The sequence below is a fragment of the Solanum lycopersicum genome, chromosome 4, assembly GCF_036512215.1.
Source record: "Solanum lycopersicum chromosome 4, SLM_r2.1".
In the NCBI taxonomy this organism is placed as follows: Eukaryota; Viridiplantae; Streptophyta; class Magnoliopsida; order Solanales; family Solanaceae; genus Solanum; species Solanum lycopersicum.
The window spans coordinates 29,494,814-29,566,902 of NC_090803.1; the positions used below are offsets into that span (position 1 = coordinate 29,494,814).

General features: G+C 32.3%; 1 protein-coding gene and 1 long non-coding RNA gene across 2 annotated transcripts; both read left to right on the forward strand.

Moving 5' to 3' along the window:
* The first annotated feature begins 32,121 nt into the window (after positions 1 to 32,121).
* LOC101254190 (GDSL lipase) lies at positions 32,122 to 35,473 on the forward strand. The gene is made up of 5 exons (XM_004237191.5): positions 32,122 to 32,491; positions 32,607 to 32,731; positions 34,139 to 34,384; positions 34,462 to 34,726; positions 35,110 to 35,473. Exons 1-5 carry the CDS (start codon positions 32,236 to 32,238, stop codon positions 35,331 to 35,333), a joined length of 1,116 nt encoding a protein of 371 aa, XP_004237239.1. The 5' UTR covers positions 32,122 to 32,235; the 3' UTR covers positions 35,334 to 35,473.
* Positions 35,474 to 49,459: 13,986 nt separating this feature from the next.
* On the forward strand, positions 49,460 to 54,466 carry LOC104646810 (uncharacterized). Its single transcript, XR_740983.4, has 2 exons — positions 49,460 to 49,630; positions 54,158 to 54,466. It is a non-coding gene; the product is annotated as an uncharacterized lncRNA (long non-coding RNA).
* The last annotated feature ends 17,623 nt before the right edge of the window (positions 54,467 to 72,089 follow it).

Consider the following 72,089-nt stretch of genomic DNA (forward strand, 5'->3'; position numbering starts at 1 on the left):
CCTAATAAGGGTCAAAAAATTTTGGTACGACTCTCCAAGGACCGCTCTAGTCATCCTTGAGGAAGACTCAACCTTCAGCAAGCAAGCTTCCTAAGGCAGCAGCCAATTAGGCATGGATGGAAGAAATATACGTCAAGGACTTGGGAAGGACCAGATTTTGGTCCACGCTATGGGCCACAAAGCGGACTCTACCGTCTCAAAATTTATTTTCAAAAATCATATGGGAACAGCTCTGTGTCGCGGACTTGTTTCCCGATGATAATTCAAAAAATCTAATTTAAATTTGACATGTCTAAAAAGGTCCAATTAATGCAGGGTTATTTTGCATACTTTGGGAGTAGTTTATAGACGGTTTTAAGTCATATTTAACCCATTTTCCAAGACAAAACTGCAATACCCAATAATAATCAAAATTCCAAAACCCTCTTCTTTTTTAGATTCTCACAAACCTCCATTGGAGGCCAAACTCAAGGTCAACATAGAAGGTGAATTATCAACTGTTTACTTCTCCAAATTGATTGGTATTTTATTCAACTAAGGTATGGTGTTTCATCCTTGAATCCTCTTTCTTCGAGGAGTCCATTTCAATGGTTTTCAAACATGGTCAAAAACATGAATTCTTCTATTTCAATTCTAGCCATGGGTTCTTGCATAAACTATTCTGGATTAATGATTTGTGATATAATTGATGTTAATTGAATGATTTTACATCAAATTCTCTATGAACCCATGCAAATCATGATTTCTTATTTTTGGCTCTAATGTGGGTGATCTGATTAAGGCTTAATTATATTGAATTCTTGTGTAGATTGTGTTAGGATATTGAATTATGTAAAGATCATGTTATAATTGTATATAGGCGGCCTCAATTTAATGATTTCATATAGTTTCTTGTTATATCATTTTATGGTTTGGTTATTGGCTTCAATTGGTGTAGATGGCTATTGGTAAGAGTTGTGTGAATTGAATTGGTTGGAATTGCTAAGGAATGGAGGTGTTGATGATGGAATGGTGTATGTTAACCTAATCTCTTCTATATTGTGTAGTATAGGCCTTGAATTTTGTTTATTGGTATGGTCCACTTATGGTTGTGGTGTTTATGTATAATAATTGTGAGGAACAGGGCCTTGTAAGCATTATTGTTATTATTATTATATGAATTATGATGTTATCATGTTGTAGCTTGTATATGATCAATGTGAAGGATTATGTGTATAGTACATGTGAGATTGAAGTATGTCTTTTCCTAGTTTGATATATGTGATTACGAAATAATCTAAATATGTCTATATATGATGATAATGTATGTGTCTTGTTTGGAAGACCTATGTACCTCTACTTCATAGATGAAAGTGTATGCATATGAACTCTTGAGTTAGTAGGCTAAAGCACCTTTTTCATGTATGTGTAGATGATTGAGTAAAAACCTTGAACATGTTAAGAAGGTCTAGTATGTGGAAACCTCAATATAGAAAGGAGGTTGATAAATCCTTGAAATTGAAAGTCGTAATGTTATCCTTCTTGTGTGAATGGTGGACTAAGGAATAGGTTGGCTGGAACGGCATGAAACAATCTCTAAAAAATTCGTTGAGCTATCATTATATACACCATTAAGTGTCAGCCCTTGGGGACCATGGTTGGGGAGTGACTCTACTTAAGTTGTGACTAGATTATAAAAAAAATTGTCATGTTCCTTAACCATGTGTCAACATTGGATGTGTCCTCGTTCTACCATTGGCAAGTTGAACACCCTCCATCGGAGTACGGTAGACTCTGGATTCCATGCCTAGCTAGTATAGTCTAGATCGGTTATTTCATATTCTCATAATGTGGAATACATTCTATTATTTGAGATGTTTTACAATGTTTAGTTATTTGAACGGAATGTTATCTAGACATGGAACGAGTAGGTTTTGAAGATACTAGTATGTAGGTTCCCTAGGTCTTTTCTAAGATCATTATGTGAAGTCCTCTAAATGTTTAATTGTATCTTAATTGACTTAATGAATGACTAGGACTTAAGTTAATGTAAATTAAGAGTATCCCTATGTAGGGTAGCTTTGAGGGTTTCTTAAGTAGTCTTGAAGAGGGTGTATGGGCAGTCTTTTAATATCTTACGTAGGTGAATCTTGAACTATCCTTAGGTTGTGAGTTAATGTAATTAAAATAGAATAACATTCTCTTAGGTAGACTTAAGGATTATTTAAGTAGGTTTGAAGAGGGTGTATGGGTGGTCTCTTCTTGTTTAACTTAAGTAAGTCTTGGGATAACCTTTGGTAGGAGTTATATGCTTATGTGTTTTGATGTGATGTTAATGTTATTATGTAGATTACTTGGATTATATGCTTATATGTGAAGTTCATGTTGAAAGTGGTTCTTATACTTATGTTATAAAGTTTTCTTCAAAATATCATAAAAGAGCATGTTTTATACAAATGTCTGTTTAGCATGGCTTTATTGCATATCACCTACTTAGTACATTCAGTGTACTAATCCCATAGGTTGTTTCATCTTTAAAGGTGTAGGTGGCATTTGAGAGGAGTCCTTTGAATTGAAGCTTGGAAACTAGCATTCTTTCAAACAAGTTTTGGTATATCCTCAATTATTTTGAAGACATAACTATGTTTATATTTTATATTCAAAAGATGTTGTAATAGACTTAGTATATCTATTTTGTTGATGTATGGGCTGTGACCCAAGATATTCATGTGTCTAAGATGGCTTAAAAGAGACTTAGTTCTTATGTTTTCTGTAAAAATACATTTTAATTATTGTTGTAAAAAGTTTTAATTCTGCATTACTTTTCATAAACATATATGATAAATGATGTCTAAGGTCTTGTATAAGACCTCTGAGAGGTCAAGTACGCCGTGTGGCAACTTAATGGATGCCATTTATCTAGGGCGTGCTCCCGGGTTGTTACAAACGTGATATCAGCGCATAAGATTTTGAAGTAGTCTTTAGGATTCAAAGACTAATAAAAGTCACATCTAGTAGATTCTTATTCATCAGTGTGCATCGCGACACACCTATGAGGGAGAGGCTATTGGACAATAGAGTTTTCCTTATTCTCTACTCTTTTGTCGTATCGTAAAGTTAAAATTTATGAGTGTACCTTATTAATCCTTCTCTCTTATGGTTATATGAGATGAATACAAGGAGGACACCTGCAAGGAGAGTTGATGAGGAATAAGTGGTTGAGGTAATTCGTCCCCAAGGTGGACAAGTTCCACAAGGTGTTCAAGTTCCTCAAGGTGAGAACGTCCCTATAGTGGGTAAAGGATATAAGTTTCTGGTGGTTCCCCTAGACATGACTAATGAGGAGATTAGAGAGTCTCTCCTTACCCTAGCCCGAGTCATGACAGCTCAAGTGCATAGAGACAGTGGGGCCTAGGATGAATGCTCTTGATAGTACCATTTACTCTAGATTAAGGTACTTTTTGAGGATGAATCCTCTTATATTCCGTGATTCTAATGTGGGAGAAGATCCCCAAAAGTTTTTAGATGGAGTGTACAAGGTGTTGGTGTCATGGGGTGACTTATAGAGGGAAGGCTGTAATACTTCAAAAGTCCAAAACCTAATCTAGAGACTCACGTGAGTGTCTAAAGGTTTAAACTGTGTTTTAAGGTCCAAAATAAGGTGTATAAGTTATTTAGAATTTTTTAGAGTCAAAACGTCAAGGAACGTCTATGACGTTCGGAGACTAGTGAAAAATGTGCTAGTGTGTCTTTGCCTATTTGACGGGGTTTTAGGAGTTGGAATTTAATGAAATTTGATGAGTAGGTGTTAACCACATATTAGAACATGTTTAGGGTAGAAACGTCTGGGTACAAATCCCCAAGGAACACCAAAAGAATCCTTGAGTAGGACCATTTCCAAATGACCAAAAAGCAGTCAAATGACAGCAGCAACTACACCTACCATCGATGGAGCTTAGGATGGACGATGGGCATCGATGCCTCCATCGACCAACACTTAGTAAATTTACAAAAAGGGCCAAATTCATACTCTCTGATCCAAAGGATGGATGTGCATGACGGAGGGGTACAGTGCCCATCGACTGACCTATGGACCACAGGTCATGGTCTCATAGGTCAAGCCTGTAATTTTTTGTTAAGTTTTAAATTTGTTCATTTAATTATGTTAGTTAGTTAGGGTGTTAATTCTGGATTAGGGAGTGGCTAATTAGATCAGTTAAGACACTATATAAACTACCCTAAGCCTGAACCCAATTTATCACTTCAACTTTTCCCATACCCAAATCAGTTTTCCTTCTCTCTACTTTATCTCTCCCAAGAAGACTCCACAAAATACAAAGGTAAAAGGGTTATAGGGATACAATAAGGTAACTTTTATCCATAAATCTACAAGAAAAATCAAGGTATGGGAACCTTTCACCTTTGGGATTCCTTTCCCCAAAGGGTTCTTCCAAAATTGATTTCAAAAAGATGGTTTTCGTATGGGTTTCCTCCTAATACGAATTTGATCTTCTAAATTGTATTTTTTATCGTTTACTTTGATTATTATGATTACATTATATTTATTATTGTTCAATTACATTTGTTCTTGATGAATTAACCTAGTATTTGAAAAAGATTATGAATTGACCCAAATTTGCTAACCCTAGGTGACGGAATCATGTTGAATTGATCAGTAGGGATGCAATTGAATCACTTATTGTTATTGAGTGATTTGGTTACAGCCATTTATAGATGAAATTATATTGGTTGAGGGTAATACCAAATGATGATGGCTTTTGAAGGAGAAATTGGTAAGACATTGTGATCTTGATCCTTTACTTCAATTGTGATGGCTTACTTGGTGATGAAGTGAAATTGAAGAATGTCTTATGATTTAATTAGATAGGTGTTGGTATGATGATGATATTGAAATGTATTGACTATGTCATTGTGAGATTATGCTTAAGATGCAATGATATAAGGTTGGTTATTAATTGCCTATGTGCCCTATTATGACATGATGATGATGATGATGACGATCTAATCTTACATATGAGGGTTGTATTGAAAGGATGTTCACATATAATTTCTATTGAGATAATGATCCTATGACCTAAACTAACCTATGATGAATCATAAAGGCTTAAAGAAATTTCAAAAAGGGACTCTAGCTTAGTACTGAGTGAACTAGTACTGAGGAGTATCCCTTCATAAATATTGTACTCATGACATTGGAGACTATAACTCAATGTGCATAAAGAGGGTCCCAAGCATATCTCCTAGATCTTGAACTATGTTTCCCCCATAGTAATTCTAGATAGTGGATCCACCTAGAATATTATGTTCATTTATTGGTACGGCAAGTAGTCCACCTTCTTTCGGTGTAGGGTTTCATGACACCGGATTCCACATTTAGCTCTTGTGGTCTATGTTGATTAAGGCAAGTGTTCCTTAAAGTAAAACAAAGTAACAAAGTGAACACTAACTAGGTTGAAATAATGGGTTTGATTTAGTAGAAGTAGGGGACGAGAATCTACCTAGACATTGCAAAAGTTGAATGTAATAGGATTCCTAGGAGGTTGTTCGTATGTATGATATTACATAATCTGTGATGTTGACTTTATATGATTGTACTCATACATGATGATGATTATATTGTTGAACATGATGTTTTTCTAAATTCATACATGTCGTGATGACTATCTATGATGATATCTATGATGTAGAAAAGTATTACTTATGATCTTCTATCTTATTTACTTGGTTGTGTGGGGTTGTTGGACTTCAAATAAGCATTGCACTTGTAGGCTTGGGATGGTATTGGTTGTAAGGGTTTTGTATGCTTATGTTAATTTGAACTATTGGAATTAATGATTGATATAGTTCTTATGTTGAAGTTGATATGGTTCTTATGTTGAGATATCTTGATTATGAACATGACTTGAGTTATTGTAATCTGTATATGTTGTATGCTCTCTTGTATGTGCATTGAAGGCTTTCAAATGACTTAGCATGTTTCTAAAGTAAATCTCCCTTTCTCATGCATTCTTTCAAATGTTTTATGTGCATGTTTCCATATTACAAGTGGTGTACTAACCCATTTTATTTGCATGTTTCCATATTACAAGTGGTGTACTAACCCATTTTCTATGTTTTCTACAATTATGTAGGTTCCAACCGTTGAGCTTTTAGAGGGACATTGAAGAATACTTGGACTTCTATTCTCCATGTTCGGTAGGTCCTCACCCTTGAAGGACAATGCCACTATCTAGATATTGTTGTTACTTTAGTTTTAATACATTGAGTTCTTTCCTTTCTCATTTGGATAAGGTGGTTAAATAAGCATATATGTGGCTATCATTGTAATGAAGTATGGGATATGCCCAAGTATTATATTCATTTTTGATGGTCTAATATGACACTTATCTTAGACTTTTTAAGAGATAATATTCCTATATTATGTATGTGAAACAAAAGCAGAAGCCTATGTAGTGCTTCATATTTTGAAGAGTCTATGTAAACTCCCTATTGTCACATCCGGAGAGCACCCCCAGATGTAACCGGCAACCTCGTCCTCACAAAAGTCTCAGACAATCCCTTAGCATTCGTCATAACATGTCATAGGCTAAAATTTGCAGAAAATTAAAAAATTTGCATATACTAAGTGAAGTATAATTAGACCTCTCACATAGAAGATTACTTAGGCTTCTCTTTTAGAAACATAATCAACATACATATGATAGTCTAAAAATTTTCTCACATAAAATCCATCTAAGAATACAATTCCTAGGCGCAGCCAATACAAGTCAATTCGCCATATAGGCCTTAATACAACAGAATCCAAATGATAAAATGAAATAAAGAGTATCTCTTACAACTACTAAAGTCTTCATAGTTAGAATAATGAAAAGATAGAATCCCAAAACATGAGGACCTACCAACACTTGGAGAAAGGGTTCCAAGCTTCTTAAATGTACCTTTTTAACTTTCAATTGTCGGACCCTACATTGTATTTATATAAAGTAAGGGGTTAGTACGCCACATGTACTAAGTATGGGTATATGCACATAAAATATTTAAGGTCATGCATCAAAAGGACCATTTCATTAGAAAGCATGCTAAGTCATTTGAAATCCTTTGATACACATACAATAGAGCATATACAAAATAAGGAGAACAACAACATCAAACAATATCATAACCAAAGATATATTCTCATAGAGTCATATTAACATTTCACATTCAATAGTTCATATCAACATAACATGCAACATACTTACCAAATGATTCCATCCAAATCCTACAAAGGAAATGATCATGTGAATCCCATAACCCTATATAATCAAGTAAATAATATTGGAGACTATAATACATACTTTGTACCATACAACTTGTAACATAAGTAGTCATCACCTCAAATAGTAATATAGGCCAACAGCATGCTCATCAACATAACCAATATAATATAAAAGTAACATCATATATCATAGGTATCATACATTTTATGTCATTATATCACATAACAACAATCTCCTAGGACATGTCTTAGAGTTAACTTGTGCAATGTCTAGGTAGAGTCTCATACCCCTACCTATACTTAGTAAACTCCTCAAGTTAGCCTTACTTGCCTTTCATTTTACTGGAAGGAACAATTACCTTAACCGATATTAGACCACGTGAGCTAAACATGGAATCCTATATCTCATGAGAGTCATTGTGAACCTACCTTCCAACTTGGGAAGGGACACCTCTCATATCTAATTCACTCGGTGCTAAGCTAAAGTCCCTTTTTCATTAACCTTTAAGTTATCATTTATCATTAAACTTATCATAAGCCATAGGAGATTAACTCCTTGTATAAACAAGATCATATGATCTTCAGGTTTAGACGAGAATTTTCTTTCATCACAAAACCTTCATTTGTAAGATTAACATATCATAATCATAGTGTGTAAGGCATAGAATATAAACATCATTAACTTGCATTAACATATCCTTAACATGATCCCACATTTAACATATTCATAGCCCAATATTTATGTATATAAACATCATACATACTTCCATTGCATAAAAACATCATTTATAGTCCAACATCCACATAATAGAACAATCATGACTTTAGAATACTTACCTATTGCTTCCAAGAATCTTCATCAAGGAATTACACTCAATTCACCACAATCATCCCATAATATAGTGAAATACACAATAACATAACCAATGCCAACCACTCTAGTCATATACAAGTCCAATTCTTAGTAAGGGATAAAGGAAAAGGCTCATTTATGAGTTTTTTTAAGCTGTAGTTCCAGCCCCAACATTTACATGGCATTAAGTGATAGGTACAACATAATCGAAACCATTATTTTGAGAAGGAACATGCTTTACACGAAAACCAAGTAAGTCTCATATAGTCATGTAAGAAGATTCACACTTCGATATCAAGTCTACACACACAAGGTATCCATATACCCTACCATGATCACATATAATTACATAGAAGAACACATACTTTAACTTCACATGTATACTTAATTAATCAATACATTTAAAATGATCACATAGCAAAGTTATACATGATATTATCATAGTTCATACAGTAATGCCGACAAGGCCACGTTGATACACAATTCATAAAGTAATACCGACAAGGCCACATTGATTCACAATTATAACACATAGGCACCGTCACCATAAGTGTACCATACCAATAATCATCATAATATAAAATTTATACAACATAATATAAAGAGAGTTAGGGCAGCATACCACCAATCAGATCTCAAACCTTCAATCCATAGTCAAATCAACCAACTCAATACTCAAAGGCCCTTACCAATGGCCATGATCACCAATTCAATCAAATAATCTCAATATGAAATTTACTAAGAGTATAGATACTCGTATAGTCAAATTCATACATCCTATAAACCAAAAAAATGATCTATACATAAATCAAGAGCTCATAACAATCTACACATGAATTCACTAGTATAGAGACATGACTACGTCAATCGTCGCATAGCCAGATTTAGAGGTTTGAGAAGTAAAGGGTTTATGCAGATTTTCATTTAAAAATATAAATTATACATCAATAATAGCATATCTTGAAGTTTGAAAATGTTTCATGCAAGAATACAAGACTTAGAGTACAAATTGGATTTTTTTCATTTTTTTAAAAATTGGCTCTAAGGTGATAGCAAGCCGTAGATGAAGAACTCTCATACCTGATAATAAGAATCCAAAGAGAATTGAATAAGATTCTCCATTGAAGATCCACCACCAAGCTTTATCTTCACCTTGATCTCTCATGGAGGTTTTTGGAGAAACTTTGGGAGGGAAAGGGTTTTGCTCTAGGTTCTAGGGTCTAAATTAGAGTTCATTGACTTAAATACTCTTAAAATACCCATACACACATAAAATAACCTTCCTCTTATTTTATAAGATTTGGGATGAAATTCCCAAAACACCCCAAGCTTGGCAGCAACTAGTAGGCAGATTGTAGTGCCTTTTGACGCACTACTATCGACGGGCCGTCAACTAGACCACGCCCCGTCATTTGGGGTCCGTTGATTATGTCTGCAACTCCCAAACCTAAAGGATTTAAGTATCCATAGATGCCTCCAGTCGGCGAGCCATCTCCTGGTTGACTGCCCGTCATTTGGGGGTCGTAGTTTGCCACTGCCAGGCAGTCTACTCCCAAGAGTTTAGGGTCCTCTTCTACGGCCCCTTGTGGGTCCTAGATCGAGTCATTCCCAAACTTTATACCCCTAAACATGCACGTATAAGTGTTAGGAAAATCTCCAATCAAATTCAACACAAACAAACACATAGACTATGCTAAGAGACATATCAACACACAAGGACGTCCAAAGGCTAACTTTTGAACGTCTTGGACGTTCTTGGACGTTTGACTTCTAAACCATACCAAACTCAACATGCTGCCTTTAAAAACTATTATTAACCATATAAAGACCTTATAAACTCATGAAACACACATAAACACATGCAAGCACATAAGGACTAATCGTCGAACGTCTTGGTCGTCTCTTGACGTTTGACTTCAAATTTAATCGAAATGACTTCAAAACTCATAAAACATTAATTAAGCTATAAGACTTCAGAAAAGTGATGAATCTCTAGATAAACCTATATAATTTTAGGGTTGTTACACTCTCCCCCTCTTAAGAACATTTGTCCTCGAACAACACTTAAACACTTAAAGAGATAACAACCAAAGCAAACAGCCCATTCTCAAACATACAACATCATAATCCAAACACATAGTCAAGGGGAACATCATTCAAAGTATCCCCATGCTTACAAACATCTTTCCTAAACACATTAATACTAATTCTCATGAAAGCACAATTTAAGCAACATTTGAGTTCTTCTTACAGTGAACATGCTTCACAATTTAACAAAATCAAATACTTAAGCAATTTATTATAAATGCCAAAAACCAGTCTTATATAACAATCTATACATGATAATTAGAATCTTATGAAGAAATTAGCAACCTACACTAGATGCACATGAACAATAAGGAAGATACCATGCATGGAAACTCATTTTCTCATTCAACAAGAACTCAACCAAAACATGCATATAATAAGGAGAATGTTTGGAAACTCATTTTTCACAAAAGACTCCAACATAAAGCAAGTTACTAGGAACTAGGCTTGAATAATCATATAAGGAAAAGCTAAGGATACCTCACTCCCTACAACCATTCTCTTAACCATACTCCCCCCACTTAGGAGAACCCAATCTATAGTCAACATAACTATCCTACAAGGAACTCCCTCAAGGAACCTTAAACCTCATTAACACCATCTCACCAACTCTTCAATACACTAGACCTCTTGAAACAACAACATCTTCCTCCCCCCCCCCCCCCCCTTTACTAGAAGAAACTCACCTTTTACTCTTTCTATCTTCACCTCCTTCCTTTCTAGGGTAAGATCTAAACAACTTCAAACCATCTCAAATACCACTCCTTCACCTTTCTAACACTATACTTCACAATTTCATACAACTACACTACCCTTCAAAAGGTAACTAAACCAACCTAAGGTCATCAACACCATTTTTCACACCAATCTAACAAGTTACCTCGCATCTTTTCTCTCCCTCAACCCAAATTTCACAAAGGTCACACCAAAGTAGTAACACATAAAAAAACAAGGGAAAGACTCTTTATACACAGCTCTTAGGCACGATTAGAAGAATGAAGAAGTGAAACTTTTCCTAGCACCCAATAGCCTCCTATTTATAATGTGGCGTGCTTCACATTATGAACAAGACTCTACTAGATGTCATTCATGAGATAATTACGACACTCCCAAACCTTATGCTATGATACCACCTTTGTCACAACCCACAAGTACACCTTACAAGGTAGGGCATCCCCCAAGTCGGGACACAACATATGAGAGTCTGAAAAGTCTCACTAATGCCACTCATATCAATCATCGTATAATAAACACTCTAAAATAAGTAAGAACTTAAAACATTCTTCACACACGAAGAACTCTTTCAATAACATATGCAAGAGGAAGACTTTCACTAAAATAATAAACCTTTATGATGTCTCATTGAACCATCTATACTTTGGAGTATACAACATTTGGAACTAAGCCCATACAAGACATAAACATAAAGACTAAGACATAAAGGAACATGTGGGTATTGTCCTAGGATGATGAGGACTCACCAATACTTCATATTCAACCTCTCGAAACCTATCCATCCTCCATGGCATATCAAGACTTCTCATTCCCTACACTTTAGTCAAGAAGGGAAAAGAAGGGTTTAGCACATTAGATGCACTAAGTAATGGAAGCCATGCAAAAACCATGAAAAATGGGCATTTAGTATAGAACATTCTTTGATGATATTTTGATATAAAACATTCATGATATAAAACATTCATAAAATAGTTTAAGAGACATCAAACAAGTCAATAATCACAATCTAGAACACATTCCAAATTATACTCAATTTATAGCAAACTTACTGTAACCTACAGTGACCTCAATATAACTTCACATATAATTTATAAATCACAAGATAACATCGAGACCACATCAAAATACATGTACATACAAACATGAATCCCCTACTAAGGTTATCCGAAGACTCATCTAAGTAAGCTATGAAGAGGCCTCCCATACAACCCCTTCACACACACCTATATGATCCCTAGGACTACCTAAAGTAAGTTATTCCAATACATCACATGTCACACCAATTCACATAAATATGATACCCTACTACCAAAGATTATTCTAAGGTTAACTTGAGTGAGTTATGAAGCGACCGCCCATACAATACCTTCATACACACCAAAGAGATCCTTTAGACTAACTAAGATAAGATCGTTCCCATGTTTCCAATTTGATTCCCTACCTAGAATTAGTGCAAGACTCACCTAAGTAAAACATGAAGAGAACGCCCATACCCCCTCTTCAAGCCTACCTAAGCAATCCACAAAGCTACTCTAGATAGAAACCTTTTAAATTAACAAGTCTTTACTTAATTCATTGAAGTCTTTAGGTCATTTAGAAGACATTCAACACTTAAGGATCATATAATGTTCTTGGTGAATACCTAGGGACTCACACGCTAACTTCTTCCAAGTCTATTCGTGTAATGTCTAGATAGCGTCCCATACCACTACCTAAACTTCATAGAACTTGTCCAACACTAGCATGTATCCCATATTATGAGAATAGGCAATAACTGACATAGACCATGGTAGCTAAGCATGTAATCCGGAGTTATAACCTACTCAGATGAAGGGTGTTCTACTTGCTATTGGTAGAACGAGGACACATCCCATGTAGGCACATGGTTAAGGAATATGAAGGGTTTATTTGTACTCTAGCCTCATGCCTAACTAGAGCTACTCCCCTTACAATACTCACTCGGTTCTAGCTTTTGTTCTCATAGAGTATTTCAATAAAGCAGCATATGAAGGGGTTTCATATCAAGTTCACAACCCAATCACATTACACCTTACCAAAGAGGGTCCACTAAGGTTACATACAATGGTTAAGAGGATAGATCAATGATTTTCCTAAAAATGATTTCATGTCATTCCATCCAACCAACCTTAATTCCATCATTCACACAAGAAGGATTTTACTACGGCTTTCAACTTCAAGTATATCATAACCTTCTTTCTAGAAGATTACACATAAAGGACATTCTTAACTATATTCAAGGTCACATGTCAATCACACATATAAGAGTAAGAAGCTTTAGCATACTAAGTCAAGAATTCGTATTGACATCTTACATGCATGAAGTAAGGACATAAATCTACCTAAACAATACACATACATAGTTTACCATCGCAAACATAGCATACCATTCAAGAAGCACATAGGTCAACTTAGCATACTTACTAGTCATCCTACACACTTCTATAGATACATCAACATATATCACCATAAATCTCATATAGTCATGCAAGAAGATTCACACTTCGACATCAATCTCATATAGTCATGCAAGAAGATTCACACTTCGACATCAAGTCTACACTCACAAGGCATCATTATGCCCTATCATAGTCACATATAATTACATAGAAGAACACATAGTTTAACTTCACATATATGCTCAAGTAATCAAGACTTTTACAATGATCACATAGCCAAGTTATACATGATAATATCATTGTTCATAAAGTAATGCTCACAAGGCCACATTAATTCACAATTATAACACATAAGCAACGCCACCATAAGTGTACCATACCAATTATCATCATAATATAAGAGTTATACAACATAATATAAAGAGATTTATGGCAACATACCACCAATCCAATCTCACAACTTTAATCCATAGACAAATCAACCAATTTAGTACTCAAAGACCCTTACGAATGGCCATGGTCACCAATTCAATCCAATAATCTCAATATACAATGAATCTAAGTGTATACAATACTCATATAATCAAATTTAGACAGACTATAAATCATATGATCATAATTTATAGATAAATCAACAGCACATACCAATCTACACATGAATTCACTAGTATAGTGACATGATCACCTCACCCATAGCACAGTCAAATATAGAGATTTGAGAAGGTCAAGGGTTCATGGATATTTTCACTGGAAAGCATAAATTATACATAAATAATATCATTCTTAATGTTTGAAAACGTTTCATGCAAGAACCCAAGACTCAGAGTAGAAATTGGACTTTTTCATCGTTTTGAAATCTTTGAAAATCATCTTTGAAATTGACTCTAAGGTAATAGAAAGCCTTAGATGAATAACTCTCATACCTTATTAGAAAAATCAAAAGATGATTGAATAAGAAACTGCATTGAAGATCCATCATCAAGCTCCATCTTCACCTTGAGCTCTCAGGGAGGTTTTTGGAGAAACTTTTGGAGGGAAAGGGTATTCATCTAGGGGCTAGGGTCTAAATGAGATCTTAATGACTTAAATACTCTTAAAATACCCATTACACGCCTAAAATAACCGTCCTCCTATTTTATAAGACTTGGGGGTGAATTTCCCAAAACACCCCAAGCTTAGCAGCAACTTGCAGGCTGATTGAAGTGCCCATCGATGCCCTACCATTTACGGGTCATCAACTAGACAAAGACCTGTCGTTTGGGGTCCGTTGATTGGGTCTGAAACTCCCAAACTGCAGGATTCAAGTCTCCATCGATGCCTCCCATCTAAAAGTCGTCTCCTGGTCGACTGGACGTTGTTTAGGGGCTGTGGTTTGCCACTGCCAGGTAGTCTACTCCCGAGAATTTGGGGTCCTCTTCTAGGGCCCCTTGTGGGTCCTATGTGGAGTCATTCCCAGATGTTGATCCCCTAAACATGCACTTCTAGGTATTAGGAACATCTTAAATCAAATTCATCACAAACGAACACATAAAATATGCTAAGATGTACATCAACACACAAGGACGTCCAAAGGCTAACTTTCGAACATCTTGGATGTTCTTGGATGTTTTACCTCCAAACCTTATCAAACTCAATATGTGGCATATAAACACTATTATTAACCATATAAGGACCTAATAAACACATGACACACAAATAAACATATGCAAGCACATGAGGGTTAACCGTCGAACGTCTTGGTCGTCCCTTGATGTTTGACTTCAAATTCAATCGAAATGACTTCAATACTCACAAACACATTAATTAAGATATTTGTAAGACTTTACATTAGTGATTAATATCTAGATAAACCTATTTCATTTTAGGTTTGTTACAGGAAACAACCCTAAATAGGTTAGTTGGGATCAAGGGTTTTATCTAGGGTTCATAAAATTTCCTATTATTACGGGTAATTAGAGACTATTTGTTCATTCCCGTGTTATTATGATTGTTTTTATACCAAAAATAAGTGGAACTAATCCAAAAAAGGAAGGACCAAGTTTCTTAGGGTTTCAAGGTTGTTTCGATGCATGTGATGGTTGTGATTCTATATTAGTGTGATGTATGCATGTTTTTGCTTCATATGATACTTGTATGTGTATGAATATTGAAGTATTGATCACACGCGTTGTAAATAAGATAGATGAATGATGCTGTCACGAAATCATGATGTTAATGTATGATCTTGATGATACTTGTGGTTGTTATTATGGTGTGTGAATGGAGATTTGATTGCCACGTTCCGACAAGCTAACTTGGATCGGTTTTCCATATTTCGACAAGTTAACTAGATCAGGTTTTCATGTTCCAACACAACTATGGGACTGGTTGATATATTTTGGCATAAATATGAGATCGGATTATCGCGTTTTGGAAAGCTAACTGTTTGGGATTGAATTTTGTGAGAGGAACAATGATGTGATGGTGAATAAGAAATATATCGTTGATTCTTCATGTTGATAATGTTGTAGGTGTTGATATATATGCATGTGATTATAATGTTGTTTGACTTGTTTATGTTACACTAGTGGGATAGCCGCGTGACCTACCAGTACACTATGATTGTGTACTAATACTGCACTTGCTCTTATTTTGTTGAGTACAGGGAATCTTCACGTGACTATTGACTGACCTTGCTTAGAAGTTCAGTGATCGTTGCTCAAATTCAAGGGTTAGCCAATTCTTTCGGGCTTCCATGGGTTTGTTTTTCTTCCATGTCCACCATTTCTGCATTGAGGCATTTGTTCTATATAGTTGTATAGTTCTTTTGTTTGGGGATGTATCCCTTCTTGTTTAGATTTATGGATCTTGTTAGATGTTTTGGTACATTGACTTTCAGATTCTAGGTATTTGAATTTCGCATTTGTTTAGTTAATTAACTTGCTTCCGCAACATAATTATCTTAGTTTTGATTTAGTTGCTTAATGGGTTGGTTCTCCCACCAGAGGGTTAGTGTGGATGCAATCAGGACGGTTTGGATCATGACCAAGGGACATTTCCTTTTAAGTTTATAAATAAGATAAAAATGTAACTATGAATTATAATTTCTTATAAGACTTTGTTTATTGATTTTTAAAGCTTTAAATAAAAATAGATTTTTTATTACAGTTGTCAATTAAAAATTCATTTAAGTATCTGTATTATAATTATCTTTTTCCAAAAAAAATAATTCGATTGCTTCAAGATATTTATATGAACCTCAATGATGGATACTAAGATGATTGGGATATTTCCTTTTAAGTGGAAAATACTTATGCATACTAGGTAAAAGATAAACTTGACCAACCCATCATATATATAAAAGTTTCCCTATTTTTCATTGTCTAGCTTCAAGGTAAAGCTATTTATTATCAACAAAAAATAATTGGCTAAGATTTCTTGAATTCTTAAAAAAGAAAAGGCTTCAATGCTCTCTACCGACTTACCAGATCCTAATTTAGTATGAAATTTTTCATCAATCACCAATTGGTTTTGATTCCACCATGGTTTGTCTCTTAAAATTTCCTAACTTGTCTTATTTGATTTAGCATAATTTTTTACACTCTTTTGATTGTTATAAATTTGCAACGTTTTCTTTTAGGTGTAGAGTTTCAATAAAATTTTGAAAAGAGAGTTCTTATTTAATTTAATGATGTTTATTATATATTTTATTTTCAGATATTATTTATTAATATACAAGAAGTTAATTATAAATCGAGATTTTGTTTTTTTAATTAGCAATATAATATTTTTTGTAATAATTCGTAAGACACGAATAGACATATACAAATTATTGTGTGTTACATAATACCACAAATGCTTATATCTTAACTGAAATCTTAGAAACTATAGTTTTGAAAACTTCTGAATTGAGTCATTCGTTGCACAAATTATTACAATTGTTCTAGTAGTAAAAATAGTTTAAAATAGAATTAAAGCTTCATCTGATTGAGTATACCAATTAGAATATCATGTTTTACTTTTATAACATTTTGTGTTACTTCAATCACAAAAATAAGTTTAAATTATCAATATTGTGGTGATTTTTATTCTTTAAAAAACGCTAAATGTTAAGACATTGTTTTAAAATTTAATTATTTGATAATTTAATTAGTTTTAGCTTGAAATGTCTTAGAAGACACCTCAAAAAATTGAACACAATTTTACAAAGCTAATGTTAAAAGATGATTGATTCAAATTGAAGTGAATTAGACTAATTAAGAAGTGAATCATAATTGTATATAATTTATAATTGTAATCATATCAATCGTGCTTTAAGAAATAATAGAACTTTGAGACTATGTGGTGCTCTAGCTACAATATATAGTATAATTTTCTTTGGTGAAGAGGATTCAAATTGTTAAATATCTGCTCTTCTGATTTTGCATGAATATGAAAAGAACGTGTTCTTTGGTTAATTTGGACTAGTGATATGTGTATATATGTCTACTCTTTTGACAATCGGACAATGCTATTGTATACTACCTTCATATAGCAGGTTACCAAAATCCTATGTGTTGTGAATATTTCAATTTACTAAAAGTAGTTAGCGAAAAAATCCTCCACTAGACAAGCAAAATGAGAATCAAAATACAAAAAGGATCAAACATCTTATTCTTCTTCAATATGTCAAAATTGTTGGTCATTATTTGTCAAGTTCTTACCATAAATAACTTTTTCTTTTAGGAAAAGATTTAAATTGGCTAGTTCTTTTCTTGTAGGAAAAGAACTATAACTTTATAAATAGTTTTGTTCCTTTTAATTTAATTAATATTTACAATTTAATCAGATGGGCTTTGAAAGTTTTGGTTAGAGGGAAATTTGTGGACACAAGTGATATGTTATCTCTTGTGTGAACCTCCCATTTATTTTGAATGATTGGTTGAGGTTATGTCTCTCTATATTTTGTACTCTCCTATTATATACTCATATCCTTTGTAGACGTAAGTTGATTGATGAAATCATGTTAAATCTTTGTGTCTTTTAGTATATTTCTTGTTTGTCTTCTTGCTCGTGGTCTTTTGAAGTTTGCTTTGCTGGTTTCCGCTAACACCAAATTATTTTGGTTCTAACAAATGATTCAGAGCCACAGTCAATGATGTATCCATGTTGAATAGTTCAATGATGGATCCAAGTTCAATGGTTGAATCAAGTTAGAGATGACTGTTCATCTTGACGGGTGTAGTTTTAGTCGCGACCTATTTGACAGTTATGAGATTTTCATTGGAGAAATTTATCAGAAAAATTCTCTATGTTGAGACTTAAATTTTACAAAACAGTTTATGAAGAGGAGATACAAACTTTTTAGATGACGTGAATAATGTGAACAAATTTATTTGGTCAGAAATCAGGACAAAATAGTTGTCCTCAATACTAAAAATAGTTTTCCAGCAATACTTATCTAATTTTGAAAGTTAATTTACATGTTGTGACTATTTACCCTAGCAATTAAATACCCCTATGTTCACTTTTACTCATAAATTATTCCTAAAATAGATTTTCATTTTTATATGTCACTTTTGACCTATCAAGAAAAACAATAAATTTTTTTCATGTTTTACCCTCAACATTAAATACTTAATTTTCAAATCATTATTTAAAACATCATTTAATAGGGGGTAGTTTGGCAAAATATCTAGAGATAAGTGTCAAAAATAACATATACTATTCCTTTTTTTGAGTTTTATACCTAAATTTTCACTTTTTAGTTTGAGAAATACACCTCAGTAGTGTGTATAATTCACTCTCTTTTCTATTTGAAAAAACCTTGATACATGACATTTCACATGGATAATATATTCCACCTTGACAAAACTTAAATAATAAACTATTAATATTAATAATAAATTAAAGATTCAATTTTTAACTATGGGCCCGTTTGGATGGGCTTATTAAAAGCAGCTTTAAAAAAAGTATTTTTGAAAGTGCTGAAACTTATTTTTAAAATAAGCAGTTATGCGTTTGGATAACTGAAGTTAAAAAAAAAGTTGTTGATGTGTTTGGCAAATAAGTGCTGATAAACAGCTTTTTAAATCAAAATGTCTGAAATACCCTTAAAAGCTGTAACATAATAAAAGTTAATTAATTTATATTTTACAGTCATAAATAATTATATATTGCTATCATTCACATATTTCTTTCTCATCACAAATTATTTATAAGAGGAATATAAACTTATTATAGATTTTAAAGATATATAATTTGAATAGATTAAAGAACGATTTAAGATTTTATTTTAGTTTCATCCATAGGTAATAATAATTGTCTATCATTCACATATTTCTTTATTATCACAAATTATTTATAAGAGGAATATAAATTTTTATTTAAGTTATATGTGCAACTTATTTTACATTTTATTAATATATAATTTGAATAGATCACTTGAAAGATTTAAGATTTATTTTATTTTCATTCATTAGTAATAGTAATTGTCTATCATCAACACGTGAAAAGGGAAAAATAAAAGAAAGAGATGTTAGGGTTATGTGGGTAATTTGGAGATAGTATAAAAATATGGGAAAAAGGTCTGATATACCCCTCAACTTTGTCATTTAGAGCTGATATACCCCTCGTTATAAAAGTGGCTCATATATGCCCTTACCATTATACAAACGACTCACATATACCCCTGCCGTTACAAAATGGCTCACATATACCCTTTATTTAACGGAAATTAAAAAATTAGTTTTAAAGTTATTTTTGTTACTTCTAATTTTTTTTTAAAAATTATTTAGGGGTATATATAATTCTTTTATCAAAGTTCAAGGTATATTTTAATTTTTTTCATACATAAATTATTTTTTGACTTCTTCTATTATAATTATTTGAGTTTCTTATTCTTATTTTGTTTTTTTCTTTCATTCCTTAGTTTAAAGAAAAAAAAATTAAACTATTTTTTGTGTGTATTGTAATTTAATTTCGTACTCGAAGAAAAAATTTGGTCATCTATAATAAGTTTTACAAGAATATTAGTGAAACATAAATAAATTTGATTATCAAAATAATAATTATAAATTAGTCATTAAAACAAAAAAAAGTCAAAAAAAATATGTTTGACAAGAATTAAATTTACTCATATGGGATTATATTTTTTAGAAAAAAATAATAAAAATTTAGATTAAGATTATTATTTTTTTATTTCCGTTAGAGGAAAAGGGTATATGTGAGTCATTTCTTTACAAGTAGGGGTATATATGAGCCACTTTTATAACGAGGGGTATATCAACTCTAAATGACAAAGTTGAGGGGTATATCAGACCCTTTTACCTAAAAATATTAAGGGCAAAAAGGTAAAAATGTGGTCAACTTAAAACAGCTTATAAGCTGGAAAAAAGAAAAGCACCCCTACCCCAGCTTTTAACTTTTGGCTTAAAATAAGTTTTTTTTAACATAAAATAAGCTGTTTTGAGTATTGCCAAACAGCTAAATAAGTCAAAAACCAGCTTTTAAGTCAGTTTGACTCAGTTTGATCAGCTTTTAAGATTAGAAGAGTGAGTGGAATTGATATCAACATTGCTGCTTCATGTCATTTAATTTATTTATAAGGTTAGTTTTGACTTTACAATTCTCTGGTTTATTACATACGTTTCCGTAAAATAGAGAATTGGAAGCCAGCACATCAACCTCTATATTGTCTGCGCAAACTCCTCCAATTCCATGGAAAACAAAAAGGCACTGCATCAACCTCTATCATTTGGGCCTACAACTGAACAACACCTATAATTTCGCTCATGCTTTCATGTTTGTTGTCTTCTCCAGAGTGGGATAAGCTTTAATTCTTTACTTTTAGATGAAATATCACATTATGTGAATTTTCTTCTCTTCGCCTCTTTCATAGTTTTTCCATACTGTAATTATTGTCGCTTCTTTATTGATCTGTGTCTAAATAACAATAGGGACGAATTCATGTCTTTTCTCATACATGGAGACGGTTTCAAATTATAAAATGAGTATATTTTTTATCTGCGAAGATGGTATCTTCTTGAATTTGATTTTCCATTGTTTTTGTATTTTCGAAGAATCAATTTCTAATCATACGGGTAGGATTCTCTGCTAAAATCTCCCTCCCTAGATTTTGGACGAAACTTTCTATTGGCGCAAGAACCAAAGAAGATGGTAAGTTTGGGTAAATTCTGCTCTTTATATTATCATGATCTCCTATTTCGTAAATTCAAGGCGAACAGAGAGTTCGCAGGAAAAAAAAGAAAGACTTTTCTATTAAAAAAAGTACTTAATGTTGACAGCTTGTAGGCATTGATTTGATTTAAATAAAAAGAAAGACTTTTCTATTAAAAAAAAAAAGTACTTAATGTTGACAGCTTGTAGGCATTGATTTGATTTAAATCTTTGTTGCTGCTACTAAATAGTTTTTCCTAGATATTGTTGTAAGAATTCAATTTGTCTGTTGCTTGAAAGTTTAAAACTTTGGACTAAATCTTAATCTTTTTGGGCTTTTTTTATTTACCTATAAGAATTAGTCTGATCTTTAAGTTTTACGTACATTATTATGAGTGTTTAAATTAAAATCTTGACAACTTTATCTTTTGAATTTGTAAAGATAAGAAGATTTTTTGAAGATGTGATGATTACATCTTAACCTAGCTCATTGTTTCTAAATTAGACTGTTAGTCAAATAGCATTGCTGCACAACAGAGGCGTTTGAAAAGCACTCAACAGAATTGTTTGAAAAACACTTGATAGAATTGGTTCATTTTACGTTGCAATTGTATCTTTGTCCACACATGCTTCTATGTTTCTCGGAGGAAAATGTGTTTATTTTTATCTTTGCTGACTTTCTCGATTATGAAAAAACTGTTATATAGGATAGGAATTACCAACTCTTTCAGGTAAATATGCACGGGCATTATCCATCTAGTTAAAAAAAAAAATTAAATTATTTTTCTTATTTCGCTTTACCACCTCTTCTAACCTAAATTTCACCACCAATCGACCATCTTTTTTTATAAAAGATACTTCACAAACCCCCCAACCCAAAAAACAAAAAAAAAAAAACTTAGTTTATTTGTTAAAAAATAAAAACTCTTCTTCATCCTATTTTTACAAAAAATTCAGTTTGTGTTAAATATATACGTACATATAATTTTAGAAAATATTTTCATTAATGCATCGAATATAACATAAATAAATAAAATATTTTAAAAAAATAATGTTGACAAATAAAATATATTTTTTATATTTTACACAAAATACTAAAAAAATTTAAAGCATCGAATATAACATAAATAAATAAAATATTTTAAAAAAAATTATGATGACAAATAAAACATATTTTCGACATATATAATATCTAATATAAAATAAAAAGTATTTAAAACAGAGGATTAGATGAGATAGGTAGAAATATGTTTTAAAAAATTAAATAATATCTAAATTAATCATTGGGGTTGGAGGTGGGGGAGGGGGGAGATTAAGTAAGAAAATTGAATTGTTTTCTAAAAGAAATTTAAACCAAAAAAAAAGTAAAATGAATGGCTGAGGCGTGGGGTTGGAGGCAGGGGCGTTGAAAGGAAGTGATGGAGTGGGGTATGAAAAATATTTTGTATTTTATTTTATAAAAGAAATATTACTGTTTTGGATAATAATTTATTAATTTAGAATTAATTTTAATAATTTGTTTAATTTTGTCAAAATTAAATATTTTGTTCATGTGGAGTGTAATGTGATAATTTTTAAAATAAAACACAGAGTGTGTTATGCACACCATGATGATAATGTTAAGAGAGATGTATGTTTCTCAAAATAAAAAGTGATAGTTTAATAAAGAAACTCACACTCTCAAAGTTTAGGTATGAAGCTAAAAAAATATTGTTTAAGTGTGTTTTTCAAATTAAATTTTTTATCTCAAAAATCTATATCAATAATTAATTTCTCAATGAATGTGTCTTGTCCAAGTCTAACAAGTAAAAGTGAACCAAAATTATCTAACACAATTTTCAAAATACTAAATTTGATAGAGTCAGGATAATATAGTAATATTACATTTATTATTTATTATTTTTTAAGAGATGTACCAAGTTAATAATGAAAAATTATTACTCTCTCCATCCACAAATGTTTGACTGATATACTAAAAGTAAATGTTTAAAATTAATTGTCAATTTAAATAATTAAGAAATAATTTATCATTTTTTTCCAATTCTACCCTTAATAATTACTCTATTTTATTCAATTGAAAAGTTATGTAAACTTTTGATATTTTTGATATAATAGGATTATGTAAAACAAATAATATTTTGTATTAAATTTTTCTTAAGAAAAATGTATGACCTCATCCTGAAAAATAATTGTGTACGAAGATAATATTAAACTTAGAAAGTTAGAGAATCGAGAGTTTTAAAGTATAATAGGAACCAATTTTTTATTTACTTTTTCAATATAAAGAGTGAAGAATAAAATTTAAAAGAAAAAAAAAAAATAGAAAGGGACATGAGATGGTCTTAGTATCCACTTGCAATGTTTTCATTTTTTTATGGGGCCTCCAATAATTTAATAATTTGATTCTTCTGTCAAGCTATCTTTGATATTACTACTAGTTTGACAAATTAATGTGAGCATTAATTATTAGAAAGCCTTATCAGTTACCATTTATTTATAATAGAATAAAATAAAATGTACGAATGGTTAAATTTGAATATTGGATTAATGAGTCCGCAACTTTTAAGGGCGATGCTTGTTCGAGTAAATTTCAAGAATAAAAAAGATAGATTACATAAAAATTATATTATTGCTCTATAATTATAGATCTATTATTTATGTTATAAAATTAAATTATAATTGTTACAGAGTATTTGATTTCTATAAATCGCAGTGATCTATGTTGTGTGATTTGTATATAAATTGTGTTTGTTCATGTCTATGTTCTATGTTTTAAGCTAGAATAACGAGCAAGATCGAGAGAGAAAAAAGAGAGAGGGAGGTGATCAAGAGAGGACAAAGAGTGGAGAGAGGTGAATTATATATGTATATCCGTAAGATAATTGTATATATGTATATAAGTTTTCTGTTGTACACACACAAATTTTATTGGATTTAATTCATACGAAATTTGAATTAAATTTATGTTTATTTTTATTGAATGATTAACTTGGGTTTTAAAAATAAATAAGTCCATTTTTATTAAATACAAGTCCAAGGACCATATCACCTTGGAACCCAAACTCATGCCACGTGTCATAGTGACTAGACATCAAAAACCAACAAGATGACGCCATGTGTCTAAATAAGGTGGTAGTCTCAGTCAAATGGGAGAAAGAATCACAATGCGCCAAGTGTCAAAATGATATTCTTTGGTCAATCACAAACAACCTTGTCCACCTCTTACAACTATAAATAGGGGATGGACATTACATTCAAGAGAGGGAAGAAGACACTTCAACAAGTATTCTGCAATTGTAGAAAAACTCTTCAACAAGCATTCAACAAATTGGAGAAAGCTACAACATCAACATCAATAGTTCTTCGAAGGAGTGACCAACTAAGTTCTTTTCGAGATCGACTTACAACGACGAAGTGCTTTACGACGTCCCCGAGATCGACTTACAACGACGAAGTGCTTTACGACGTCCCCAAGATCGACAACATCTTAAGAAGGTCTACATCATCCAACAATTCGGAAAATATGCAGTCGATTTTCAGCGCTTACGAAAATTTGTTGCGAAAAATTTTGGCACGCCCAGTGGGACCAATTTTGCTCTTCAGATCTTCCTCCTACAAATAAAAAAACCCAACAAGTTCAACTCTGCAATGACTTTCAAGAAGATCAATGATGTTTCATGCAAGAACTCTACTATTTTCACATTTGTTGATTTTAGTGACGTTGATCCAATCACTCGACGCGAGTTCAAGACAAGTGCGTTGAATGGACCTAAATATTTTACCTCCATGGAGATGCCAAGAAAGAGCAAGTCTCAAATGACACTCAAAACTGCAATCTCTGGGGGCAACATTGCATCAAAGTTGTTTGATGACTACTTTCATACTATGGCTTCAACTTTGGTGAATCTAAAAGTTCAACAGATTCTTCAATTCAACAAAGGCTAACTCATTTATGGTTGACACAACTGACATAGATGAGAAGTTCGCAATGATGGAGCAAACAATTTAAGCCTTCAAGAATTCTATTGATGACAAAATCTTCAAATCGCGCAACTTATGAGCAAGTTAGATCTCTACAACTCCACAGAGTCACATCACAATCTAAAAACTCAAGAAAAAGTTGATATTTATTATCTCACCAAGTGAGTTGACTCTCAAAGCGCAAAACAGTCTGCTTCAGTTGCCACTCTAACAGTTCAACAACTACAAGATATGATCACAAACACAATACAAGCTCAATATGGTGGTCCATAACAAAGTTCCTTAGGATATCCAAAGTCATATTCTAAGCGAATCGAGGGTATACTAATGCCAATTGGATATTAACTACCAAAATTGCAGCAATTTGATGGAAAAGGAAATCCAAGGCAACATATTGCCCATTTTGTCTAGACATGTAGCAGTGCCGGTACACATGATGATCTTCTTGTCAAGCAGTTTGTCCGTTTTTTAAAAGAAAATACCTTTGATTGGTATATAGACTTGGATCCTGAATCAATTGATAGTTGGGAACATTTAGAAAATCAATTTCTCAATCGTTTCTACAGACTCGCTGTATAGTGAGCATGATGGAATTGACAAACACGAAACAATATAAAGATGAAATCGTTGTGGACTACATCAATTGTGCAAGGATCAACTTTCTAAAATCTCTGCACTCGAAATTTGCATACAAGGAGTGCATTGGGGCCTTGTATATATCCTTCAAGGAATTAAGCCTCGAACTTTTGAAGAATTAACTACACGCGCTCATGACATGGAGTTGAGCATTGTAAGCCATGGAAAGACATCACATGTCTTTGATCCAAAAAAAGAAAATATACAATTCAAAGAGTCGTTAGACTACACAACTAATGGTCCTTGGCGGTAACCACAACTTCTATGAAAGCCTCTGGGAGACAAAAGTTCAAAAAGATTGTAACACGCCAGCAAATGTGAGAAGTGAAAATCAATCTACCTTGAAGGAGTTACAGGCAAAAGAGTTTCCCTTTTTGGACTCTGACGTTCCTGTGATTCTTGACGAGCTGCTAACCAAGAAAGTCATTGCACTCCCAGAGTCAAAGAGACCCGAAGAATCCAATAAAATTGATGATCCTATGTATTGTGAATTTCACCGCATCATCGGTCATCACACCACAAAATGCTTCACTCTGAAGGAGAAGATCATGACATTAATAAGAAAGGGAAAACTCATTATTGACGATGGTGAGACAGCTGAGACAAACCATGCTAGTGTCGAACTAGATTATGATTCAATTTCAGAAGTTTTACGTCCTGTGGCATCGGTAAAAATTGAAGATCTCATCATACTGCAATTTGGGTGCTTTGAACTAGTTGTAGTTTCCGTCTTGAATAAAACAACAAACACATCCAAGGTAGATGCCTTCTTCAATGAAGAGAGTGATGACACTTGGACTTTGGTCGCTCGCAAAAGGCAGAATCATCAACGTACTTCTTAACTCTGACTTTCAAAAGTTGACACAAAATCAATTATGAATCAACTTCGGCAATGCGAAAGCATAAAATCCAACTCCAAAGTGAAGTACTTTAATGATTCATCACAAAGGTTAGAAGACCAGTAACATTTAATGATTATTCTGTGAAACGCTCCTTAAAGTAAGAGCCTAAACTGCAAGTTACAACGCTCCTTAAGGTATGAGCATAAACTGCATGTTACTTCTGGCCTGCAAGAGTATAAACTGTGTACGGCCTAAAAAAATAAAAAATAAAATAAACACATCATCTTGAACTACGTTATGAATTGATCCTCTTCACCTAGGTACGTAAGCGCTTGGAGTAATCACTCTAAGTCCAGTCAAATGAGTATAAAAAAGTGGTGGCATTGCGGGATCATCACACTAGCTCTTTAAAATCATATAGCTAGCATATGAGTTCAAATGTGTCACAGATGAGTAAAAGAAAAGAGTTGACCAAGGCATCTTAATTGACCTCAAAGGCGCATTTGTAAATTTCACAAAGTTTTTTACCATGATTTTCACATATATTGCTATTCTTGGAGTCTACTTCACAAAGTAAAAATCGGCTTGTGATTCAGAGGTTTCTATGCCAAATTGTGGAGTATCTACCACGACCGTTAAATAGACCATTAGATGATAAAATTAAATTGAACAGACATATTTGAAAAAATTCATACAGGTTTTGGCCGTGATTTTTATGCACAGTGTAGTTGTTTGAGTTTTTTTTCTATCGGAAAAAGAAAATTACAATTTCAATACTCCTACTTTGAGTTGTTAATTTTATACTACAGACGCGCCAAGCTGAAAGTCGATAAGGTTAAAATTGTGAGCTGATTTCAAAGTGACAAGTTGATTCCACCAATTCCGCATGAAAGGTTAATTCTCCAAGTAGTGTCTCGCCAAGTCTCCAATGAAATCTAAAGAAGTCGAATTTCTAAACCAACTCTGCGGTGAAGGTTTAAGATGAAACACTAAATGATTGTTTTCTAAGTCCTTGTTTGAAAAGGTAGATGTCACGCTAAATTGTCATATGAGAATTGCAATCAGAGAGTAGGTACATCATGTGTTCCTTTGCAATTACGAATATTATTTACATCTTCTTGATAAGAAGTCGAGATTGGTGACGCTCTTTTGGAAACCTGAAACAAATAAAGAATAAAAATTGGAGCCATCCATGCCAACTACATGAAGTTTTTAATTTTTCTTGGTTGATATACTTCTGATAACACATGTAGTAAGTGCATGACCCTTCAATATTGCATGACAAAAATGAGCAGCAGCACAACAATCTTGTTCGACATAGCAGTGTCGATAGCACAAAGTTTTTGAATGACGGTCAAATTGGATCTTGAAAATCAATCTCCCTTGGTTAAGAAACATGTCTATGCAAAATAAAGATGCAAAACTACAACCATTGCCTACAAGAAAGAGAAACAAGAAAAATCCAAAAGACGAAAATTCATGAGTGGAACTTCTAGATTTGATGACCAACTTCAAAAATTGATTCCCGTCGATTAAGAAGGATTTTAACGTTAATTTTTGAATATGTAGTATAACCAAAATTCTAGTTTCATCAGAATCAAGTATATTGTCATTTGAATGCTCCTACACCATGAAAATGATGTTTTGGCAAGATTGCGCATAGCCGTGAGAATAATGTTCAGATTTGGGGTCCAACTTTAGAAATTGATTCCTGTCGATCCAAAAGGTTTCTAACTATGATTTTTGGATATATTGTAATACTAGAAGTCTAGTTTCTCCAGAATCAAGCCTCTCATTGTTTGAATGTCCATACACCAAGAAAATAGTGTTTTGGAGAAATTGGGCATAGCCGTGAGTAGAATGTCCATATTTAGGGTCCATTTTAAAAAATTGATTCCCGTTGATCCAAAAGGTTTCTAACTGTAAGTTTTGGATATGCCATATTAATCAAAGTCTAGTTTCTCCAGAATCAAGAGGCTCATCGTTTGAATGTTCCTGCACCAAGAAACTGCTGTTTTGGTGAGATCGCGCATAGCCGCGAGAAGGACGTCCTGATTTAGGGTCCAACTTCGAAAATTGATTCCAATTTATCCAAAAGGTTTCTAACTATGATTTTTGGATATGTTGTAGTACTCAAAGTCTAGTTCTCTAGAATTAAGCCTCTCATTGTTTGAATTTTCCAACACTAAGAAACTGATGTTTTGGCGAGATCGCGCGTAGCTGTGAGAAGAACTGACACATTTGGAATCCGACTTCAAAAATAGATTCCCGAGAATCTTGAAGGTTCTTAAGGCTGACTTTTGGATAGTCTGTAGTACTATGAATCTTATTTATTCCAAACCAAGCCGCTTGTCATTGGACATTTCTACACTAAGAAAACAAAATATTGTTGGGACTGCACGAGATTGAGAAAAGAAGACACCAAATTTGAAGTTACACATTGATTTGGTTAGAAGAACTATTTTTCCAATGATTCTTTGATCAAATCCTTTGTACATGGGAGATTCTTATATAGAAGTTTCTTTGAAAAATTGTTATTTCTTGTACAAAGATTTTTTTGGTAAACTTAGAAGAATCAAATCATATCAATTTCTACCATCTAAATGGAAGTTGCTAGCACTCAAAAGAAAATGATTCTTACAAAATTAACCAATGGAAAGTCAATATTACTTTTATTTGAGTCAAGATACAATCAATCTTCTTGTTCTTCTTACACCTTGCAAGGAAGATCACACAATGTTACTACTCGCGAGACCTATCTATTTGAAATCAACATAGTGGGTCCACGTGGTTTTCAAGCAAGAATGTTTTAACAAATTTTTTTTTGAGATCACTACAAACAAATCATTTGTAGTGACATAGTTAGAATGCGATGATAAGAAAAAAGATATTCTTGAAGTCTCAACAATTCCTTCATAAAGAATTCAACTTTCGTCGTCAAATTCGCCAACCTTACACGTTGACACGTCTAAAAAATACACATACATGAATACTTCAAGTCTTGTCACCAAGCGTTGGCAGACCTACATTTCAACAAGGATTGAAGTAGGGGGCATCTGTAGACACACAAATTTTATTGTATTTAATTCATACAAAATTTGAATTAAAGTCATATTTATTTTGGCTGAATGATGAATATGGGCTTTACAAATAAATAAATCCATTTTTATTAAATTCAAGTCCAAGGTCCATTTCACCTTGAAGTCCAAACTCATGACACGTGTCATAGTGACTAGACATCAAAGACCAACAAGGTGACGTCATGTGTCCAAATGAGGTGGTACTCCCAGTCAAATGCAAGAACGAATCACAATGCGCCAACTGTCAAAATGACAACATTTGGCCAATCATAAGCAACCCTGTCCATTCCTTACAACTATAAATAGGGGATGAACATGACATTCAAGAGAGGGAAGAAGAGACGTCAACAAGCATGCAACAATTGCAGAAAAACTCTTCAACATGCATTCAACAAATTAGAGAAAGTTACAACATCAACATCAATAGTTCTTCGAAGGAGTGATCAGCGGAGTTCTTCCCAGAGATCGACTTAGAATGATGAAGCACTTTTCGACATCCCAAAGATCGACGACATCTCAAGGAGGTCTACATCACCCAACAATTCGGGAAATACGCTACTGAAGTCCCTCGAATCGCGGAGAAACTTAGGAGAGAGAATCATGAGAAAAATTGAATTGTACCTACAACGATTCATTAATAAAAATCACATTTTTTCTTTTATTTTTTTTGCAGTCAATTTTCAGCTGTTACGAAACTTATTGCGAGCATATGTATATGTATCAATGGTTGTATTGTATACTTGCATAAAATTTGAATTCGTAAATAATTGAATTGAGTTAGAATATTTATATTTGTATATATCAAATCTCTCTTGTATTATACAAACACAAACTCTACATTGTACTTTTATATAATTTGTGTTTGTATAAAGCGAGAGAGAGAAAGACAAAAGAGAATTGGACAGGAGAATATTTGTATTTGTATTCTATCTCGCTTTGTACACACAGAAACACAAATTAGACATTTATGTTTGTATAAAGTGAAAGAGAGCTAAAAAAGAGGATTATGACAAGCGAGATTCTAGAGAGAGATGAATGACAAGATATTTGCTGCAAATTTAAAATTAAATTAAATTATAGCTATATCAATTATTTTAAATTAATAATTTGTTATAATGACTATTTTTTTAGGGAAAATTGTATATAATAATTAACTATAACCTAAAATATATGGAGTAGTTAGGTTTGATTTAATTGTGCTCCATAATAAACGTTTGCAAAAAATTGTCGGGCGCCTCTCTCCCAAATATCTCGCTCGCCACTCTCCTCCATTCTCTCGCTCGCTTCCTCACTTTTTATACAAACACAACTGTATAAAAATTGTTTTTAATTGTATAAAGTAGAGAAAATTGTATAAATACATATATTTTTGTTCCCCTCTCTCCCCTCTTCCAGATCTCGCTCGCCACTCTCCCAAATCTCGCTTGCCACCCTCGCCTTTCTCACTTATACAAACAGAAGCGAAATGTATAAATTGTGTTTCTGTTTGAATAAAGCGTGAGGAAATTGTATATACACATGTAAGTACATATATTTTCGTCCTATATACTTATAAATATACAATAAAAATACACCCCCGCCCAAGTTTCCTTTGGCCTTTTCTCTTTCTTGTTTTATACAATTTTCAAATTGTATCTAATTTCTCTCTTTCTCGTTTTATACAATTCAATTCAATTGTATATTCCTTGTCAAGTCTCTTTTGTCTTTCTCTCTTTCTCATTTTATACAAATTCAAATTGTATATAATTGTTCTATACACTTATAATAATACAATTCGTTTTATACACTTCATTTTTTTACAGTTCTCTTCTCAAGTGTCTTTATCTTTCTTGTTTTATACACTTTGTTTCATACAATTTGCTTCAACTATATATGTATAGTGAATTATACAGTTTCTATATTTGCTATGTAGCGCAATATACAAACTTTGTTATATTATACAAATATAAATTTTTTATTTGTTATATGTGAAAGTTACCCTTTTTTTATCCAATAACACCGTATTCTTGGTCGTCAAATTATTATATTAAAAAAATAATGAAATCAAACCAAATGGTAATATCTTTTTAAAATCCAAGATATGCCCTCTAATACCAACCGACTTAAATTAAAAAATAATAAAAATAAAAGAAGGCTGCATTAATTATAAAATCCCCATTCACAGTGTATTCAGAACAATTGAGTATCAAGTTTCAAAGATTATTTTTCCATGGGAAATATATTCTTTCATCTCTGCATTTTGATATCCCTAGCTTCTTTAAATTTCCTAGTTAATTGTTTTGATATAGAAAACAAAGTGACAACAACTGTTTTTGTGTTTGGAGACTCCATGTTTGATCCTGGAAACAATAATTACATAACGAATCCTTCAGCTTATAAAGCAAATTTTGAGCCATATGGAATATCATATTTTAAGCATCCCACTGGCAGATTTTCTGATGGCCGCCTCCTCCCTGATTTTATTGGTACTTTCACACCTCTATAATTTCTTATTTTGAGTTCAATACAAGTTTTATGTACTAATTTTTTGAATTTAACACAAATTTTATGTACTGGCGGTATTTTTTTATTCGCTGTTAGCGGAATTTGCAAATTTACCAATGATTCCATCATTTTACCAAGCTCTACATAACCATTCTATTAATCATGGAGTGAACTTTGCTTCTGCTGGTGCTGGTTGTCTAGATGAAACATACCGTGAAAAGGTTGGTAAAGCTAAATAGTTCTACTTCTGTAATATAAAATAGAATGTTACAAACTGTTTGTAGTTTATTTCTCCCGGAGACGTAGAGGGTTTGACATGTTTCTCAAATTTGTTTTGATATGAAAGTGACTTATATATAATTTTATTATTTTATAATATATTTAATAAAATTATTAGAATATTATTTTGTGTCAATAAAATCACATGCTCTATATTCTTGCTCAACTTATAATCCCAAAATAAAGCTCTAGATTGAGTGTGCATTTATATGTTAATTGTATTAATCTTTGCTGACTGAATCTTCCGTGATTAATTTTTGAGGAGTCAATTTATCATAATAAATTTCATTAATTGAATTTTAATGTAATTTAAAAGTCAACATGCTGCCATTTCCGTAGATACTATGTTTTGCTCTCTACCCGCTCTAGTTGTAGGATTAATAACTTAACTGCTCCTATTATCATGTTATTGAACCATTCTCCTTCTCGTTATAAGCCAATGAAAATGCTATACGATGATGAATCAAATTTATTATTTTGATTGTCAAGTTTATTTATGTTTTATTAATTTAAATTTATATTTTTTGATAATCAAATTTATTTATATTTCACTAATTATCATGTAAAATTTAGATGCCCCATTTTTTTTAATTTATACAAATGCAAAAACTAAATTACTGGTATAGCTGCAAAAAAAATTAATTTTAAAATTTTCTTTGCACTAAAGAATGAAAAGAAAAATAAAAAAGAAACACAAGTAGTGATAATCAAAGAATTCAAAATAATTATTTTTATCCGAATTTTCCGCTAGAAGGATCATATATATGTATATATATACTCCTATATGAATTTTTAAAAAAATTTAGAGTAAAAAAAAATTAAAACTAATTTTTTTTTACTTTGTTAGATAAAGGGTATATGTGAGCTCATTTTGTAACGGTAAGGGTATATGTGAGTCATTTGTAATCGTAAGGATATATATGAGTAACTTTTATAACAATAGGTATGTCAATTCTAAATGACAAATTTAAAGGCATAATACTCTTTTCCCTTTCTACGTGATCACTTAGCTAATTATTGAGTATCTATTGTATTTTACGTAACATTGTTTTTGTGATCTAATATAATTCTTAGATATTTGTGTGGCAAATCTTATTTTATCAATAGTAAAAGAAATTTTTTAAGAATATAATTATTTCTAATTATAATAAGATGACACTTTTTTTTGAAACAACTAAAAAAAAATGTCTCCTGAAATGAAACAAAGAAAATATATCAAAAAATCACTTTTTCTTATAGAAAAATATTGGATTAAGAAGTAAAGTAATTAGCTGGGTGATCATTTTAGATACAACTTTTGCCAAATCAACAAATATTGTTTTCTCTTACAATCTTAATTGACCTTACAGGTGATCCCCTTAAATACTCAATTAGGCAATTTTAAGATAATAAGAAAAAAGTTGTTGGCACAACTAGGGGAAAAAGGTTCAAAGGCAATGTTATCCAATGCAGTCTACTTGTTCAGCATAGGCAACAACGATTATCTACGCCTTTATGACATTCCAGATATACCTTCAGACTCATCTTGCTTAGCTTATACAACAGAGCACGAATACATGAATATGGTGATGGATAGCCTCGTTACAGTCATGATGGTAACCAAATACATATTTTTAATTCCTACATTTAACATGTTTATATAAGTAATTTGTTGCGTTTTTTTTAAAACTAGGAAATATACAAGTTAGGTGGGAGAAAATTTGGGATCCAGGATTTGTTGCCTTTGGGTTGTTTACCAAGATTTAGGGGTCTTGCTTTGCTTAAGAAAGGTCCTCATAGTGATTGCTTGGATGAACTCAACTCTGTAGTAAGGAAGCACAATTTAGCTCTTTCGCGGAAATTTAAACAGTTGAAGAAGGAATTAAGAGGTTTCGAATACTCATTCTTCAGTATCTTTGATGCTCTTAAGGAACTCTACGAAAATCCTTCAACATATGGTGCGTTCCTATTACTTTAGCATCTAATATTACATTATAGCAGGTAAACTATCTTATGTTCTCATATAGCACTCACTTCGTAAGGACAGTGACATATATAGTACTTCCTCTTGTCAACTTTATATGATTTACTTTTCTTTTTAGTCCGTCCAAAAAAATGACACATTGATATATTTAGTAACAATTTAACTTTAAAGTTTCTATTTTGCCCTTGATGAAATTTTCTAGCAATAAATTGAGATCAGAGAATACTTAAATTTTATGTCAAATCAAATTAACTCATATGAATTGAAACGGGAGGGTACTTAATTATCTAGTACAACCTACTCTTAAGGTAAATCAAAGGAGATGAAAATAACAATGATACTTTTATTATGTTAAAGGTTTCAAAGAAGCAAGGGCAGCATGCTGTGGGTTTGGTCCATATAGAGGATTTGGTAGTTGTGGAATGGCAGAGGCTTATGAATTGTGTGAAAATGTGAAGGAACATGTAATATTTGACTCTTATCATCCCACTGAAAAGGCTTTCCATCACTTTGCGCAACTATGGTGGCAGGGAAATTCAAATGTGGTTGAGTCTCAAAGTTTGAAATCCTTATTAGCCTAATTATTCGCTTGATCTTTGTATTCTTTAGTGGCTAATTGTTAAATTGTTCGTCGCTTGTGTCCTATTTCATTTTAGGGAAAATTGTATAAAATAGCAAACTAATAACCTAAATTAAATTGAATAGCTAGGGTTTGATTTAATTGTGCTCCATAGCAAACATTGACAAAAATTTGCCAGAAGTCTCTCTCCCAGAAGTCTCGCTCGCCACTCTCCCATTCTCGCCTCTCTCGCTTTATACATAGAAGTGTATAATTTCTGTTTCTGTTTTGTATAAAGCGAGAGAAAAATGTATATACACATGCAAAAATGTATATCTTCGTGTTATACACTTAATTATATAATTTACAAACATTTTACTTCAAATATTGCAAAGAAAAAGGCCAAAGAATTATACAATTGTGAATTATACAATGGCAGTGAAATACAATTTTTCTAGCTTTATACAACAGAAGTGTATATATTGTGTTTTTGTTTTTGTATAAAGCGAGAAAAACATATATCTTCTTGCTATACACTTATAATTATGCAATATATATACATTTTAATTCGATTCAACTGTATGCAAAGTTAATTATACAATTGCAGCGAAATAGGCCAGCGAATTATACAATTTAGGCCAGCGAATTATACACTTTTATATGTATAGCGAATTATACAGTTTTTATGTTTGCTATGGAGCGCAATTATGCAAAGTTTGCTATATTATACAAATATGATTTTTTTGTTTGCTATATGTGAAAGTTGCCCTTCATTTTATTCATTGTTGGGCCTTTTCAATTTAAGCTAATTCCTCTACATAAAGAGCTTTAGCGACAATTAATTAGCAATTGCCACTAAATATGTATTTTTTGGGACAATTAACACTCTTTGTATGTGTCGCTAAAAGCTTTATCAACATTGAATCTAATAACACTTAGTTAATGCCGGTAAAGACAGTAACACTTTTTATTGATGTGTCAATTTATTGTCGCTAAAAATTATTTTTGTTTAAGTGTGCTATGTATTTTCTGCGTCATAAAAAATGTTGATCATCAAACTGTAAGTTGCTTTATCTTTTTCTTTTTAAAACTTTTTTTATTATATTGGAGATCAGGGAGAAGGATCAGGGAGAAGATGGAGAATTGAATTCATACAAACAAAATTGTGAGAGACATTGAACTGTACGTGTAGAACGTAGGCTTTAGTATTTTGTATTAATTGGTTGATTGATTAAAACCCCATACATAAGTTTTTAGTATCAAGAGTTACTTTAATGTAATTTTAGCTTTATGTATCTATTGGAGTGATCTCTTCCTCGTGAAATAGCTGCTTTTCATGACCTTGAAAAATTATCTTTTCTATCCGTATCATTTTTCTATTTTTAACTTTAATTTTTGTCGATAGATGGCCTTACGCTTAGTAGGGATGGCAATAAAATAGTTTATGGGACAAGCCTTGACCCGCTACGATTTAACCCGTCGTATTCTTTCATGTTTATAATTTTTTCACCATTTTCCCTCATCTTTGTACAATTATTTCATTTTTAAATAATTCGGATTGATAGGACTCCCATAAAGTTTAAGTGTGTAGTTGGATATCCAGTTATACATTGAGGAGATATTTGACCATTTTCTCAAATATAAAAGGAAAATACTTCTTAGAAGATGTTCAAGTTTTATTAGGTTGCTTAAGGTTATTTGATATAATTGTAATCATCAACAACATCTCTATTTATATTATTCAAAATATCAAATAAAAGATCTTGCACAAATAACTAGATACATGTATCAAAATTTATTAGGTACATGTATGTTAACTCTTGAAAAACTAAGAGATAATACAGAAAGGCTAAACGTCAAGGATAATATTCTTGTGAATGCATTAATTCCAACACTCTCTCTTAAATGCATTTGCTTGACAACTATAATGTGTTCTCGAAGATAGCAAAATTTTTCTCAAGGATAAGTGCTTTGATGAAGATATTATCAAGTTGTTCTCATGTCTAGAAATAATGTAATTGAATTTCGTCTTTTTCCTTTGCTTCTAGGATAAAATTGATACTTGATTAAAATATGCTTCGATCTTTCATGGTTGGCCGGATTGTTGACAATGGCAATCATTGATTTGTTATCGCAACACATAACAAACCCTCTTTTTTTTTTAATTCTCCACCAATGTTTTCGAAAATTCTCCTAAGCCAAATAGCTTAAGAAGCTAGCCTTAGTTGTTGAGAAATATTCTGATTTGGCAGTGGATTGAGCAAGAATGCTTTACCTTTTTGAAATTGAAAAACAAATATTTGAACTAAATAAGAAAGCAAAACCAGAAGTCTTCTTCATGTCATCCATGCTTCCAGTTCAATCACTATCAAAATAACCAATTAAGGTTTTCATTTAGAAATACATACTTAATATCAAGTTGGAAAAAATAGTCATTTCTTTTGTGTAGCAAAAACAATCACGGATCTAATTGTCTCAAGTCGTGTAACTGGGGAGGAAGTTCCATAAGAATCAATACCTGTTTTTTTGCGTAAAATCACTAACAACCAACCTTGCTTAGTGATTTTGAATATCTCCTTCTTTATTGAGTTTGATTTTGTAATTTCATTTTAGACTTACAACTTCTCTATCTTTAGATACATCCACAAGATCCCAAGTATTATTTTTCTCAACCATCCGTATTTCTTCTGTCATGAATTTTTTCCAAACATCATGCCTTATTGCCTCTTCATAATTTTTTTCATCAGCACCGACAAAGTTGCATCTTTGATTAATGTCACTCAACATTGTTTTTCCTCTCAGAGATTTGACACTCTAAAGAAATGATAGAACTATTCTTCATCTTTAAAATTTCCAATCTGTGTTGTTTTTACATTTCTACTAACAACAAGTTTCTTAATTTTGATATCGAGAAGCCCATAGCCTTTTGTGATATCATTATAATCAATAAATATACATTTTGACTCTTTTCATCTTATTAACAGATACAATCAAAAAATTTAATATGAATTACCAAAGGTCTCATTCTACTCCAAGTTTAACTAGTATCTGTCCTTCAATGCCTTTGTTGGATACCTATTGAGGATATACACTAGTGTATGTACACTTATGCCCAAAAATATGTTAGCTACCCTAATTCCTTCATCATTATTTAGGTCATTTCAATAAATACTTCTATTTCTTTTTTCAGATAGACCATTTTATTGAGGAGTATATCCTTTACATCTTTATGCCATCATTTTCGAAATATTTTTCAAATTCTCAATTTGTGTATTCACCTCTTTTGTCACTAGGAATGATTTTAATGCTGCAACCTTTTGAATGAGTCAAATGTTTCTAAAACTTTTCTTTCAAGAAATATATCAAAAACATTCTTGAAAAATCATCTATAAAGATTAGAAAGTAGCTTTGACTTTTCACAAATAGAGTCTTCATTGATCCACAAATATCTGTATGGATTAGTTCACAAAAATACACTTGCTCTCCAATATTTTTCTTTTGAAAAGACTTTTTGATTATACAACTTTCACATGGATTCACCTTGGTATCTCAGGAAGGTCTTGCACCATGTTTTTTTGCTTAAGAAGCTTTCAACCATTAAAATTCAAGTGACAAAATCTTTTGTGCCAAAGCCACGAGTCATTCATAACTTCATTTTTGAATGCATTATATAGAAATTGTAAAGGAAAGTTTCTTTTTATCATCTTTACTGCAACAATGACTTAATTTGGCTCAGTTGTATCATAAATATTTAAATAATTATCTATAAACACATGAAATTTTCCATGAGCTGAAGAGTCCTAAGAAAATTTTCTTCCAAGTCACAAACATAAAGAAGATCATAAATTTCCTTACTACTCATGTTTCATTGATCGAAACGGAACACTTACCTTTTGCATTAACTAAGGCTTGAGAGTAAAGTCTTTTTATATCCAGTCGTATGATTGCTACAACCGCTATGAACAAATCACTCATTGTTTTTCTGAAGAAAGGTTATCTTCCTTTTATTTCTCTTTTCCTTCATAGAAGTTTTTAGTAAGGATACTACTATGAATTGAGAGTAAAGTCTTTTCATATATGATTGCTACAACCGTTATGAACATATCACTCATTGTTTTTCTGAAGAAAGGTTATCTTCCTTTTATTTTTATTTTCCTTCATAGAAGTTTTCTTGCTCCCACTGTTGTGCCTGTCATGCTTTTCAATATGGCCAATTTTCTTTTTACAAAAAGTATATTAGAGATTGGCTGTGTGCCAATATTTTTTTTGTATTATGTTTAGTTTTTTTTGTAAAGTTTACGTACAAAGATTATACTTTTATTATACTTTTTTTCGACCTTCTTAGTAGAGACATCACGATTCTCCTTTGTACCTTCTTTTTGCAGATATTTTGAGAAAGTTTGAGCTCATTTTTTCTGGACTAGAAAGTCTTCTCTTTAGTTAGTCTTCACAAAAAAATCTTCTTTTTTCGTGTATTCGAAATGACCCAATCAGCTCTTAGATGAAAAACTTAGAAAAATCTTTCGTCTCCTCAGTGATAAAATCAGTACACTCACACTTATATGTGACATTAAAATTTTTAGCTCAATTATCAGAGACTTCATAGATAGTCAGTCAAATGTTAGTTTTTTTGTCATAATTTTGTTATTAAAATATTTTCATATTTGAGTTCCCATTTTGGATAAGGTAAATATATATTTTTAAAATATTATGATTTATGTTCCAGCCAATTGAGTTAGTTATCATCTCAATCTTTATAGTAATGCTTTAAGTCTTCCGCTGAGTTAAATAATCCAATCCGAGGGTTTGCTCAAGACCAGCAATGGTCTTTAGGTGTAGGACACGTCCAGAGTGTAGGCTCAGGGCGTGACAAACTTTGTATTAGAGCATACAGTTCAAGAGTCCTAGGGAGTCTATGAAGCTGTGTTCGTAGAGTCTTAGTCATTAATATGAAGCGCTTTACATCTATGATAAAGAGGCTATAACATTTAAGAATTCCTCCCTCATTTCATATTTCTTTTGTGCGTTAGTATTTATCTCTAAAAAGTTTCCTTTTAATTCGTGTCTGTGTGGGTTTTAAGAGAATCATCCTCCATGAAGAGCTGTGGGAGGTCGTCTAGCTAGGAGGATTGTTGAGGAACAAGAGTTGCCAAATGCACCTAAAGTGCAACCTCAAGGAAAAGTTATGCATGCTGAATTTTGTGAGACTATCCGGATGTTATGTCAAGTTGCGACTTATCAAGTTGGACAGAGAGGTAATCGACATGAAGTGGCTGATACCTCAAGGAATTTTGAGTTTTTAGGGATTAATCCACCAAGCTTCACATGTTCAAGTGTCATAGAGGATCCAGAGAATTTTGTTGAAGTACTTCAGAAATCTTTTGACATATTGCATGTTGTTGATGCTGAGAGGTTAGAACTAGTTGCATACCAACTAAATTGTATCGCTAGAGTATGGTTCAACCAATGGAAAAGGAATATGGTTGAGGATGCGCCAATAGTGAGTTGGGATGTGTTTGAGAATACTTTCATGGGACGTTTCATTCCCCGTGAGTTGCAAGAGGAAAACATTAGAGATTTTCTTACCCTTAATGATTCCTGTGCAACAAGTTGATGAGGATAAGCTGAAGGATAGAGAAAGGTATAAGAATAAGAGGGCTAATACATCAAACAACGAGTTTCTGCAGCAAAAGAATAGTACAAATTCTTCCTTCCAACAGAAATAGATGGAACCTGCTCCACCATCTGCAATTGTCCTTGCACCCAACAACAAAGGTGAGCATAATTGTTGGAGTTCAAAACCCTTTAGAGCTAAATGCGCCAAGTCTCAAGGTAGTGAGGCGCAAGGAGGTAACTGGGCTCTTATATGTTCTAGGTTCGGTAGAACCCACCGAGGTATTTATCGTGACATCTCCAGGGGTTGTTTCAAGTGTGATGAGACTAGGCATTTCATGAGAGAATGTCCAAAGACCATGCAAGGAAATGGTACTAGCAAAGGAACCAATCGATTTTTTGCTTTAAAAGATTGCCAGAAGAAAGAGGATTCGTCAGATTTTATCACTGGTATGATTTGAGTCTTTGACTTTATTGTTTATGCTTTGCTAGACCTAGGATCTAGTTATCTTTTATATGTTGCTATGAATTTTTATGCTATTCCTGAGCAACTTAGTAAACCACTCAATGTTCCTACACCTATTGGTGAATCCATTCTAGAAGAGGGGGTCTATCATGATTGTCCCGTGTTCATGAATCACAAGAGTACCATGACTGATTTAGTTGAGTTAGACATGGTACAATTTGATGTCATTTTTGGTATGGACTGACTTCATATCTATTATGCAACAATATATTTCAGCACTCGAGTAGTAAAGTTTCAGTTTCCTATGAAACAATTAAAAGTGGAAAAGTAGTTCAGCAGGGCCAATGGATCGTCCATTTCGTACCTTAAGGCAAAGAAGTTAGTCTCGAAAGGGTGTGTCTATCACTTAGTCTGTAATGACTAAAGTGTTGAGATACCTCCTATTAAGTCAGTTTCAGTTTCAATAGTAAAAGAGTTTCCACAAGTATATCATGATGATCTAGTCAGAGTCCCTCCTGAGAGAGAAATAGACTTCGGCATAGACATCTTTCCAGATACTCGTCCTATCTCTATTCCTCCATATAGAATGACACCAGTAGAATTGAAAGAGTAGTTGAAGGATTTTCTAGAGAAGGGTTTCATTTGACAAAATTAACTTAGGAGGAAGTTAAGTTTCAATGGTTTGGAGCTTGTGAGAAAAGCTTTCAGGAATTGAAAAGAAGTTGACTCCTGCCCAATTTTAACTTTACCGGAAAGTACTCAAGTTTTGGTGGTGTATAGTGATGCATCTAGAGTTGGTTTGGGTTGTGTTCTAATATAGAATGGACAAGTTATAGCCTTTTCACTAGAAAGTTGAAAGTTCATGAGAAAAATTTCCCAACCCGTAACTTGGAGTTGGTTGTTGTAGTATTTGCTTTGAAATATAATGCCAATATATATTTATGGTGTTCAAGGGGAAGTTTTCACCGATTACAGGAGTTTTCGGCATGTGTTTAGTTAGAAAGAGATTAATCTCAGGCGAAGAAGGTTGTTTATGGGTAGTACCGCGTATTTTGAGAAAGATAAGAAAGAGTTAGCCAAGGAGGTGCATAAACTTGCACGATTAAGAGTTTGATAAATGAATTACACGGAAGGAGGAATAGTGGTGATGAATGGGTCTGAATCATCATTAGTGTCAGAAGTAAAAGGCAAGCAAGACCAAGACCCTATCCATCTTGAATTAAAGCCAAGTGTTTATAAGCAAAGATTGATGACTTTTGAACAAGAAGGAGATGTTGTAAAGACATATCAAGGTAGGTTGTGTGTACAAATGGTAGATGATTGAATTATGTTAAAAATTCACCCATGAATATTGTTATGAAATTTGGTAAGAAGGGAAATCAGTTTGTAGAGAATCTACTTGAGAAGATAAAGAGGATAGGAAAAAGAGATACCTACTTCTCTTCAAATCCGGAGAAGTTCCAAATTGAGGTACTAATCCTTTTCTTGGCATTGGAAATAAGTTGGCATGTTGTGTTTATATTTTGCTGTTGGATGTATGAATTGAATGTAATATGCTTCACCATAAGCCTAGTAAGAGGTAATATCATTCGCGAATGTTCCCAAGGGGGAGATATTATAACATCTCAAAAATTTGGATAGCTATGAAGAAGCTTAGAAGTTGAAATATTCGAATCTAAAAAAAAATTAAAATCTGGAAATTTTCTTAAGTTGGGGAAAACTGAATTTTTTGTCAACTTCAAATGGTCATAACTCCTAGCTCGTGATGAGTTAGAGGTAGTTCTTTATATGGTTGGAAAAATCTTGGAGAGATTTTCAAACGCCACCGAGTTTGCATGGTTTCAATTTCGTATGAGTGAGTTCTGCCTTACAGAAGTTGGGTTGTTGGATTAAGGATAGTCCAATCAAAATTTAAGAAGGGAAAAGTTGTCTTTTCCTTATCCAATTATTTTATTTCGTTTTGGGTAGTAAATTGGGGTCTAAACTGATCTATTCATTTCACGCTTTTCAAGTAATAAGTTAGGGTTTTGAGAGAAGAGAAAAAAAGAGGAAAAAAAGAGAAGAGGAAGCAAGAACGTTCAAGATCGTCGAAATTCGACTTGTGGAAATTGTAGGGGGTGATCTCTATCAAGTTATATGCGATCTTTTTATGTTGGGTTAGTTTACCCACACACCCATTTTTTCAATTCAACGAATTTTGAGTAGATTGAATGATCAACATTGAAATTCTTGAAGAACAATGGTTGATTTATTGTTGGTTGAGTTATTGCATGCCTAGAGTTTATTTGATTCGTGTTTCTAGGTTGTTTTCAAGTCTAATCGATTGGTATTGAGGGTATTAGTGATCCGAAGTGTTTGAGGAAATATCCATGGAAGTTTAGAAGGTTTGGAGATGAAAAAAGAAGAAGAAAAGTAGAAACACACATCCATAGGGCTCTGGGGTGCCGCGCCTCCCATAGCCCCACATGATAGTATCTGTCTATAGGGCCTTAGGGCGCTGCGCCAGCAAGAGCGCCCCAACTTGGCCTCTGAAGTTTGGGGCCTGGCGCCCAATGCCTCTCAGAGCGCCAAGGATGCCAGTTCACCCCATTCATTCCTAGTCTTTTCGTACAATTTCCTAAGTGATGTACCCACATTTCCTAGTTGATTTCAACACTCTAAGGTATGTCTAAACATCATGATATCATCCATAAACTTGAGATTGCGAACCTTTAACCCATAATCCAATTCAAGGAAAGTTAAGATCAAAGTCAAAGAAGTTAAGAGTCAAGTCTAAAAGTTAAGAAGCAAGTCAAATAATGTTTTTAAAAGTTTTTAAGAGTCTTTAACATACATGTTAACTTTGTTTTACAGCTCATTTACAAGTTAAGAAAAGATATGAAGTTCATCATTTAAAGTAATATAAGGGAACTAAGCATTTCCCGAAGAATTGTTTCAAGACTCAAGTTTTAAGCTAAGTAAAGAGTAAAAAGTTAAGTTCAATTTCATTTTTTCGAAAGTATAGGGGGACTTAGTATCCCCAAATAGATTTTGAAATGTTTTCACATTTAAACAAGTATGGAATCTAAGTTTTTCAAATAGCCTTCGGGCTAGTTTTCATAATAGAGTATAGCTTAATAAAATGAAGCAAGCAGGAAACTATTATTTCCAAGAGAGCTTTTAAAGTTATTTTTTGAGCATTAATCTCAAACCACATGATAGGTATGTTTTAAAAACATAAGAGCTAGTATATTTTTGGGAGTAGTATTGAGCACCGATGTGGGGATGCAAGTTTCAGATTAACTCAAGTCTCCATGAAAACCATGTAGTCATCATGGATAGAAAATGGTCATACTTTTTAGATGAATCTTTTTCACAGTTTACTAGTGGATTCATTAGGAAGTTCAGGTCCTATACTATGGCAAAGTAAGGATGTTCCTCGGCAGCGTGAGGTAAAGCGTTGTACATCACTATAAATATTAAGTGATGGTTGTTGATTAGAGAAACTCCCACAACAGTAATTGCATGGTTTCAAGAGGTTCTGCTTAGTGTGAATGGGGGTATGGGACTTCATTCATTCGTTGCACGAGTAGACTTTGAGAGGAAGCATGATATGTTTTCTTCATTATTAAGAATATGCGTTTACATCAGATTATTTTTACTTTTACATACATCAAAGAGTCAATTGTATTTTTGCATACACTAAAATGAAAACCAAGTTTTAAACAACTTTTGTTTATATTGCTCATGTCTTTAAACTGTTATATAATGAAATGAGTTAGTTATAATAAGTTATTTATTCATGAGTTGAACAGAGTTAGGTAAGTGTTCATTCTTAATCCTTTTTCAAGCTTAAGTTGTTGTTTGGAATTCCAACTCGCACACTCGTACATTCCTTGTAGTGATGCAGTTGGCTTGCATCATATCATGATGCAGATGCACGTAAATAGGATCGATATTTCGGCACACCGTTGATCCAGTGAGTAGTTTAGAGTCAGTCGGTGAGCCTCTTTGCTTTCTGGAGAATCCATTTTCATTGCTTTCTAGTTTAGTTCATTAGGATGTTGTGGGGTCTGCCCCAAGATCCAACTCTTTTATTAGAGGATTCATAGATAGTAAGTAAAATGTCAGTTCTTTTGTCATACTTTTTTTGTTATTAAAATATTTTCATATTTGATTTGCCATTTTGGGTAAGGTAAATGTTAATTTTAAAACACTATGATTTCTGTTCCAGCCAATTGAATTAGTTAGCATTTTTATCTTTGTATTAATGCTTTATGTCTCGCGCAGAGTTAAGTAATCAAGGCCAAGTGTTCACTCAAGATCAACAATGGTCATTGGGTGCCGGTCACGTCCTGGGTGTAGGCTCGGACGCGACACCTAACTCCATATTAAGACCGAACAACTGCTCTTGATACTAATTTGTAGGAAATATAGAAGGAGAACACTTTACTTGGAGACTGCTCAAGTTGTATTAGGCTACTTAAGATCACTTAAAATGATTAGAATCATCTACTATATCTCTATTTATACTACTCAAAATATCGAATCAAAAGTTTCGCATAAATTAACTAAACATATGTATCACAATTTACTACTCTCTTTGTTTAATTTTACTTGTCACAATTTTACTTGACATACCCATTAAGAAAAGTGTAAATTACATAAATTTCATAGTTTTGATATGAAATTATAATTTATCCCCAATAAGTTTCTAATTACAATAATTCTTTAAAAATAAAAATACTCGAATGTAATTATTGAAGCTCAGATACATTAAATATTGTCTTGAATACATCATTATGTAGCTCGGATACATTAAAAACTAGTTCAGATACATTAATATTGGGTCAAATACATTAAAAACTAGCTTAGATACATTAAATATTAACTCAGATACATTAAATACTGACTCATATACATTAATATGCGCATGAATACAATAAATAAGTAAGGGATTATGAAGATTTTTTAAAGTAATAGGGGATAATGGAAATAAGTGAAACAAAAGGTGTGTATTTTCTTTAATTTGTCCTTAAGAAGATCATTATAGACATAAGTATTTTTACCAAACTATCCTCGATTAAATGATGTTTTGAAAATGATTTGAAAAATAATTGTTTTACACTGACGTGAAAACATGGAAAAACATAATTGTATTTTCATGATTTGTCAAAAGTAAAAAGTAAAAATGAAATTTTATTTAAAAAATAGGTGGCAAGTAAAATAAACAAAGGAAGTAGACACAAGTATCATGAACTCCAAAAAGACTTTTTGAAAAACTAAAGAATAGTATAAAAAGAGTAAACATCAAAAATAATATCCCCGTGAATGCATTAGTTCCAAGGGTCTTAACCCGCTAAGCAGTTGTCCACCTTATAGAAGACTTTTAAGTGTTAATTTGTTTTTCCTACTTATTATGTTTTATTAAATATTAATTATATGATAAAGTACAAAATTAAATGTGTAGCATCAATGTTATGAAAATGTGAAGGTGAAAAAATTAAGCTAATAAAACATCAGTAATGTCGAACAATGATGTGTAGTGTTTGAGAGTGAGGGAGGGTGAATAAGAGTAGGAATAATTATTGTAGGGAACTTAATCCATGTGTGGCTGGTATTGTATAATAATATAATATAAATAAATATGATGAAAGTTTTATTAATACATTATATTTGTTGAACAAATTAAAATAAATAAACTAATAACAGTTGTATTCACCTAACACTGACATACTCATTTGTTATTGAATTTAAGTGTGCTCAAGGAGTGGTCGAAGTGAGACAAGTTGAGGTGGTGGACTCCACTCACAATTAGATATATACCACTAAAAAATTTCACTCTAAATTAGAGAATCGAATGTCCACCATGATCGGGTTAGTTTGAGTTTTTCAAATATTAAATTAAATTATTTGTATAAAATTTTTAAATTTATAAATCAAATTAAATTAATATAATTTGGTTTTTTTCGGATTTTTCAACCTCGGATTGTTTTGAATTTTTTCAAATATCAAACCAAATCATTGTGCCAAAATTTTAAATTTATAAGTCAAACCAAATAATAAACCACGATTTCCCCCCCAGATTTTTGGATTTTTTCGGTAAAGTTAGCATAGAAACATATAATTAACTTGTGCTTCAAATTTTTTTAGTCCAACCAAAATACAATTATCTAACTTTAAAAAATAACACAAAATATGATATGAGTTGATAGACACTAAAATATTCAATTAAAAAAAATAATGAAATTATCATATAAAATAAATACTGTAAAGTCATAATGAAAATGATCATAATTTAAAAGTACTAAATCATCCTAAAATAAGTTTAATAAGTATTAGTTACATTGCTAAATATTTAAGGAAAATTAATATTAAATTATGTATTTTAATTATCTAAACCAATGTAAAACTAAAGAACAAATATTGAATATTATTGTCATTTTTAGTGTTGAATGATTTTCTTTTTTCATTAGTATTAATTTGATTTTTATTCAGGTTTTATTATAATTATCAACATCTATGAACTATAGTCTTTATTGAATTATTCCGAATTCAAAGTTTTACCTTGAAATAATATATTAATAAGAAAAACTATGAAATACTATAAGAAATATTATAAAATTATATCAAAGTAAATATTTTTATGTATAAAATAAATTTTAAAATAACATATATAATGTCAGATTGGTTTGGTCTCAGATTGGTTTTTTCAGTTAAAACCAAACGAACCAAAATATAATCGGGTTTTTTTCCAATACCAAACAACTAGTTGGATTTTTTTCGTATTGACTCAATTTGCGGTTTTATTTGATTTTTGGTTCAGATTTATACACCCCTAATGAAGATATACTAAGATTTTTTTGTTTGTACTCGATAAATATCTTAATTTTAATTATTCATATCTTAATTATTAAGTTCACTTGTTTCTAAAGTTAGAATCTTAATTATTCAAATTTTAATCATTCACTATATTTGTTTTTCTTATTTTGCAACCATTTAATGTGTTTGAAAATGTATGAATGAAATCAATTAGTCTTAATATCATAAAAATGTTAATAAAGATTTTTAAGTATAAAATGATAGTTCACCGCTATTCCATCAACTTTCATCCATCACTCACAACTACCGTTTCAGCCATAACAACTAGTCTAACACCACCTACCATCCACAACCACCATCCTCAATCCAACCACAATAATCATTACCAACAATTGTTCAAGATAAGGATCAAGCAGAATATAAGGATAGAAGTTGATCAACTTGGTACTACTGTGTTAGCTATTAAAGAGTAAGAATGGGAATAGGACTAAGTTATGTAGGTGTAGTACGTAGTAGAAGTTAACCTCTACTCTTGTAATTGTATTTGTAATGTAGTGAACTCTAAGTGTAGCTAGCCAAGAACTATATAACTATGTATCTAATCTATATAAGTAACATGTGAACGAAATTTTTAATCATCACTATGATCCTTAATTTTTCTCATTCATTGCTTGAGATTTCTATATGATTTTAGAGATTTAAGATTTTTTGTTGTCTATATATTGAATCTGAAATAATCACATGCATTACTAAAAATTGTCAAAAAAGGACGAACAAAAAAGCGACAGATAGCGTCACTACAAAAAGCGACGCAAATTGCCACACCGTCTGTCATTTTTAAATAAAAAAATTATTTTTCAAAAAGTGACAAATGTCATCTCTTAGTCCGTCTTTTTTTTTTTTTGCGGATTATATATATATATATATATATATGTAATCAATAATTAATTATCTTATATCGATAGGTACGCAGTCCATCACTTTTTATTTAAAATAATTATTTATAAATTTAAAACTAACCACATTGTTCGTCACTTTTGATTAGTTGTTTTTTTAAAAGAGAGATGGACGACATCTCTATGTCCGTCACTCTTTGGTCAAAATGACTAGTCAAACATTTAGAAAAGTGACGGACATCGTCTCTAGTCCATCGCTTTTTGTTCAAAATTTTGGTCAAATATTTTTATAAAGCGCCGGTTAAGAGACGTTGTCCGTCATTTTTTAAAATTTATATTGAACCAAAAAGCGAATTGTCCCCCCATTTTCCCATATCTCTTTCTCTCTCTTCTCTCCCTTCTCACTAAAATCAAAATGTTGCGCCGTCGCCACCCCACATCGTCGTTGCGTTTTTCTCTCCTTGAGAGTTAGTCCCCTCGCCTCCCTGCCCCATCTCCGCCGCCATCCATCGTCCCACTACCTCGTTTCCTTAGCTTATTAAGGTTAGGGTTTGATTTTAGTTATTTTTTTCAATTCTATTAATATTTGATTTGTTATAAAATTCGTATATTGTTTTAGTTTGATGAATTGTGTGATTCAATTGTTAATTTGTATATTTTATTATTGTTAGTTAGGGAAAGAGTTGGGGATTTTTTACTTTAAGGTTTTCTTGTAAATTGTTTTTTTTTTATAAAAAAAATATGATTGTGAATTGAGTACTAGAATTTAGAACTAACAAATAGTTAGAAGTTAGAAGTTAGATTAGTTGCATTTTTCAGCTTTGAAATTCTTGAATTTAGTATGTTTGACATTGAATCGTACATGAAAGTTAGATTACTTTTATTGGATAGTATATGAAAGTTCAAATTAGATTAGTTGAATTTTTCAAATTAGAAGTTCTTTAATTTAGTAAGTTTGAAAGTTGAAGATAAAAGAATTGGAGATTTTTCAATTTGCTATTGTATTTGTGCTTATATGCATTATATTGAATTATTGTTGTTCAAAATTGGGTTACTTTAATTTTATTCTTTAATTTAGAATTCTTGAGCTTGGAAATTCTTGAACTTAGAAATTCTAGAAATTAGATATGAACACTAACTTTTGTAGGATTTTAGAACTTTAATTAGGTTGTGAACTTTAGAAATCTTGAATTATTGTAGGATCTTAGAACTTTATATTGTGAAATTTATAAATCTTGAATTATTGTGTAATTTTAAAACTTCTAGTTGTGAACTTTAGAAATCTTGAATTATTCAAGGATCTTAAACTTTAGGTTGTGAACTTTAGAAATCTTTAATTATTGTGGGATCTAAGAATTTTAGGTTGTGAACTTTAGAAATCTTATTGTAGAATTGTAGAACTTAAAGGTGTCAACTTTAGAGAACTTGAATCTTTGTAGAATTTTAGAACTTCATAAGGTTGTGAACCTAAGGAATCTTGAATTGTAGGATTTTGCAACCAGTAAATTGTGAACCTTAGAAAACATGATTTTTGTAGGATTTTAGACTTTAAGTTGTGAAACATTAGGAATCTTAAATTATTCTAGAATTTCAGAACTTTAAGTTGTGAATTTTAGGGATCTTGATTTTTGTACGATTTCAAAACTTTAAATTGTGAACATTAGAGAACTTAAATTTTTGTGGGGATTTAGAACAAAGGTTGTGAATTTTAGAGAATTTGAGTTTTTGTAGGGTTTTAGAACTTTAGGTTGTCAACTTTAGTAATCTTGAATTATTTTAGGGTTCTAAAACTTTAAGTTGTGAACTTTAGAAATCTTGAATTATTGTGAAATTTTTAACTTTAGGTTGTGAACTTTAGAAATCTTGAATTATTGTAGAATTTTAGAACAGAAAGTTGTGAACTTTAGAGAACTTGATATTTTTTTTGTAGAATTTTAGAACTTTATAAGTTTGTGAATGTTAGAAATCTTGAATAATTGTCGAATTTTAGAACTTTAAGTTGTTAACATTAGAGTACTTTAATTTTATAGGATTTTACAACTTTTAGTTTGTGAAACGTTAGAAATCTTGAATTATTGTAGAATTTTAGAACTTTAAGTTATAAATTTTAGGAAAATTGATTTTTTGTAGGATTTTAGAACTTTAAGTTGTGAACTTTAGAGATCTTGAAATTTATACGATTTTAAAACTTTCGGTTGTGAACTTTAGAAATCGTGAATTATTTTAGGATTTTAGGATTTTAGGTTATGAACTTTAGAAATCTTGAATTTATTTTAGGAGTTTAGAAATTCAAGAAGTGAACTTTCGAAATCTTTAATTATTTTAGGATTTTAGAACTTTAATTAGGATGTGAACTTTAGAAATCTTGAATTATTGTAGGTTTTTTTTTAATTTAAGCTGTGAACTTTAGAGAACTTGATTTTTGTAGGATTTCATAACTTTAGGTTGTGAACTTTAGAAATCTTGAATTATTTTAGGATTTTAGAACTTTAGGTTGTGAACTTCAGAAATCTTGAATTATTTGAGGAGTTTAGAAATTTAGGTTGTGAACTTTTGAAATCTTGAATTATTTTAGGATTTTAGAACTTGAGGGTATGAACTTTAGAAATCTTGAATTATTTTAGGATTTTAGAACTTGAGGGTATGAACTTTAGAAATCTTGAATTGTTGTGCTTTTTTAGAACTTTAAGTTGTGAACTTTAGAGAATTTGAATTTTTGTAGGATTTAGAACTTTAGGTTGTGAACTTTAGAAATCTTGAATTATTTTAGGATTTTTAAACTTTGGATTGTAAACTTTAGAAATTTTGAATTATTTTAGGATTTTGGAACTTTTGGTTGTGAACTTTAGAAATCTTTGAATTATTTTAGGAGTTTAAAACTTTAGGTTGTGAACTTTAGTGATCCTGAACTATTTTGAGATTTTAGAACTTTAGCTGTGTATTTTAGAAATCTTGAATTATTATGGATTTTTAGAACTTTAAGTTGTGTACTTTAGAGAACTTGAATTTTAGTAAGATTTTAGAATTTTAGATTGTGAACTTTAGAAATCTTGAATTATTTTAGAATTTTTTAGAACTTTAGATTTGAACTTTAGAAATCTTGAATTATTTTAGGATTTTAAAATTGTAAATTATGAGCTTTATAAATCTTGAATTACTGGGGGATTTTAGAACTTTAAGTGGTGAACTTTAGAAATCTTGAATTAAGAATTTAAACTTTAGGTTGTCAACTTTACAAAAATCTCTACTTATAGAATTTATGAACTAATCATTAGGTTTAATTTAGATGTCTTGATAAAATATAGTCTGTATGAACTACTTGTAATTTTAAAATGAATTTGAAAGACTTTAGAAGTCTTTAAGTTGTGATTAAGATATTTTTGAATGTTAATATGAATTTTTTAATTTATACTATGTGTAGATTCTTAAAAATATTTTGTGTTTGATTCGGGCTGAATTGAATTGAATTGTTATGTATTGCTTTTACAGGTGGGCAGTAGAAAGTCAGATTTTACTTTCAAAAAAATTGCAGAAAAAGCGACGGACAGGGTGGTTTTGTCCATCGCTTTTTGAGATTTTTTTTTTAAAAAAATAGAAAAGCGACAGGCAGTCCTTTAGTCCGTCCCTTTTCTTAATTTTATTTTTAATAATACCTAGAAAAGTGATGGATAGAGTTCTTTTAGTTCGTCACTTTTTTGTATTTTTCAAATTTTTATTTCTAATAAAGCGACGGACGCGTCTCATTGTCCGTCGCTTTTTAAGATTATAAAAAAATTAAAAATAAATTAAAGCGACGGACTTCGTCTCTTTTTTTAATTAAAAAAAAAGAAGCAAAGGACGGCGTCACATTCTTTAATAAAAAAAAGCGACGCAGTCCGTCGCTTTTGGAAAAGTGTCGAGCCAAAAAGCGACTAGATTGACTGCACCACTTTTGGATAAAAAAGTGTTGCAGTCCGTTGTTTTTTTTACGTCTCTTTTTGGCAATATTTTAGTAGTGACATCCAACTGATATGGCTCCCTCTACCAATAATCTGTCCACTTTTTCCCTTTAACACCTCATTGCTTCTTGTTCTATAAATGTAAATCAACAAACTATCTCATATAGAGACAACAAATATTACAATTGATTCAGGTAATGAGATTAACTTATATCATCAAGGAGATTGAGCCAACAGTAAGTAGTTGTTCCACTAGAAAGGGTGTTGAGAAAGTTGTAGCTACATGTGTTGAGGAATATACAGAAGAAAGTGGCAATATTAATTGATGATTGAGAGGAGAAAGATGTACTACTAAGGTTTTGGATCTCAGGAACCTTGACAGAAGAAATCATGTATCTGATTGTAGGTTTCTCAACTTCCTAGTATGAGCCTGCTTAGAATAAGCCTATCTTCAACCAACAAAATATAAGGAGTTTTAGCTTAAACATAAATTGCAAAGACTTAGGCTAGGAACCAAGAATATTAATGAATACATTAAGAGATTCAAAGACATATCTGACAGCCTTGGAGCCATTCACAAATATATAGATGAAGTTACCAAAGTAATCAACTTTGCTTGAGGTTTAGGTCTAAAGTACAAGACTTTTATAACTGTCATGCGAGGTAAGATACCGTATCCAACTCTTAAAAAATATTTAATTCTCTTAATTAGTGGTTTTGATATTGTTGGATATTTTTTAATACATTGAGGTCTTGAATTGAACAAATACATTTGTTCATGAAAGAACATGACTATTATGAAAAGTCATTTGTTCATGAAAGAACATGACTATTATGAAAAGTCATTTGTTCATGAAAGATATGACTATTTTGAAAATTTATTTGATCATGATAGAACATGATTGTAATTATGAAAAGTCATCTATTAAGTTCTATAAATATAAAGACTCTCTAGAAGTAGCCAATAGAAAAATTTGCAAGTGTATAAAAGGATTTTGTTGTATCCTCAAGGGAATCGCTTGCATATTTCTCAATAGCTTTATGAGCAATATCATCGAAAAGAAATTAAAGTTTCATCCCTCAAAGCCACCGTCTTCTAATTCCATAATACTTGTTATTATTTTTCTAACAGATATGAAAAAGGATGAAGAAAAAGTGCAACAACAGAACCTGCATTCTTTTCCAAAAAGGGAAAGGGAAAAGGAAACTCATCTTCGAGCAGAGGAAACAACAAATTTAAATCCGGAAGAAAAGATTTCAAGTTTGTTAGAAAAGGGTCAAATATTCATCGATTAGGCTATAAAGTACGAGTCTTCTCTTTTCAGGGTTATAGTATATAGAACCTAAATAATAAACGAATTGATTGTAGTCAGGTCAGAGCCTTCTATTGTCTGTTGGAGGAGATTGAATGAACTTCATACCGCACCTTACTTCATTGTTAGTTGATGTTGTTTCCAAAAAATATTTAAAATCATAGAAAATAATTATAATCACAACTAAAATATGAAGGAACATAACTTTATTGATAAATATGTAGGTACAAGTATGTTCGTCTCTTGATTCTTTCCTTAAGGAATTTATCCATAATTCGGAGGCCATTAAGTTGTATTTCTTGAACTAGGATGTTTGATATTGATATCTCCATGAATATTCCATAAATTTACAAAATATTCGCACTACTAAAGAAACAACGTTCAGAGACAGATATTAGCGACGAACGATATTCCATCGTTATATAATGACGGATTTGCGACAGAATAACCATTTTGTTGCAGAATTAAGAAATGATTTTTTGATTTATAATATAGCAACCAATTTGCAACTAAACATTTAATTCATCGCTAAATATTAGTGCGAAAATTTTGCGCCTAATTTTTCATAAGGATTTAATAACGAAGTACTGCTCACAAATTTAATTAATATCGCGTGAAGAGTTAGTGACGGAAAAATGGTTGCTAAACTATTAAATATATTTTATAATTATTTATATTATATAGTGACGAAAATTTCCGTCAATATAGTTTTTAAATTATATATACATTTATTTGAAAGCGACGGATTCTAGAATCCGTCACTTATTCTGTTGCAAACTCCAATTTAAGATTTCAATACTCTCATTTAATATTATCCGTCGATCATGGTTTGTTAAAATCCAAGAATCAATCATATCTTCTCATACGAATTTGATCAATGGTCCTGATTTAAGACCCTCTTTCCTATTTTATACAAAAGAGCCTAAACCCCAATTTTTTTCTTCATTCTCTTCCTTTCCTCTCCATATCCGCCGCCCAATTCCATTTTCCCTCCTCTCTGTCCTTCTTTCTAGCAGTGCAGCCTAGAGAACGAGCAGAGAACAACGCCATCCAGCAACATCCGTGAAACAAGCAGTTGGACAACAACAGAGAGCTACAGCAAGCACGCGTAGACTACCATCGAACATCCGTTGATGGCAACAACTTTAATCGGCAAGAAATCAGGCGATCTTCGTCCGCAAAAAAATCAAGGAGATTGCGCCACCACTTGTCTCCCTCTCCGGCTAAAATTACAACAACATCAGCTCCATGCAGCGAGTAGTGAGCACCTACAGCAGTCAGGTAGATCCCTTAATGTCATTTTGTTAAAGCTTACTTGTTCATATACTTTTCTGTTAATGTTTATTTACTTTTATTTTTCATTGTGGTTACCATTAATGTTTTTAGTATACTCTAGAATATTTTCCTATTATTTGTTCTATGAGTGATATACATTTTGGGGTTTGTCGCGCCCCATTTTCGCAGAAAACGGGTTTTGTGCACGACCTAACAACTCTTTTGGGATTTTCGAGTTTGGATTCGCCAGCTAACGAGTTAAGGCGCGTTAGGGCACCTATCTAAACTAACTAAGTCTAACTAAGGTCAACGAGCAAGAGAATTTGGGTAAGGGTTCAAATTACCTTGAGGGGAAGGTGTTAGGCATCCCTCGAGGTCCACAAGTGTGGGTCCCGGCCGTATCTCATGCAATCTATATGGGGGTTACAAGTAGCAATCAAGGTCACTTCATTATTATTCATTAATATGCTTGCTAAGTGATAACAAGTATAAAACAATTAAGGCTATTTTATCAATTTAAACATGCGAGACTAGATGACAGCAATAATAAACAATCAAGTTTTAAGCTTATTTAAGCATATGATACTATGTTATAAACAAAGTTTGTAATATTAAGCAATTAATATGTGAGAAAGTAAGGTTTTGAAAATTGAGCAAGTTTTGAATATGAAATTTTTATTTTAAAAAAAAATGTTTGTTTCTTTATAGGGATGATGCCACGATATTGTTGATCGCGCTCCTCCACCATAGAAACAATTTTGATTTGAGGTCGGTCTAAAAATAGTTTATGTTTTTGAAAAATGATTTAAAAGATTTAGTTTACACGTAGGCACATAATATTTACATATAAATGCACATAATTTCTTTTGAAATCCATGGGTAGGTGGTACTTCCGGGGACGCGTCGGTTTAAAAAGTGGAACTAGACCTCATAGTTCCTTTTACTTTCCCACTAACGATAGGTTAGGGGATAGTACTTGTAATTTATTTCAAAAATAATGTCATCATCAATCCAAAATTTCAAAGGAAGATTGAATAATGACTTTTAAGAAAATTATGTTGCAAAACTTTGTAAGTACTAAAAACTAGTAGAACATTAAGGTGGTAAATTTATTAAATGCAAAGGTTTTACGATGAAATATATTTAAAGCCAAATAATTTGTTAAATGCATGAAATGATTCTAGTACCATTATTATTTTAAGAATATAACATATTGCAAGGAATGCGGAAATCTTCAAGAAGACAAATAGGATTATTAATTAAATAATATTAACTAATTTTAGGGGGAGGACACAAATATGCACAAACAAGTTCTATTTTTTATGGATATGTTAAGAGTTTAATTACAAGCCTATAAACATGATTTCTAGGTGTTCAAAAAAAAGTAACACATATATGCATAATTTTGTAGATTTAAATGATATGAACAAATTAAACCTTAGGCATGGTTTCTACATGACAATATGATGCTAAAAGTTATAACATTGTTAAAATACCTAATCAGCCTACTAAATTATTATGATTTTATTTTAACATTAAAAAAAATTAATGGAATCTAGTTTAATATTTTTTAGACTTATTAACAAAGCATCAAACAATTGATTGGATTATAATACCTATAAACAATAATTCTAGGTGATTAAAGACAAACCTATAGGCATGATTTCTAAAAAAATTTAATGAACAAGTAAGCATATAAATCCCCCTCCCCTAGACGACCCCCAAATAAATTTATATATATGATCTTTTAGAGTTACAATTGTTACAACATTCGAATAAATAAAATAGGCAAAAAATAAAATATATATATACATTCAAATAAACAAATAAATCTTTCTTCAATTAATCTTCAACTTGAACTTTAAGTTTGAAACTTGTCAAAGTAATCAAATAACTACACAAGTAATTACACTTATTAGTCAAGGTGAGACAATATGCAATTATTTTTAATAACGAATTCTACATAAAAAAACAGACAATAGCTTACACAAATATGTGAATGTGAAGATATTATAAATGTTAAGAATACTAACCGGTTAAGAAAAACAAATTGATTCACCTTTACTCGAACAAAGTATTAAAATAGCGAAGAACACTTGAATATTTACCGGAATATTAATGTGTTGTTAAACTAGCAAGAGAGCAATGAGAGAAGAGAGAGTCATGAGAGAAATTTTTGATTGAGAGTGAATGGGTGTGTGTGTGTTGATGAGATAATGAATGGAGGGGGTCTTATTTATATAGCAAAGAGGGGAAACAAATAAGGTAAACAAATATTTTAAGGAATCAATCAAATAGATTATTTTTCTAATTTAAAATAGAGCCAAATAGAAAAATTTTAAAATATTTTATTACCAAATATAAACAAAATAAGAATAACTAGGAAGAGTAATATTATTTTCCTTAAATAAAGAAGAGATAAAATTAGATTTTCTATTTTACGAAATATACAAACCAAATATGCCCATTTTTTAATTAAGATAAAGAAAATCAATTATTCAAGATACACCATATAGAGAAAGCAAGGAACAAAATAATTTAACACAATCATAGGTTGATACATTTAAGCACCCAAAACAAAATATTCACAGCCTAAAATACTCATCAGCAAATCAATCACAACAAATTCTAGAGTTAATGATTTTAATTAGTTGAAATAGCCTAAAATTAAGTCATAGTACCAATTCCAACAATCAACATATCAATTAGTAAATCCATTTATGCTCTAATTGATTAATACAAGTTCATTTCTAATTTGAAATAGACTGAGAAGTAGAATCGATTAAGGGAGAGAAACAAACTATTTAGTGAATTCCATCAATATTAACAAATAACCAAGCGATAACAAACAGATTCATGGCAAACATAGGATTTTCATTAATTTTGAAATGAGATTCAAAACGATTATTAAATTTCATACAAAGTAAACATACATCAGTAAATCAAAATCCTATTACAACTAAGAAGAGAGGAATAGATTAGCTAAATGACGATATGATAATTTTAAAAGAGATGTACCTCGAAGGATCTAAATAGATCCGTCCTTATTATATCTTCACCGGATATCGATGTTGTTGATGATTGTTCGTCGTAGGCGTTGCTGGCGCTGGCCTTGATTATGAGCTTGTGGTCGCCTGGAAACCTCGCTTGGTGGCTGCAGGAGTTTCGTCTGCTCGCCAATGGAGTCGCCGGTGTGGGTCGTCGGTAGAGCCTGCTGGCCGGAGTTCGCCTGACTGGACCTGCTAGTGGTGGCCATCGACATGCGCTTCTCTTGCTGCTGCTTCTCTGTTGCCTGGCAGCTCGCCTAAGTGCTGCCAGCGATGGAGAAAAGAAGGCAGAGAAGAAAGGAATAGATGAAAGATGACAGAGAAGAGGAGAGAGAAGAAGGTGGCGTTGGTCGCCGGTGTGTCTTTTGCTCTCCTCGTCGGCTGCTTGCTGCTGGAGAGCAGTTTCTGCTGCTGCTTGCAGCTTCACCAGTCACCGGTGATCCTCGTCGGCTGCTGGTCGGATAAGAGAGATGGCAGAAGAGGGAGAAGAGAGGGGTGGCGGCTGGCGGAGATACAGAAGGAGAGGCGGCGTCTCACCGGAGAGAATGGAGGAACGAGAGAGAGAGAGGCTTATCTGTTAAGAGAGAGAAGAAGAAGATAGAGAGAGGGAGGAAGAAGAAGAGAATTTTTTAGGTTTTGGGTCTTTTTGTGTTAAAAAGAGATAGAAAAAGTTGATCTCAACCGTTAGATTAGATAGAGATGGAGGGTTAGGATTCGATTATAATTTAATGGAGGGGTGAGATTGAAAGGTAATATTTTAAAGTTAGATTGTATGGCTAAAATTGAAATAAATATTGGGTAGAATTAAAAAGAAAAGATGGTTATGATTGATATAAAATTGCAATTGAATATGCTGAAATTGAAAGGGATTCAAATAAAATAGGCTAGAATTTAAAATTTTGATGAATGTGTAGGAATTACTATTTAAATACTACATATATTAAAATATTTTTTTGTATAATTGAAAATCATCTAAATTTTAAAACATTTGAAATTCATTAATAATTTTAAAATATAATAATATTTATAATAATTGTATAAAGTAAACGATACTAAAATATATAATTTTGGGAAAAATCGACTAAAACATCGATACTTCGAGTAAATTTTAAAAATGCGCATTTAATCGAATAGTTATTCTAAAAATGGTTAAAGGTCGGTCAAAATTGGGTGTCAACAGCTGCCCCTTGGTTGATTGAGAATGAAGAATGAATTTTCAGGCAACCAATGTTGACTTAGTAGCCGATTTTGTCCGACCGACGACAGACGTCAGTGGGGTCAATTGAAACGATATAGAGCTGAAAAAGGATACGACCGAGACATTGGTTTTAAGTCGCCTACATATCTCTAGTTGTACGAGAATCAGGTCGTGTGTAGTTCTAGATTCAAGAGCAAATGAAACTCTTAAAAGTTGAAAGAGCGCTAAGGTATTTGAAAGACACGATATCGGCTTGAATGGATAAGATTAGAGTAGCGATAAAAGAGAGATAGAGTGGCTAAAAAAGCATGACAGAGAAGCGAGAAAAGCATGATAGAACAAGGTAGTCATCCTTTGAGCACGATTCAGAGTATGAGTAGCAAAGAATTGATAGAGTCATTGTTGTGATAGAGGATAGCATGATAATTGTAATCAAGGGCGATCGATCATATCTGCGAATTCTAGATAAAATGTTAGCTTATAAATAGATAAAGTATGACCAATAATAATAAAATATGAATTCTAAATAGACAAGAGGTGATAAAAATCGTATCTGTTTGAGACGTAGTGCAAGCCTTGATAGTCTTTAACTTCTTGAAGGATTGAACCCATCTCTGAAGAATAACGTCAAACTCCAACAGATTTGATACTATAAAGATATAATAATATAGACGAAAATGTCTGGTTGTAAGGAGAGTCTAAGCGTCATTTAAGGCGGATGAGCCTAAGTGTCATTTTAAGGCGGACGACCTAAATATCATATAAAGCGGACGAATAAATGTACTATGAGGCGGACAAGCCTAGATGAAGAGACAGTAAGTCACAGTGGCGAGTTGAATCCAAAGATATCTTCATGGTAGCCTGAATGATAGATGAGTAACGAAACGATAGTGCGAGTAGCCAAGAATTTGTCGGAGCCTTTGTTTGTAAACAAGTGAACAACCGTTCAAAAGGCGACTTTGTCTGTAATCTGCTCATCTGTAACTTGTAATATAGCCTAAATAGAGTAATAAGAACATACACATCAAAATAAATGGTAAATGTAAACATGATGCAATTCCCATGTTGACCATGAATGTTTGCATTAAGATCGTGAAAAATGACGTCTTAGGCTATGATGTCTAGGGCCATGATATGCAGAGTGTATCCTCAGGTCATGAAAATGTTGTCTGTAGGCCATGAAAATGATGCCTTTAGACTATGACACCTCCGGATCATGATAGACACAAATTAAACCCTTAGGCCATGATATGATGTCCGCAGGCTATGAAGATGATGCCTTTAGACTATGATACCTTAAGGACATGGTAAGCATAAGATAAGTCCTGATGCCATGACATGAAGTCCACAGGCCATGAAAGATGACGCCTTTGGAGGATGACACCTTTGGAATATAAATAATGAGTAAAGAGAGCGTATCTATTTTTGACATTTGTTGATACTTATGACTTGATTTGATTTGGGCACATGTAAACTTCAAGCACGATGCAATCTTTGGCTTATGCAAACTTCGGGCAGATGCAATGATGCATTTCTTCGGGCACATGCAATATCGAGCACATGCAATGATGCATTTCTTCGGGCACATGCAATATCGAGCACAATGCAATGATGCACTTCTTCGGGCACAATGTAATATCGGGCACATGCAGTATCGAGCATATGTAATGATGCATTTCTCTGAGCACATGCATTATCGGGCAAATGCAATGATGTATTATCGGGCACATGCAATGATGCATTTCTTCGGGCACATGCATTATCGGGCACATGCAATGATACACTTCTTCGGGCACATGCATTATCAGGCACAATGTAATGATGCATTTCTTCGGGCACATGCATTATCGGGCACATGCATTATCGGGCACATGCAATGATGCATTTATTCGGGCACAATGCAATAATGCATTTCTTCGGGCACATGCATTATCGGGCACATGCTATGATGCATTTCTCGAGCATAGTGCGATCTCGGGCATAATGTAGTCATGCAAACCTAGATCTCGGGCATAGTGCAACTTCATAATGGAATGATGAGGGTATGTAGTAGCTTGGACATTCGCCTTGTTGGAAAGGTCGAGTGTCATTTGTCAGGCTCAAAAGTAGTATGTTGATTGTTGAAATTGCCTTTGTATATGTACCTGTATTTTCTACATTTAAAGAAAAATAGTTAGTTTGAAGGGGAGGTTGATCTGTATCCACGATTTGGCACGGCGTGCTTCTTTGGTGTCTGATAGAATGCTCTTCGGAGTATTGTCGAGAATTTTAATATTTTCTCAAAATTTCTACCCAGTGTAAAACTTCTGTTATTCTGATCTGTTGTAATTGTAGCTCGTCTGTTGGATTTTTTGAGATTCTCTTAAAAATTTTCTACCCGGTCTTGATCCTCTTAAAATTCTGCCCCAGTTGTTGAGAAGATGTTTTTAATGGTTACTCAAAAATTCTGCCCCAGTATGGAGATGCGCAAGAAGAAATCTTAATGGAATTTTTGAGAACCTCTCAAAAATTCTGCCCCAGTTATCAATAGAAGGGGAAAATGAAGGTTTTATTTATGATAAGACCGAACCCCATAGGAGCGCCTACGTATTCCCTCCTAAACGAGAATCAGGTCTGATGTAGTTCCAAAAGGTATGGCATAGGAGGCCTTTGGTACAAAGACATTTGATATGGGGGGTTTGGAAATGGCATGAGAGGTGCATGATGCCAAAGAACTTGGTGCAGAGGTGTTTCGTATTGAGGAGCTTGCATAGTGGGATAATGCGCGTGTAAAGTAAGATGTTGAGGTGCATGGTGTTTGCGGAGGATATGGGTGATTTGGAAAGTAGATGTTCTTTAGAAGCATTTGAATGGAGCTCGGTTGACTTTGAGAGGTAGAATAATTTGGAGGAAGATTATTTTGGAGAGTGAATGTTCGTCTCCAAAGTTGGATTGGCAGAGAGTAAAAACTTTGCCCACTCACGCATGTCCAACAACTCTTCTTCTAACTTCTTTATTTTCTGCTCAAGGTTTGATACCAACTTGTCTGAAAGACACTTTTTCAATAGTTTTGCACATAACCTTAGCATTAGTCCCTTTCACTTTTTCCTTTGCAATTCTTAGTCGGAAGAGGAGGAAATGACCTTTGATCGCGTGTGATAAACCATGGTCTACAGATCAACCATTGGGAAAGGGTAAAATAAATAAAAGCAAAATAAAACCCAAGTTAGAACATTGCATAAATTGAGATATCAAACACGTTATTTAAGATAAACGACCTAAATGCAAAAGGGCCTCGTTGAGCCAGAGGTGGCCTAAGCGACACATAAGTGATGCACAATAACTAATTCAAGCCTTATTTGTCAATTTGGAGTTTAGAGTTAGACAATAAAACGACTTTCAATTATTGAAATAATTTCTATTTATTACATCAATCTAGAGATAACTAAAGGGCTAGGGATAACACATGGGGAATAAACAGAATAAAAAAAAACTTCAATTATGTTGCTCTCCAATGTTAGGCACAATCTGCTTCCTCATTTCTGGGATAATGTCATAATCGGTGTTGAGGAGGTTGCTAGCCCATCTTCTCTCTGCCTTGAATAAGTGACGATCTGACTCTATGGACATCAAAACAGTGAGGCCTCCTAACGGTTCATTTGCTTCTAACTCTCAATTTTTTTGGATATCTTTCCACCAAGTCTTCAAAATGAGATTAACTTTGACCACCATTTGCGTGTTTGGAAAGTGAGGGTGAGCCATGACTCGCAAACAAAGTAACAAACGACTTCTAAACTCCATTTTGACAATGTTGGCTTGATTTAATTATCATGCTCACGTTGACACATAAATATGCAATTTGTCTAAGGGTGTTGGGGCCCTTTAGACGATAGGGTGGCTACTAATTATATGGATTGACACCAAGGGTCAAACCACCTAGGGCTTATGCCGCATGTATGACTTAACAAGGACTTCTAAGAGTGGCTTGACACGGACTTGAAAGGGATTCTATGTGAGAGGCTCGTGGCTTCACGGTAGTAAAACTATCCACTACGTCCACGCATATGCCGACTCTCTATAATGGGTATTTGAATAAGATTGGAGTAGTTGTGAGAGGTGCAAAGTCACAACATCACGAGAACAAAATAAAAAAAGGAAGAGGGTCCCAATTGGGGGAAAGTATGAGCGGGATGCCAATTATCAAAGCAATAACATTTATCATTTAAATTGGAAAGAGTAACATATAGACAATTTATTAAACAAACATAAATGAGCATGGATAAAGGAATTTAAACATATTAAGATATTAAAATTAAAGAAATAAGGAAAGAAGATACGAGACTAAATATGTAAACAAATAAGGGAAAATAGAAGAGGTGAAACATGATAATAAACAACTACGGAAAAGGGGAAAGGGTGGAACATGGAGAGAAGATAATAACTAAGGCAACAAAATAAGCTAAACATGGTAAGCACCTAACAAATAATGAAATGACAAAAATAAAATAAACCCCACATAAATAAGCAATTAACACGTAATGGTAAGAACCTAATATCCCCAGCAGAGTTGCCATTCTGTCGCGCCCCATTTTCGCAGAAAACGGGTTTTGTGCACGACCTAACAGCTCTTTGGGATTTTCGAGTTTGGATTCGCCACCTAACGAGTTAAGGCGCGTTAGGGTACCTATCTAAACTAACTAAGTCTAACTAAGGTCAACGAGCCAGAGAATTTGGGTAAGAGTTCAAATTACCTCGAGGGGAAGGTGTTAGGCATCTCTCGAGGTCCACAAATTCCCACTAACGATAGGTTAGGAGATAGTACTTGTAATTTATTTCAAAAATAATGTCATAATCAATCCAAAATTTCAAAGGAAGATTGAATAATGACTTTTAAGAAAGTTATGTTGCAAAACTTTGTAAGTACTAAAAACTAGTAGAACATTAAGGTGGTAAATTTATTAAATGCAAAGGTTTTACGATGAAATATATTTAAAGCCAAATAATTTGTTAAATGCATGAAATGATTCTAGTACCATTATTATTTTAAGAATATAACATATTGCAAGGAATGCGGAAATCTTCAAGAAGACAAATAGGATTATTAATTAAATAATATTAACTAATTTTAGGGGGAGGGCACAAATATGCACAAACAAGTTCTATTTTTTATGGATATGTTAAGAGTTTAATTACAAGCCTATAGACATGATTTCTAGGTGTTCAAAAAAAAGTAACACATATATGCATAATTTTGTAGATTTAAATGATATGAACAAATTAAACCTTAGTCATGGTTTCTACATGACAAGATGATGCTAAAAGTTATAACATTGTTAAAATACCTAATCAGCCTACTAAATTATTATGATTTTATTTTAACATTAAAAAAATTAATGGAATCTAGTTTATTATTTTTTAGACTTATTAACAAAGCATCAAACAATTGATTGGATTATAATACCTATAAACAATAATTCTAGGTGATTAAAGAAAAACCTATAGGCATGATTTCTAAAAAATTTAATGAACAAGTAAGCATATAAATCCCCCTCCCCTAGACGACCCCCAAATAAATTTATATATATGATCTTTTAGAGTTACAATTGTTACAACATTCGAATAAATAAAATAGGCAAAAAATAAAATATATATATACATTCAAATAAACAAATAAATCTTTCTTCAATTAATCTTCAACCTGAACTTCAAGTTTGAAACCTGTCAAAGTAATCAAATAACTACACAAGTAATCACACTTATTAGTCAAGGTGAGACAATATGCAATTATTTAATGACGAATTCTACATAAAAAAAACAGACAAAAGCTTACACAAATGTGTAAATGTGAAGATAGTATAAATGTTAAGAATACTAACCGGTTAAGCAAAACAAATTGAATCATCTTTACTCGAACAAAGTAGCAAAATAGCGAAGAACACTTGAATATTTACCGGAATATTAATGTGTTGTTAAAGTAGCAAGAGAGCAATGAGAGAAGAGAGAGTCATGAGAGAAATTTTTGATTGAGAGTGAATGGGTGTGTGTGTTGATGAGATAATGAATGGAGGGGGTCTTATTTATATAGCAAAGAGGGGAAACAAATAAGGTAAACAAATATTTTAAGGAATCAATCAAATATATTGTTTTTCTAATATAAAATAGAGTCAAATCGGAAATTTTAAAATATTTTATTACCAAATATAAACAAAATAAGAATAACTAGGAAGAGTAATATTATTTTTCTTAAATAAAGAAGAGATAAAATTAGATTTTCTATTTTACGAAATATACAAACCAAATATGCCCATTTTTTAATTAAGATAAAGAAAATCAATTATTCAAGATACACCATATAGAGAAAGCAAGGAACAAAATAATTTAACACAATCATAGGTTGATACATTTAAGCACCCAAAACAAAATATTCACAGCCTAAAATACTCATCAGCAAATCAATCACAACAAATTCTAGAGTTAATGATTTTAATTAGTTGAAATAGCCTAAAATTAAGTCATAGTACCAATTCCAACAATCAACATATCAATTAGTAAATCCATTATGCTCTAATTGATTAATACAAGTTCATTTCTAATTTGAAATAGACTGAGAAGTAGAATCCATTAAGGGAGAGAAAAAAACTATTTAGTGAATTCCATCAATATTAACAAATAACCAAGCGATAACAAACAGATTCATGGCAAACATAGGATTTTCATTAATTTTGAAATGAGATTCAAAATGATTATTAAATTTCATACAAAGTAAACATACATCAGTAAATCAAAATCCTATTACAACTAAGAAGAGAGGAATATATTAGCTAAATGACGATAAGTTAATTTTAAAAGAGATGTACCTCGAAGGATCTAAATAGATCCGTCCTTATTATATCTTCACCGGATATCGATGTTGTTGATGATTGTTCGTCGTAGGCGTTGCTGGCGCTGGCCTTGATTATGAGCTTGTGGTCGCCTGGAAACCTCGCTTGGTGGCTGCAGGAGTTTCGTCTGCTCGCCAATAGGGTCGCCGGTGCGGGTCGTCGGTGGAGCCTGCTGGCCGGAGTTCAGCTGACTGGACCTGCTAGTGGTGGCCATCGACATGCGCTTCTCTTGCTGCTGCTTCTCTGTTGCCTGGCAGCTCGCCTAAGTGCTGCCAGCGATGGAGAAAAGAAGGTGGAGAAGAAAGGAATAGAGGAAAGATGACGGAGAAGAGGAGAGAGAAGAAGGTGGCGCTGGTCGCCGGTGTGGCTTTTGCTCTCCTCGTCGGCTGCTGGTCGGATAAGAGAGATGGAAGAAGAGGGAGAAGAGAGGGGTGGCGGCTGGCGGAGAGACAGAAGGAGAGGCGGCGTCTCACCGGAGAGAATGGAGGAACGAGAGAGAGGGAGGCTTATCTGTTAAGAGAGAGAAGAAGAAGATAGAGAGAGGGAGGAAGAAGAAGAGAATTTTTTAGGTTTTGGGTCTTTTTGTGTTAAAAAGAGAGATAGAAAAAGTTGATCTCAACCGTTAGATTAGATAGAGATGGAGGGTTAGGATTCGATTAGAATTTAATGGAGGGGTGAGATTGAAAGGCAATATTTTAAAGTTAGATTGTATGGCCAAAATTGAAATAAATATTTGATAGAATTAAAATGAAAAGATGGTTATGATTTAAATAAAACTGCAATTGAATATGCTGAAATTGAAAGGGATTCAAATAAAATAGGCTAGAATTTAAAATTTTGAGGAAAGTGTAGGAATTACTATTTAAATACTACATATATTAAAATATTTTTTTGTATAACTGAAAATCATCTAAATTTTAAAACATTTGAAATTCATTAATAATTTTAAAATATAATAATATTTATAATAATTGTATAAAGTAAACGATACTAAAATATATAATTTTGAGAAAAATCGACTAAAACTTCGAAACTTCGAGTAAATTTTAAAAATGCGCATTTAATCGAATAGTTATTCTAAAAATTGGTAAAGGTCGGTCAAAATTGGGTGTCAACAGGGTTTATATCCCAAGTGTATGACTTGGATGTAAACCTTGTCTCTATTTTGCAATATGGTATTGTAAGAATGGAAGTAGTTGTAGGTTCCTTCATGGTGGTGGGCCTTGTAAGGGTGAAGTTGGATCACCAAGAAAGTTTAAAATGATGGAACATCGCCGAAAACTTCTCAGATCTATGTCTGCTCACCAACAAAGACTAACCACAACTTCCCAGCTCATAGCTTCTTCTAACTTTACTCTCTCACTCATGGCTGCTACCAAATGTATGAACTTTCTTCTGCATCAACAGTTGCAGTCTGAGAGTAGGTTTTAAACCTCATCTTTCCTTCTTACAGTCTTTGTAGCGTTTAAAAATTAGAATTTTGAACTCCAATGAGAGTGACAACAATTATGACGCATATTTTATGGACAAACATCAAATATTCAAATTTAATCTTTTGCTAAATCGAAAGAAGAATTTATTGAAGAAGTGAGAACAATGTTAGAACACACCAATAATACTATGTGAAATTAAGAATTTCTCTAAGCTTATAATCTCCCATTATCTTCAAGTGTGTACATAGCAAAAAAAAGCTCTTAAAAGAACTTTAAGTTCCTATTATTATGAAGTTTATCACTCTGTTTTACATATTTCATTACTAAGTTACTAAAAAGCTTTTATAATTATGATGTATCATATTCTAAGAATTATATTGAGTATTTCTAAACTAAAATGATCATGCAAAGACCTTCTATGTACATAAGATTAAGAACTCTATCACATAATCATCCATTAATTTTGGATACATGTGTGTAATAAACCAAAGTCAATATGGATGTATTTGGTAATAACTCAATTTGATTAACTACTGTATATTCTCTATCTCAAAGTTGGTTTACGGTTTACAAGTTCAACTTACATATGAGTGTTAAATAATGGTTTGATGGTTGAGACTGCTTGACTCTATTAATAGTGGAGATTAATTTTTTTTAAATATAAGCATGAATAGTGCCTAATTTTATGTGTCTGAAAGTTCTTTTTCCATGTCAATTTGTGAATAAACCTTTACTTTTGGACCTTGTTGATTAATTGAACAATTAATTGTAATGATTTGGAGTTTTTTTGTTTTCGTTGCTTATATAAAGCTAACAGTGGCCTTGATTAATTATTTATTCCCTTCGATAGTTAAGCGTGAGTATAAGTCTGATAGACTAAAGAATTTTCTTTGTTTTAAGCATTATGCATAATGAAGTATTCACTTATCTTTTGTTTCAAATAGTCAAGTACTTGTCGTGGGTTGAATGGTGGTACATACATTTCCTTGTTTTGATGAGTCTGTTTCGACTCTCTCTTTAGTTCCTTTCTTCCCTGCATATTATATGTTGGGCTGTATATTTCCTCACATATTATTGATCAACTGTACATATTGTTATAGTCGAGAAACTTCTTATGTATTATGAATTGTTAAGGCTCGAAATTTCAAGGCACAATATGTACATTAATGCTAATTCTTAAAAGGATTTGCATGTTTTTGTATTGTCCTTCAAAATATATTTTGTATCCAATGTGTAATGCTTTCATTTTTCCTCTATTTATTACAAAAAATATGAAGAAATATCACGAATGAAATAGTGTCTCAAACTGATATTGATCAATGTGAAGCATATTATAAAGTTGTGGGGGCGAAACGAAGAGAAGACTATACGGTTTGGTTATGAAGTAAAAATTTAATACAAATAGAAGTTTTTTGCCTCATCATCAGTACACCCTTAGTGCCTCCTTCAGCTACTACTTATAAGGACGAAGTAGCTCTTTCAACTATTACTTATGAGGACGAGGTTGATCCTTAGTTTCACGTCACCATTGTATCTTTTTTTTAGTTATAATATTTTATGAATGTAAGTTCTTTTAAGTACATTTGATATATTATTATGGATTTTTTAAATCTAAAAAATGCAATTTTGATATTCTATATATTTTGAACCATCTATGACATTATTACATATGTTGATTATTTTTGGGGTATAGAGAAATTTATTTTTGGTTACATATAAATCAAATTTACAAGAAAAAATTTAGCAACAAATTTAGCGACTATTTGGTCATTGCTACATAAAGAAATTATGGTGACGGATAAGCGACGGAAAATCTGTCAAGAATTCATCAAAAATGAAGAAATGAATTATGAAATTAGCAACAAACAATATAAATAAAATGACGTAATAGTCCATCACTAACAAGTGGCGACGGATATTTTTGTTTCTAAGACATCGCTAAATTTGTGACGAAACATATTTTCGTCACTAAGTGATTACTAACGAGCGATATAGCAACAGTCGATAATACGTTGCTAGTCCATCATTAAGCATGTTTAGCAACGGAATATCATAGATAAGCAACGAATTTCATCCGTCGCTAAACTCTGATTTTTTTGTAGTGTCGAGAAACCTTTTAAAGGGAGTATAATACCCTTTATATATGCATGAACTAGGATTTAGGGTTAAGTATCCTCCGAAAATCCTAATTAAAATTAACACATCGTATAGAGTCCAAAAAAATTTAGTGTACAAATTCTCCCTACTTCAAGGTCTGTCGGAGTGTAGATTTGATGAAACTCAAAGAAGAGACTTTAAGTACTCACCTTTTCACCTTTGTGGCTTTGTGGTTTCATATTTGCATATTTAATTTATGAGAGAAGAAATGATGGATAGATTTGGTCCAACTGGGCATGCAAATTTGTATGTGTCTAAAGTTTATTCCTCTAATACAACAAACATGAAAGAAAAATAGCAAGCAAACATTAATATTTGTATTTAAATTTGATTGAAGGTTACAATCTTTATGAAATCTTTAAGAAAATAAATGTCATCCCCTGATTCTTCTCTGCATAATTGTTGTTGATTTGATGAAGTATTTGTGGCTCAACACTTGTAGCAAAGAATTCTTTATATGTTGAAGACTTTTAGATCACCATAAAGACTAAGAATTCTCTATGAAAATGATTGTCAATTGTATGAGCAAGGGCTGCGTCTAGAAGCTTGAATTGGTGATATAAAGCTTGTGATTTCTATGAAAATTTTAGGTGTTTCATTCCTTGGTGTTGAATTCCCTTCTGACAGGCTCTCCTTAAATTTCAGTTGATCACTCAAAAATGTAAGGACTTCAAATTCTCAGTGCGTGAGTCAAACGTCATTCGGAGGCCTTCTCATGCGTATGTAGAAAACATTTCAAAATTTATCAATTTTATTGCCAGGAAAGTCCCCCCCCCCTATTTGGTGTGGAAACATACGTGTAACTTGAAATAACCTTTTTTTTGTCAAACATTTCCATTGTTGCAAAATGTTTGTGCAACTTGAGGTAACTTTGATAGTTGTCATAGTTTTATTGCAACTTGAAGGCCAAAATGTGTTGGACACCCTTTTTTTTCACAAACCACCTTTCGATGGTTGCCTAATTTTGTGCAACTTGATGTAAAAACAAATTTACATAGTTGTCATATTGTGCAACTTGAAGTAAACATAAGGTGTCAAAGCCCTCCTTTTTTTCATTTCCCGTGTTGGTTTTTGGGAATGCTTAACACATTTGCAAGATTATTTTTTGATTTTAATGGGATTTCAAAAACTTGGTTCCTATGCAGACTTACCATAATTTGTTTCCTAGGAAAACTTAACATATTTGGTTCCTATGGATTTTCCGTATCTTGATTCCTATGAAAATATTCCATTATTTTATTCCCATGAAAATTTACCATAATTTCCAAAGTTCGTAGGAACTAAACTTTCTATCATTATAACTTTCCATAATTCGTAGGAATCAAATTGATATCTCCATATTTTGAAATCTATATATACCCACATTTCCCTGGTGACTGTATATCAATTTATTTCATCACCAAGTTCGATTGAGTTCCTCTTTCTTTAGTAAGTCCTTTGCCCAACTCTGATTTTCTTCACTTTTTCTTCATCTCAATGCGACTGTGGTAGAAAATTCATACTTCTTCATAAGGATATTAAATCGCGATCCATTTGATTTTTCAGAAACAAGAGTCGTAGAACTACAACATACACGATTATAAAAATAATACAAGTCCCAAATTTTCTCAGGTAATTTTTTGAAATCATCTCAAAGTTCTAATGAAGTGATTGCACTAGCTTTGTGCAACTTCATGAGAAAATTATATCTCGACGTAGGAATAATGAAATCACAAGCGATTTGTGCCTTTGGAAGAAAAAATCATATGGATACATCATATCCGAAAACCATGATTATATTG

What these genes read in the sequence shown, in the direction of transcription:
- LOC101254190 (XM_004237191.5), top strand. Translation starts at nt 32,236, where the DNA reads ATGGGAAATATATTCTTTCATCTCTGCATTTTGATATCCCTAGCTTCT. An exon ending in CCTCCTCCCTGATTTTATTG is followed by an intron (nt 32,492 to 32,606) that starts GTACTTTCACAC and finishes ATTCGCTGTTAG; the next exon opens with CGGAATTTGCAAATTTACCA. An exon ending in CGAAAATCCTTCAACATATG is followed by an intron (nt 34,727 to 35,109) that starts GTGCGTTCCTAT and finishes ATTATGTTAAAG; the next exon opens with GTTTCAAAGAAGCAAGGGCA.